The sequence below is a fragment of the Populus alba genome, chromosome 3 (genome assembly GCF_005239225.2).
Source record: "Populus alba chromosome 3, ASM523922v2, whole genome shotgun sequence".
Classification (NCBI taxonomy): domain Eukaryota; kingdom Viridiplantae; phylum Streptophyta; class Magnoliopsida; order Malpighiales; family Salicaceae; genus Populus; species Populus alba.
The window spans coordinates 1,793,894-1,865,982 of record NC_133286.1 but is presented as its reverse complement, the minus strand read 5'-3'; the positions used below and the strand labels follow the sequence as shown (position 1 = coordinate 1,865,982).

General features: G+C 33.2%; 2 protein-coding genes and 1 pseudogene across 2 annotated transcripts; 2 read left to right on the top strand and 1 right to left on the bottom strand.

Moving 5' to 3' along the window:
* Nucleotides 1-44,758: 44,758 nt before the first annotated feature.
* On the bottom strand, nt 44,759-50,268 carry LOC118027980 (ubiquitin-like domain-containing CTD phosphatase). Its single transcript, XM_035031494.2, has 7 exons — nt 49,974-50,268; nt 48,765-48,909; nt 47,242-47,356; nt 47,114-47,177; nt 46,529-46,694; nt 46,046-46,336; nt 44,759-45,242 (listed from the first exon to the last, which is right to left on the bottom strand). Exons 1-6 carry the CDS (start codon nt 50,246-50,248, stop codon nt 46,097-46,099), a joined length of 1,005 nt encoding a protein of 334 aa, XP_034887385.1. The 5' UTR covers nt 50,249-50,268; the 3' UTR covers nt 44,759-45,242; nt 46,046-46,096.
* A 2,583-nt stretch (nt 50,269-52,851) lies between these two features.
* LOC118027982 (B3 domain-containing protein Os02g0764100-like) lies at nt 52,852-53,211 on the top strand. Its single transcript, XM_035031496.1, has one exon. The coding sequence runs from the start codon at nt 52,852-52,854 to the stop codon at nt 53,209-53,211; it is 360 nt and encodes a 119-aa protein (XP_034887387.1).
* Nucleotides 53,212-58,287: 5,076 nt separating this feature from the next.
* LOC140955402 (uncharacterized) lies at nt 58,288-71,621 on the top strand (annotated as a pseudogene).
* Nucleotides 71,622-72,089: the final 468 nt, after the last annotated feature.

Below are 72,089 nucleotides of genomic sequence, written 5' to 3'. Positions count from 1 at the left end.
AAATCTTATTTTGGAGGGAATTCATCTATTATTCACCGCTAATGTTTGGATAAAGAAATCCTTAAAGGACGAATATCCAAAATATTATTGGGAGTAATAAATCCGCACACATCCTTGAAAGAAGCCTTGATTATTGTCATAACTCAATTTTTGACCATTTTATTTTTTATTATTTTATTTATTGAAAAGGATAAAAAAATTGATGAAAAAATAATAATGATGATGAGAAAACAAGTAAAATGAAATAAATGAAGAATGAATTAATATTTGGGTTAATGGCAAAATGATTGAAAGTTTTGGGGTTTAATTAAACTTTGAAATTAATTTAATTAATCTTGGAGTTAATTTATTTAATCCAATTAAGGGTTTAATTGGAGAATTGATAAGTTTTGAGATTTAATTAAGCTTGAAATTAACTTAATTCATCCAATCAAGGATTTAATTGGAGAATTGATAAGTTTTGAGACTTAATTAAGCTTGAAATTAATTTAATTCATCCAATCAAGGATTTAATTGGAGAATTGATAAGTTTTGGACTTAATTGAGCTTGGAATTAAATTATTCAGGGACTTAATTAAGAAAATATCAAAGTTTGGGGTTTGATTGGGGTTCAAATTGCAAACATCAAAATCCAAGGACCAGCTTGAAAATGGCGTCGAAATGCAGGGGTCCAGTTTCAATTTAAACAGGGACTTAATTACAAAATTGTCAAAAATGCAAGGTCGAAATTGCAAATAGCAATTAAACACCAAAAACGGCGCCGTTTTCCCTTTGCTGTTCATCTTCTTCCCGACTGAAACGGACGCACACCGCCGCACAGCCATTACTCCTGCAATTATCACACTTAATGGTTGGAAGAAAACGCATTGTTTTCTCTGGCTATAAAAGCCATGGAACGACCGAGAGCCAGAGGGGGTTTTTTTTACTGAAAAAAAAGAAAAGGAGCAGAACCGAGGAGGGAGAAAGAAAGAAAGCCATGCACGGCAGGGGGAGAGGGGAAGACACAGAATCAGTTTCAACCATCTCTTCACCATCTTCAGCAACTCTTCAGCCTCCAGCAACCCAGACAGGAGAAGAACCCTCATCGACTTGACTAAGGGAGAACACTGGAAACAAAGAACGGGGCAGAACGAGACAGACAGGGGAGACCGAGAGAAGACCAGGAACCGAAACAAAGAAACACAGAGGACAACGCAGAAAAAAAAGGGACGACTGGAGAAGCAAACGCAAACAAAACTAGAGGAAGAAGCTTGAAAAACGAAGAGAGGACCAGCGTCACCACCGACTGCCTCTTCCCTTTTACGTAACCAATCCCGAGCCATAAAATCTCTGTTGACCAGTTAGGGTTCCTAGTGACCATAATACTAGGTGGCGACTCCTCAAACGAGACATTTTCCCTTAAAAGAACTGGATGCCAGAAACCTGTTCTTTTTCCATAATCGAGAGAATTAATTTTGTGGGCCGCCGCGATGTCGGGTGCGACAGAATGGCGACTCCACTGGGGACTTAGGATTAAGCTTTGTCTTTTGTCTTATTATTGCTATTTTTTATTATTATTTTTTGTTGTTGTTATGTTTATTTGTTTATTTTTTCCTGCATTTATTGCTTTAGCATGCATCCTTGTTTATGTTGTCATGCATCACTTTGGGAGCACACACTTTACAACCTAGGATAAGTGGGGAAGTAACGGTACCCCAATGGCTTTAGCCTGGGTAAGACTCGTGAAACCATCCAACTCTCGCTTGATTGTTTACTTGGAAGTGGTTGATATGCCAAACTGATATTACTCAGGGCCTCTATCTTCACACTACTTGTAAGCCTCATATCGACCTTCCATGGACGATCACTGAGCATGCGAGAGACCCTTTGAGACTAGATAATGACCAACCCCTTTGATGCACTAAATAAATAGGATCTTTCTATTAGGTTGTCACCCCGTGAAAGGCAAGTCCACATTTCATACGCATTTTTTAATTGCTTCAGCATTTTTGCATAATTGCATGATTTACATTTAGCAGGTTGAAATATAGGTTCCCTATTGAAACCCATCTATAATACTCGTTCGAGAAAAAGACAAATGGAAAACGAAGAAAGAGCCCAGTTGGAAGCCCAACATCAAAAAGAGGTGGACAATCTTAAGGAAGAAGTCGCAAGGCTTACTACTCTACTCGAGCAGGCCTTGAGAGATAAATCCAGAAAAGCAACACTTATAGCTCAGCCTGAAGATATGCATGTAACTCATTTCGATCCACAGAATCTGGGGGCAAATAGGGTGTCATCTGAATTTCAACAAGCTATGCATTTCCAACCAGCATACCCCTCAAGAATTTCGTCTACCATTGATTCTATCGAGAAAGAATCTCAAAAGGGCAAGATGGTGAGAGAAGAGGGTTTGGAAAAATGGACTACCCTAGAAAATAGGATAAGGGCAGTTGAGGGAAACCATTTATGTGACCTGGTGAAAGCTGTCAATATGTGTTTGGTGCCCAACGTTATCATTCCCAAAAAGTTTAGAGTGCCAGAATTTGTCAAATATACGGGAACTCAATGCCCTATAACTCATCTCAAAGCATACTGCAACAAAATGGCTGAGGTGGTTGATGATGAGAAACTGCTGATTCATTTCTTCCAAGACAGCTTGAGTGACACTGCCCTCACTTGGATTATGCGGTTGGACAATACCAAGGTTAAAAAATGGAAGGATTTAGTTGATGCCTTCATGAGGCAATATAAGTTCAATATAGACGTGGCCCCTGACTGGTTAAGCTTGCAAGCTATGGAGAAGAACAACAAGGAGTCCATAAGAGAATATGCCCGGAGATGGAGTGAGGTAGCTGCACAAGTTAACCCTCCTATGTTGGAAAAAGAGATGATCAATTTATTTTCCAACACCTTTAAAGCTCCGTACTTTGAATACTTGGTTAGAAGCTTTGCACAACATTTCACTGACCTGGTTGTTATAGCTAAGAGGATTGAACAAGCCATTGGGTTAGGTAGGATTGCTAACCCGATTGAGAAGAGCGGTTTCACTAAAGGTGGTTGCCAAGGCACTTATCAATTCTACAGCTAATTGCTTCACATCGACTCCTAGAAATCAACTATCTTGAAGATAAAGCTATGGTGATATTAGGTTGAGAATGATCTACATTTGATTTCAATTGACTTTTGAAAAGATGCCCTTGTCGAGGAGAATGAATGATTGAAATATTCCAGAAATTCCAATCAATGATCGCTAAATGTTTAGCCCCTTTATATGTTATCATGCCAGTATTCATAGCCCAAGATGTTGTCATAAGTTCTTTCTTGTTGAACTTATTTTCTAAAGTTTCAATGAAAATAATGAGTTTGTCATTCAATCGTGTTTACGATTATCATTATTCATTTTTTTTTTTAGAGAGTTTTCTTATAAAGATTCACAAACACATCTTTGAAGCCTTGTGTGATCTCATAGATGCAATTCATCTCTTTTAACAAAAATCAGTTTCCCTATTGGAGTTTTGAAAAAAATTGATATGGCATTTTGATTTCAAAAAATAATTTGATGTTTATTCAAAAACGATATTTTTGACATTCTACTTGTAGAATGACAATTGAATCAAGCAACTCCTTCATAAAGGTGACCAAACTCTAAAAAGAAGAAAGAAAAAAGAAATGAATAAATACCCTTACCCCATGACTCTTGAAACATGTGTTTTTTAAATGTATGAATAATGGTATGTAGTGAACTCATTGCTCATGACTTATGAAATACATCTTTGCAAAGACTAAACCATCACACTAGATGAGGTCAAAGTTTATTGATCATAGCTGCTTGCACTTGAAATGAGGAGAGGCCATCTTTGTTATTCCTTTCACGTTCTAAAATAAGTACATCCCTTGCGATCCCTTTTTGAGCCTGAATAATTTTTCTTTCAAAAAAAAAAATCCCGACTAGGATCACACCCCACACTGAGGGCAAGTGAAATTTCAATGGTCAAGAAAGATGATAAAGCCGTGAGAAAATCAAAGGGCAAAAGAGCCCAAGGAACTCAAATGCTAGGGGGCATGCCCAAATCACTACAAAAAAAGTGATAACCAAGATAAAGTGAGTATGCTCTAGCAAAACAATGAAAAAGGAAAAAGAAAAAAAGGCAAATAAAAGAAGAGCGGCAAAAGAAAGTATGAATGACATCAAGAGTCAAACTATTGATAGTGATCTTCAGTCTTTGAAACCCTGAAACACTCTTTGAGCCTTATGAATCCTTTTCTTTCACAACCAAGAACCACAGCCTACGTTACATCCCTGTAAAAGTCCTTTCTAATCAAGCAAGCAAGTAACCTAAAACAATAAACAATGCTCTCAAAATGCAAAGAATATTTTTTCATAAGATTCATGACATCAAGAACAAGTTATTCATTATTATTCATGCTGATAAAAATGAGTGTTCAAAAAGAGACAAATTTTTCTCAAACAAAACCTCGAGCTTTTTCTCGAGCCCTTCACTTTGAAAAAAGGTCATCTCATGATGTATTTTCACCGAAGATATCATTGCCAAACACAAGAGAAAATAATCTCTTTTCCAAGAAAGAAAAAAACCAAGGAGTTGCAAGATTTCAAAAGCAAATTGTTTTAGACTCACATCAAAATAATTTTTGTTTTCAAAATGCAAGATCAAGATTTCAAGATTCATTCTAGACCCATATTCCTTCACCAAACTGAAAAGGAGAGAAATGAAAGAATGGCCTCTTAAAACCATAATTTGTCTAAGTCGCTGACAGAGCACACTTAAGGGCAATGACCAATACAAGGGGGCAACATTGTGCTTAGAAGGAAAAATTCTAGAAAAAGGAGATGGAACATTTCCTACAACAAGACGAGGGGGCATTTTGGTTTATGAAATACAGTTTGATCCTTTCAGCAAGTGACACCGAATGTTTCTAGTAGTGAAACGAGGAGTAATGATTGGTCCTCTCAGATTATTTGATGAGATAGAAAATCTCAAGCAAGCAAGTGGGTCATGATGAGCACCACAAAGGCTGAGTTGTGCAAACAAATCTGGAAATAGATTTACATGGGCTAACTCGAGTGAGCTAGAAGCAAGCGACAAAGATGACCTGAATCAGAGGTAGCAAGTCCTCATCAGTCAAGCAACAAGAAGACTAAGAAGAAATGGGGGCCTATATTTCAAAACAGGTAAAGATGCATGCATATCATCTAAACTTTGAGACATTGGATAATGAGTTTTGCAAATTTCATATGAGAAAATTCCAACGAAATCTATCAAGTGGAAGGCCAACTTGAAATGGCCAAAGATCGAAATTGTTGTTGAAATTTTTTTTTAAGAATTTTCAACCTAAGCAGCCTACCAATGAGAATTAGGTCACCAGAAAAATCTCTGTATTTTTCAACCACATTTCATTTTTCATTCCTGAGGTAGTGCATTTCCTATCCTACCTCCTTTCGAGTGCGCCTTCGAGCCCTAACCTCAATTCTTTTCGAGCACGCTTTCGAGCCCTCGACCATCAAAGGTAGTGCATTTCCTATCCTACCTCCTTTTGAGTGCGTTTTCGAGCCCTCATTCCCTTTCGAGCGCACCTCTGAGCCCTCATTTCCTTCGAGCTTCCATCTTTTGGAATAGTGCGCCTTCGAGCCCTATCATGTCATTTTTTCCACCTCCAAATCTATGTGAATGAGACCATTTTTGAAAAATCCTCGTATTTTTTCTCATTGGGCCGGTAACCCATTACAATGTGACCACTTTTGAAAAAAAAAAAAAAAAAAAAAACCCTCGTATTTTTCTACTGAGCAGGTAACCCATTACAATGTGACCAACTGGGCAGGTAACCCATTACAATATACCACCTGGGCAGGTAACCCATTACAATATACCAACTGGGCAGGTAACCCATTACAATGTGACCATCTAGGTTGGTAACCCATTACAATATACCATCTGGGCAGGTAACCCATTACAATGTGACCATCTGGGTTGGTAACCCATTACAATATACCAACTGGGCAGGTAACCCATTATAATGTGACCAACTGGGTTGGTAACCCATTACAATATACCAACAATATACCAACTAGGCAGGTAACCCATTACAATGTGACCATCTAGGTTGGTAACCCATTACAATGTGACCAACTGGGCAAGTAACCCATTACAATATACCAACTAGGCAGGTAACTCATTACAATGTGACCATCTAGGCTGGTAACCCATTACAATGTGACCATCCTAAAAAATAAAAAAATAAAAAAAATCATCCTCGTATTCTTTTTTTCAATCATCGGGCAGGTTGCCTGGAACAATTAGACCATTCGCGAAATTCTTCGCGTTTCTTTTATCATCGGGCAGGTTGCCCAAAATAATTTGATCCATTTTTTAAAAAAACAAAAAAAAGGGTGGGTCGTCTTCCAAATGACTTGTTTCTTAATTTCGACATCTCTCTGTATCTACTTTTCTTTATAAATTTACTACACAAAGCTAAAAGAAAAATAAAATTTTCTAAATATCTTTGTACAGTAAATATTATAAAGAGGGGGCAACTGTCATAACCCAATTTTTTACCATTTTATTTTTTTATTATTTTATTTATTGAAAAGGATAAAAAAAAATTGATGAAAAAATAATAATGATGATGAGAAAACAAGTAAAATGAAATAAATGAAGAATGAATTAATATTTGGGTTAATGGCAAAATGATTGAAAGTTTTGGGGTTTAATTAAACTTTGAAATTAATTTAATTAATCTTGGAGTTAATTTATTTAATCCAATTAAGGGTTTAATTGGAGAATTGATAAGTTTTGAGACTTAATTAAGCTTGAAATTAATTTAATTCATCCAATCAAGGATTTAATTGGAGAATTGATAAGTTTTGGACTTAATTGAGCTTGGAATTAAATTATTCAGGGACTTAATTAAGAAAATATCAAAGTTTGGGGTTTGATTGGGGTTCAAATTGCAAACATCAAAATCCAAGGACCAGCTTGAAAATGGCGCCGAAATGCAGGGGTCCAGTTACAATTTAAACAGGGACTTAATTACAAAATTGTCAAAAATGCAAGGTCGAAATTGCAAATAGCAATTAAACACCAAAAACGGCGCCGTTTTCCCTTTGCTGTTCATCTTCTTCCCGACTGAAACGGACTCACACCGCCGCACAGCCATTACTCCTGCAATTATCACACTTAATGGTTGGAAGAAAACGCATTGTTTTCTCTGGCTATAAAAGCCATGGAACGACCGAGCGCCAGAGGGGGGGTTTTTTACTGAAAAAAAAAAAAAGAAAAGGAGCAGAACCGAGGAGGGAGAAAGAAAGAAAGCCATGCACGGCAGGGGGAGAGGGGAAGACACAGAATCAGTTTCAACCATCTCTTCACCATCTTCAGCAACTCTTCAGCCTCCAGCAACCCAGACAGGAGAAGAACCCCCATCGACTTGACAAAGGGAGAACACTGGAAACAAAGAACGGAGCAGAACGAGACAGACAGGGGAGACCGAGAGAAGACCAGGAACCGAAACAAAGAAACACAGAGGACAACGCAGAAAAAAAAAAAGGACGACTGGAGAAGCAAACGCAAACAAAACTAGAGGAAGAAGCTTGAAAAACGAAGAGAGGACCAGCGTCACCACCGACTGCCTCTTCTCCAGCATCAGCTTCCAAAACTAGAGGAGGAAGCTAAAAAGGAGAGAGGAACGAGCAGCTGGTAGAAGGAACACACCGACAGAAGGGAAACGAACGAACACAGGGATCTTGAGGACCAAGAAATTAAGAGTGAAAAAATCCGGACTGCCATTTCCAGCACCAGGTAAGTTACGTTTTCCCTTCTTGCATTTTAATTACCAGCTCCTATAGCAGGCGTGCGTGAGCTGCTGGTAAAAAATAATGGCCAGCCGGGTCAAGCTTGTGACTCGGCTGGGTTGGCTGGGTCCAGCCCAGCCCATGTGGGCTGAGTTGGGCCCAACCCCAAAAAAATAAAAAAATAAAAAAAACAGAAAAATAAAAAAAGGTAGAAAAATAAAATAAAAAATGTGTATCATGAATAAAAATAATGTAAATTTATTGGTTTATTCACTGACGCCAGAGTCAGGAATAAAAATACCAGTTTAAATTTATATTATTTTTATTCGTTGTATTTTATTTTATTTAGCTAGAAAAATAAAAAAAATATGCATGCATAAAAATAAATTTATTTTTATTTGTTCACTAATGCTAGAGTAGGAAATAAAGAATATTGATCTAATTGTTTTTTAGCTACAAATTTTTATCAACGCTAGAGTTGGAATTATTCGAGCTCGAATATTCACTGACGCCAGAGTCAGGAATATTATAAACAAATCATCATAGCATAAATTAATAAATATTTAGCAATTTAAGACAAAACCAACAATGCAGTTTGCCTTAGGCAGAACGTTTAAGGGGTGATAATATCTTCCCTTTTACGTAACCAATCCCGAGCCATAAAATCTCTGTTGACCAGTTAGGGTTCCTAGTGATCATAATACTAGGTGGCGACTCCTCAAACGAGACATTTTCCCTTAAAAGAACCGGATGCCAGAAACCTGTTCTTTTTCCATAATCGAGAGAATTAATTTTGTGGGCCGCCGCGATGTCGGGTGCGACAATTATAATCGAGGACATTTCAAAATTTTAAATTTTGACTTCACGGTTTATGAGTCGTGAAAGTATGAAATACTAAGGCAAAAGGAGGCTTTTAAAGCGCTCTGAATATCCTTAGATTTCTAAATGTTTGTCCTTCTTTCTTGCGATTTACGAGTCGCAAACTCTTGAAATACTAAGGGAAAAATGAGCTTTCAAAGCACATGGAATCTCCTTGGATTTCTATCCAAATAAAATTTTATTTTAATCAAAACCTAGGAAAACTGATAGGATTAGAAAACACCAACAACATAGCAATTATAGAGCAAACCAAACACCAAGCAGCTTACCTTAGGTAGGACGTACTAGGGGTGCTAATACCTTCCCTTTACGCAACCAGTCCCTTGCCTTAGAATCTCTGAAAGACCAGTTAGGGTTCCTAGTGACCAAAATACTAGGTGGCGACTCCCTTTACACAAAAATAAAACAACCTAAAATTCAAATGAAAAATCGTCATCGGACGCCGCGCGGATTTTCAGACGTGCGACATCTTGCATAATATTTTTTTCTTCCTTTTATTTTATTCAATCAATTTAATGTATGTGTCTATTTTTATTATTATCTGATTAAATAAAAAACTAATTTTAATAATAATAATAAAATGAACAAACACTACTGAATAAATATTAGGTTTTGCGAAATTAAATATCTTAATCTATGAATGTCTCTTGATTTTTTTTAGTTTTATTTTTAATTATTGTTAATGATTTTTTTTCTATTTATTAACAAATATAGTTTTTAATTTATTTGATTACATGTATGCATGATCTTTTTCAATTTGATCTTAGAATTTTTTTTTATGTACAAAAACACGTCAAATATACAATATTTTTTGCAGGAGAAAGCAATATTTGGCCCACAGTAGAGCCCATTTCAAATAGCTAGTAGTAACTATTGCTTGAGATAGTGATATCTAGATACTTTATTAGAAGGATTAAAAGAATGAAAATCTAGAGGACTCATAATTGTATTGTTTGGTTTTGGAAGTTTTTTATGGTTATTTTTGTTTGTTATCGTTTTTTTTCTTAAAAAAAATAATATTGGTAAAATAACATACTATGAAAATGAATTGATGAAATAACATAGTTTATATATATCATGATTTAAAATGCGATGTGTATAACTTGTCACTATCTTGAAATATCAACATCCCAAAAAAAAAATGAACTACATATTAGGAGAGAGAAGAGGAGAGAGAAAAAACATTAAAAACATAACAAAACTCTGATTATAATATTATTAGTATTACACCAAAAACATAACAAAACTCTGATTACAACTTTACTATAAAAAAAAAAAAAAAAACAAAAATTGATGAAGGCTTAGTTTGTCCAATAAAATTATCCAGGTTACTTGTCTCTTAAGACAAAGCAGGACATATATGCTAACACAAGATCATAAATGGCTAAAATACAACATGACATGCTCTTCTTTCTCTATTTATTTAATTACTTCGGATTGGGACTTGTTGGATCTCTATGTCTTGTTCTCATTACACGATACAAACAATTTTGAAGCTTCGAATAGTAAAGGTCACTCAGAGACACGTGTCAACATGCCAACTTGCACTCTCAGCCGGTTATGTACAGTTAAATGTCCAACGAAGTTTCCATTAATTAATAATAACTGACCAAGAGTGTGTTTGGCATTGCGGTAGCTGTTGTGGTTGTGGTTTAAAAAAAATTGTTTTATAAAAAATACTTTTAGTTGAGTTTGGTTTGAAAAAATAAGTGTTTGGTTAAAACTGTGGTTGAAATTGAAGTTGAAGAAAAAGTAGTTTAATGTGTTTGGTTAAAAATGATTTTAAAATTGAGGTTATAAAATAATTTTTAAAATATATATTAGTACTTATGATTTTTAATTTAAATATTGTAGATTTAACTATTGCTATTTTATCATGAAATAAATCATACTTTATATAAAATATTTTTATTATTCCATAAAACAATTTATAATTTCATTACATACGAAATACATCAAACAAAAACTATATTTTTTATAATATTTTTAGCATGTAATAAAATTAGATAAAATATTATCAGGTATAAATTTCACTCTAAACTAATTTATTTTTTTTAAATGTTAAAAAAATAACACACCAAAAAAATAAAATAAAATAAAATAAAATAAAAGACGCAGGCAAGTGAACAGTGCAAGAGAATTGCACTGTTCACATGAACAGTATATACTATATATTGTTCATGTTAATTGCACTGTTCATTGAACAATGCAATTAACATGAACAGTAAAAAAAAGCATGAAATTGCTGCTTTCCGTTTCTTGCGTTAAAAACGCAAAATTTAAGTGGGGTCCAGTGAACAGTAAAGTGCCTTTTTCTTTAATCAAACGGCTGCGCGCTGCGTTTTCCATGAAACGCATCCGCAGCCGCAGAGCCAAACGGGCTCCAAGTCGGGTCGGTTGAAATTTGGATTTTAAACTAAACTAGATAAAATATTAATTTAGCGAAATCTATTTTATCAAATTAGATTTTTAATCATTTAACCTGATTAAATTGTGTTCATTAAAAATTAAAATATTATCAATTTAATAAAAATTGTTAATCCAAATTTATTTAGCAACTCATAAATCACTTTATAAATAAATTAATTCTCTCAAATATAAATAATAATTTTATGATATATATAGAGTCCAAAACACCAAATCCTTCACTATCTTTATAGACTCCTACCTACCCCTACCTTTTTGAATTCTTATTTAAAATTTTAATTAAGATTATAATAATAATTATTTTTTAAAATATTTATTTTATAAATATATTAAAATAATATTTTTCATTTTAAAAAAATTAGTTTAAACACCAATCCATCAAAACAATCTGAAAACATCATAAAAAATAATTTAAAATAAAATAAAATTTAAAATATTTTTAAAATACAAAATCATGACATCAAAAGTAAACTTTTTTGAACTTATATGGTAGATTGACGGCAACCAAAATTTATCTATCCAAGAACACACTCTGATACAGCTCAGCTAGGAATTGTTTACTGAGGTGATGTGTTGCAGGCCACTGAAAATTTGACCACCACAATCGTTGAATTGGCCGGCGATTAAAATAATTGTAAATTAAGTCTTTCATAACTCAGTTGGTTTCCCTTCAGAAGATCTTTTTTGAATTCAAGCTTCTATTTTATATTGTCAGGTTTTGTGCTTACATTAAATTAGGGTTAAATTACAATTTTTTCAGCTATGTTCCTAAATTTTCATCTTTTTGTTTAACCTTTTAACCATAATAATTGCATGCCATATATTTATTATTAATGACTGAGGTAAAGATAATAGAAAAAAATGATTTAAATCCCAAATTTATTAGGAATAATTACACTATAGTAAAGTTTTAATTCAAATACACTATTCAAAATATTAAAAAATAAATTTGAAAGTACATAAAATTAAAGTAAAAGTAAAAATAAACTCACTATTAAAATTACATCCTTTGATGTTTTGTGGAATATAATTCATCTATAATTGAATTTGAATCAATATTATAAAAACCCCTCAATCGGGATAAATTAACAATCTCATGTCAACTGGAAAATAAAGTAATTAAATTTTTTTCCCTCTTTTAATTTCTTCTTCCTTCACTTGATTCTTTCCTAGATTAATGTTTTATAAGTTGGACTTTGTTAATTTATAAGGTTATTCTCTCACTTCTTTTTTTTTTCCTTGAAATTTTTTTATGTTTTTTCCTTATTTTTTTTCTATTTATCTCTCCCCTTTTCTTTTCTTTCTTCTTCTATTCTGCTTCTTCTCAGTCAGCAACATATAAAAAAAAGGGGGAGCTTATTTATTTTATTTTTTAATGGCAAATAATCATTTTACTCTTAATAAATCATTTTGCTTTTATTTGACGGTCCTTTTTTTTGTTAGCACTACTAAGCTCCGTTCATCCTAAACTCTTAACTAGATTTTCTTCAATATATTTTAAGATCCCTCATAAAATTTCAACTCGATCTGATGATCGGATTGAAAATTACGTCCAATAACGTAAAACTGATCAAATTATGATTTTTCATTAAATTTCTAAATTTTTTCAAAACTTCTGAAATTTTAACTCAAGTTAAAGCATAATATTAGAAGGCTCCACGCAAATTTTCAGAATTTTTTGATAACTTGATTGAGAATTATAATTTTGTTTTACATAAAACTAGTTAAAAATTATTGATAAAATCTTGACCTAGGCTAAAGCTCACCTTAGCTTTTGCCATGCCTCCGCCTATGACTCTAATGATTGGTTAAACTCTCTTTTTTTCCCTCAAATATTCTTTATAAGTTTGTTCATTCTTAGTTATTAAATGGATATATTTTTATTAATTTTAATAGTTCATAAATATCCTTCATCTTCTTTCTTTCTTTCTTTCTTTCTTTATATATGTGTGTGTGTGTGTGTGTGTGAGAATTGTAAATATTGATGCACAAAGACTCAAATATATACTAAGGAATTAAATTAATTTCTGATATGGCGGGTCAATTGGTTTCTAGGATTTTTGATGAATATATTAAGCCACACAACGGCAACAGAGACCTCACCTTTAGAAATGCTTATTATTAGAACGTTCCAGACTCGGGGGGTTTGAATGATTGCTGCGATGGCGGCGGCGGCGGCGATTTGTTGACAGTGATGGGGCAGTACTGAAATACATTGTTAGGAGGAATCGCAAGTTAATTTGTCCTGGTGAGGTTGAAGAGGATGTGGTGACAGCAGCAGTTGACCACTTGTCCGTCATCATGGTGGTCCTAATGTCACAGGAGATGTCGTCACAACCTGACATTTCGGTAGTTTTTTTTGTAGCGGCGTGTATAATGGGACCGTTTGTTTCCGAGCCGTGTTTTTTTTTTTTTTTTTTTTTTTTTTTATTATTTTGAATTGCTTTTCTATATAAAATTAAAATTTTTAATATTTTTAGATTCTAAAAATATTTTTTAAAAAATTAAAAAAATATATAATTTTATTATATTTCTAAATAAAAAATACTAGAAAAAAATATTATCATAATAATAAATGCTGCATTGATAGAAGTAATAATTTAAAGTGATGTATCGTGATTTTACATATATAAGTATACAACGTGCTTTATATTTATTTTTTTAAATTTTAAAATGATTAAAATAAATATTGTTAAGAAATTAAACAATTAAATTATAGAGGATAAAATATATTTTCTTATCCATATATTTCATTTATGTTTTATGAAAACCTAACACAATTAAAATAAATATTTTCAAGAATTGAAATTATTTAAATTAATAAGGAAAAATTTTCTTTAACCAAATGTGTCCTTTTTATTGATGTTTTTTCCTAGAAAAAAATACATATTTTTTTTTTATGAAAACAAAATAATTTTTTAAAATAAAAGCTTAGCTCACTTGAGAATAATATTTCAATAAAAAAATACTATCATGAATTTTTTTTTATCATAAAGTATAAATGAATAAAAAATTAATTAGTTTCATAAAAATATATGAAAACTAACATAGTTTGTATTTTAGTTATTGTTATAAAACTGGAACCAAATTATTGTTCGACTCAAAACTAGCTAAGGTTAATTTGAAATCTAGACCAATGAATAAAAAAAAAAAAATGGATCTAGTTAAAAACTAGAGTTGATTAACCACATGTACTTGGGTAAGATCCAGTAAATAATTTATTGACTTTTTTTTTAATTTTTTTAAATCTAAACAACATCTCTTAATAGAAAATTTATCTCATTTAACTTGGATGAACCTGCCTTGTCCCGAATGTAAAAAACTGTGAATGTGACATTTCTAGTAGGATATAAAGTTGAAATTTGATTCATTGAACTGATATTGAACGTAATTATTTAATTTTGTTCTTAAAATGTCAACCAAACCTAAAATGTCAATGTATGGACTAATTTCATGTAACTATATGCTTCATTAATTTATTTTAAGGCAGTGTATAGCAAAAATGGAAAAGAAAATCATGGCTACACAAACTTTTAAAATGAACAACATTATCTATTGATCTGATAAATCGAATTACCGAGTCTGATTTCATGTTTCTGAATTGTTAATAATTTTTTGTCAATAAATAAGTTGAATATGAAATAGATTTTTAAATAGATAAGTTCAGCTAACTAATAAAACCTGAATTAAATAGATTTTTAAAAACTAATAAAAAAATTCCGGAAATGACAAGAAAAAAATAAGAATGATGAAACAACAACTTCCCTATCTAATTTGAATATGAAAAAAAAACCATAAACTCCTTATATACGGTGAGCTGACTTTTTATTAAATTAGATTTGTAGAACGTCGTCATGCTCGTGCACTCTTATCTCGATTCATAATTGAATTAAAAAGTTATGCTAATTTCAACTAGCAAATTTGTTTTACTACTCATCCAAGCATCTTATATATAAAATAATTTAGACACGTCGATGTGCTCAAAGAACATATATGCTAGACTTTTTACATTTCTAATTTACTAACTATATATACAGCTGACAACATTATCTGTCGATCTGATAAACTAAAACCGAGTCTTTGCACAGAGAAATTAAGTTTAGTTTCCTCGGTGGTCCATATATGTTCTTGATGCTTGTTTGATATTTTAATTGTTATTGTTTTTTAAATAATTTTTATATTAAAATGAATGTTAATAAATTTTTTTTAAAAAAAATTATTTTTAACATCAACACATCAAAATGATTTGAAAACACTAAAAACATATTAATTTAAGTTAATAAAAAAATAAAAAAAATTTAATTTTTTTTTAAAACTTTTAAAATATATAAAAAAAAACTTAATTAAAAACATCAATATTATGGCCACAAATTTCTTCTATGGGTTCCTCGTATAGGCATAGTCATGGAAATGAATAAGGGGAAGAACCGAGGAAACTTCCTAGTCGGAAGGTTCCTTGGAATTGCCTGAATTAAAAAACAAACCACCAAAGTTTTTCCACAGCTACTACGTATATTGATAATTTTCATACATGTGCTAAAAAACAAAATATAAAAAAAATTTAATATAATTAAAATAAACTAATAAAATATATCTAATTAATTATAAAAATTTTAAAAATAATTGATAGAACCAGCAACTCTAAGAAAAAAAACAAAAATGATAAAATTATAAAAGAATCTCATCGAATTATTAACCAGTATCTCAAAACAAAACAAAAATATATTTTGAATTTAAATTATTTTATTTTTTTGATGAAAAATAAATTAATTGGTAACTCTGTTTTAATTTTTTATAGAAAAATTTTGCTCATAATTTGAATTTTTTTTTTGTTTGATTGGCTATAGGTTGCAGAATTTATATTAGGGTAAATTGATAGGTCTTTTTTTATTTTACAAAATAATGCTTTTATATTTTTTTTTCTTTCCATGTAGGTTTAGGTTAAGAGTAAATTAGGAAATCAAAGTAAAACTAAAGCCATAATTAATTACTCTAATAAAACCCATCTCTTTAAAATAAAAAATATGACATCTCCATTTATAAAAATTAAAATGTCTTGGAGGGGGGCCGGCCCCTGCTTCCCTCCCTGTTGACGTGGATAGCTTTTCACTAGTCTTCGTTTTCTACCACTCAACAAAGTTAATTATTAAAGAAGTAATGGTATCTTAAAACTTAGTTTCTTTTTTTCTTTCTTTTTTTAAGCAATGAGGGCATGATTGTGCCGGCTTTAATTTCTAGAGTTATTTTACGATGCAAAACAGTGAAATACTATTAGTTATTTGAAGAAAATTCTCTAAAAATAATTATAGGAAGTAATTAATATTTTTATCATTTTTTTAGGGTAATAAATTTTAAATTCTCTCTTGTCTTCGTGTTTATCTTTTTCTTTCCTAAAGAATAACAAAAAAATAACTAATACAGTGTCCATAGTTATTCTCACAACATCATATTTTACACGAAGAATAAGTTTTTTTTTTTAATCATATTTTAAAGATGTCATTTAGATTCAAAATAAATAAATTAATAATCTATATAGCAAATAAAAAAATATTAAGGGATAGAAGAGAAACTAAAATAAGGAAAATGATGTTTTGTTTGTTTAGTAGATATATGATGGAAAAGAAATAAAAACAATTTATTATAGGATTTTACGAGTGAAATTCTGTCCATTTTTTGTTTTACTTCAATTTTCTCTGAATCTGGGCGGAGAAATTTTAGGTATATAAAAAAAGAAAGTTAAAGATTTATGTCCGTTTCTTTATTTTCTATTTCTAATTTTAGCTTTCAAACAAAGAAAAGAGGCTTATTATTTTATTTTATTTTTACATACTATAAATCTTTGAGATCACATTTATATAACTTAAATGATTTAAGATTGAAACTTTGAACAATAAAAATAAAATAAATCCACTTATCAATAACTTATATCTCTAGAGAGGATAGCTATTTTATATTATTTTAATATTAATGTGAATCTAATTAAATTAATAACAATGACTTATATTCATAATTATATTGTTTGGTTCTTGAAATTATTATGAAACGGTTATAAGTATGAATTTTTTTTTATTTTAATTAATAAACTCAAACATAAGATATAATTCTTACATGATAGTTTAAATATTTAGATTAAAATGGTTTTTTGATACTAAAATATATATATTAATTTTTTTTAGAATTAAAAAAGAAACATTTCATTACTATGTTATCATCAAAATCAATAAACATACTTTTTTTGTCGATCCCACGTCAATTTATAGCATTACGCATCTCTCTCTCTCTCTCATTCTCTGAGTTTGTTTCTTAGTGTATATTAGCTAATCTCTGCTCTCACCCTAGCCTTCTCTCTTCACAGAAACTCTTCATCTCCTTAAAAAGAATGGAACAAGTACATCTCTTCACGAAGAAACTAAAACCATCCCACATAAGCCATGCTCTTTCATTTCCAACCCGTGTCCTTGAGGCTTTTCCAATTCCTGAAGGAGCCCATATGATGAATTTTGAAGCAGTCGATGCTACTGATAATGCATGGAGGTTTTTCCTGTCAACCCGTCTGACTGGAGCATACCCAAAACCCGTTCTTCTACGCTCTTCTTGGGGTCGTTTTGTAGAGCAGAAAGGCCTTGCTCCCGAAGACAGGGTTGTCTTCTTCATGGAGAGAGATGACATGGTCAGGAGGTACACGGTGAGAGCTCAACGGAAAGTGATGATCTTGATGGGGCAAGATATTTGGGTTGACGTCGAGGATCTTCCCCTGTATGGTCTTTGAAGAGTTTGACCTATAAGCTGTACGTAGCTACGAAAATAGTGTCTTTCCCCCTCCACCGGTAGTTATTCTAGCCTTGTAGCCTAGCTAGAGCCGTTTGGAAAGGTGATTTAGTATTGCTCTCTCGGATATGGTAATGTTAATATAATAGAATTCTGTTTAATTAGTTAAATAATTTGTTTAGCTGTAATTAATGTCATGCATGAGAAGTATTTATTGTATAGTTTGGCTTTCAAGTTTCTTCCCTCTTCTTCTTCTTGATGCAGTATGCATGCTCAACGGTGTCCTATGAGCTTAATTTGAATAAAAAGGATATGATGAAGCTAATAAAAATAACTCAAAAGTTGGCATAAGTCAACTCCCTTCTATACCCATAATTGTCTCTACCAAAGTATATATTGACATGAGGCTGTTCCCATTGGAGACATGAAGTGCGACCATCTCTACCTCAGTACTTGACCAATCTCATGTTTAGTAATACGATTGTACATGTTTTTGTAGGAATTTAAAACATCACAGTTTTAAAATCTAAAACAAAGATTGACACGAGGTAAAGCTTTATTCATGAATTCAAAGTATTGAATTTAAATATTTTTTAAAAAATAAAATCTTATCAAGTTAATAATTAGGTTTGGTTTTGACTAGGTTGATGAGGTTATCGAGTCAATCTCATATTTAGTAATAATGGTACATGTTTTTGTAAGAATCTAAAACATCATAGCTTTAAAATCTAAAACAAAGATTGACATGAGGCAAAGCTTTATTCATTGAATTAAAAGGATTGACTTTATTTTTTTTTAAATAAAATCTCATCATTCTTGTAAAAAGTTAACAAGTTAATAGTTAGGTTTTCACTAAGTTAATCAAGTTATTGAGTCAATCAGGTTTTGTCTTTATTTTTTCTTCAATACAGACCAATTCAAGCATTGAGATGGCCAAATGTCAAATTGATCTGTCGAACCAGTCCGAGTTTTAAAATAATAATAAATATTTTAAATTTATGATTTTGACATTAATATTTTAAAATCATTTCAAAATATAACACTAATTAGCATTGATTCAATATTTGCTTGTCCCAAGTACATTTTCAAAACATTTTATTTATTTATTTATTTATTTTTTATCTTGGTAAGGTTAAAGATGATGAGAATTATAATTGTTATTCAATTTCACTTGAAAATTTAAAAATCAAGACTTAATTTGAATTAAATCAGACTAGATATTAAATTGATAAAATTTGACAATAATTTTATTGGCCCAATTCAATCTCAACCCAGTTAACACCAAAGAAATTCTTTTAAAAACTAAAACAATATTGTTTTACTAAGAACAATTATAAACTTAATAATTCAAAAGTTGACTTTTCGAGGCCCGTGTTTTTAGTCAATTCATAAATTGAGCTTGGTGTAGATGTGAACATATTCTGACAATTGACCTTTGTTTTTGCATTTTAAAAAAAATTAAAATATTATTTTAATATATTAAAAAAAAATACTTTAAAATAAAATACTTTTACACCACTTAAACACCCCAAAAACAAACTAGTGGTAATGTCAGCGGCACATGTATGTATATACACGGCCAATGGTTGGAAGAGGCAGTAATTTGATGCTTAGTGTTTTATACATACAGTATACAACATGCTTCGAATCTGGTAAAATCAAAGCATCTCCAACTATACAGTATTTATTGTATAGTTTGGCTTTCAAGTGTCCTATGAGCTTAATTTGAATAGAAAGGATATGATGAAGCTAATAAAAAAAACTCAAATATTGTTGGCATAAGTCAACTTCCTTCTATACCTATAATTGTCTGAACCAAAATATATATTGATGCGAGGTTGTTCCCATTGGAGACATGAAGTGTGACCATCTCTACCTCACTTGACCAATCTTATATTTAGTAGTACTATGGTACATGTTTTCGCAAGAATCTAAAAAAATCATAATTTTAAAATATAAAGTAAGATTGACTCGAGCTAAAGCTCTAGTCACAAATCAAGAAAACTAACTCTTTAACTTTTTTAATAAATCAAAATAATATTTTTATATAAAAATAAAGCTAACTGATTAATTATTTGGTTTTAACCAGTTAATCAGGTTATCAAGTCAAGCAAGTGTTTTCTCTAATTTGTTTTTAACACAAACCGGTTCAAGCTTTGGGCTGGCCAGATACCAAGTTAATCTGTCAAACTAATCCCAAGTTTTAAAATAATATTTGCTTAATTTATGATTTTGATATTAATGTATGAAAATCTTTTCAAAATTAACATTAATTAGCATTAATTCAATATTTGCTTGTCCCAATTACATTTTCAAAACATTTTATTTTTTTTTTTAATTTTGTCTTGGTAAGGTTAAAGATAGATGATGAGGATACAACAATTATTATTAAACCCTACTAAATTTAACTTGAAAAAATTTACAACTCAAAGACTTTATTTGAATTAAATCAGATCAAATATTGAAGTTATTATTAATAAAATTTCCTTGACAATAATTTGATTGACCCAATTCAATCTCAACCCAATTAACACCAAAAGAAATCTTTTTCAAAAATAAAACAATATTATTTTACTAAACACAATTATTTCATATAAACTCAATAATTCAAAAGTTGGCTCGATTGATATCTTAACTCTTAAGGAGTCGAGCCCTAGAGCTTGATAGCTATACTTTCATGTCATGGTGGAGATTTGAACATATTCTGACAGTTAAATATATTTCTTTTTGCATTTTAAAAACATTATTAAAAAAAATTAAATTAATATCAATTTTTTTTTTAAATTATTTTAATATATTTTCCTACCACACCACTAAACACCCGAAAACAAACTAGTTATAATATCAGAGGCATCCGTATATACACGGCGGCCAATGGTTGGAAGAAGCAGTGATTTGATGCTTCGTGTTTTATACATACAGTATACAACATGCTTCGAATTTTGTTGAGATACAAATTAAATTTAACAAAAAAATAGTTTTATGATATAAGTAAATGGTGGCACATTAAATTAATGAATTATAAATTACTAAATCTTTTTTTTTTCCGTTATCCATATCTCTTTTTTGAAATATGTAAAAGATTTTACTAAAAATTCAATTCATAAAAAAGATTAATTATTTTGCATAAACCCAAAATTTGAATCATAAGTTATATATTGACTAGCTAGGTTGACCAGATTTACCCAAGTCATGGTTACATAAAACCTGACCCAGACTGAGACTAGATCCCAAGTCAACAGTGTTACCTGAGCAGGCCGGTTTTATAACAATGACTTCAAGCATTCTTATGAAGACGACTAACCTTCCAGCTCATCCAAAATGGACAACCATCTGGTCGACAGGGACGGTGAAGTTCCATTTCAATGCTGCCATTGATGTTCAAAATAAGGTGGCCAAATGGGTTTCTTCCATTCAAGTCTACTGAATCATGCTCGTCGAGCTAACAATAGAGCTGCTCATGCGATGGCCTTCTAGGCTACGTTTGAGGGTGATAACTGTATTACACAGGGGAAGATCCTAGTGATTGCAAACTCTGATGCATCTTAGCTGTTTTTTTTTTTTTTTTTTAAATGAAAGGAAACAAGCTATCAAGGAAGATGAAAAAAAATGAAATACATAATTAAAAAACCTAGAAAACACTGTAGGCCATTCAACTCTGTAAATCTGGCAACTCTTTTGCGCTAACCCACCAGACACAAACACTTGCACAATTATCTCGACTAACGTTTCCATCCCACAAGAACTACTCAATTACTAACCACCATACAAGTTTCACAGGGTCTGAGAACTAGAAATTTAGAGCTAACCCAGGCAAATAGCATACAAGTTGAGAGCTTAGATCAAATTGTCGTTTATATGTGTTTTGCAGCACTACACTTGACTGATGTACCAATCTAATAGAAAGGAAGTTATAGAGCTACCTTGAGAGTTGGGATAGAACAAGGCATGGAATTCTAAAATTTCATCTGAAACCATTCCCCTGCATCCTCCAAGAATGTTCAATTCTTGTGATTTATAGAACAAAGCAACGAACACAAACAGGCTGGCCTTTTGCTCTATATCCGAATCCAACCTTGGCATCCCTGAAATGGAAGTTCTCATTAGAAATTACTAGGGTATACAAGAGTAGTTTATAATTTTAAATTCCAGTAAACACTTTTTCGGTTTTTTATGTTTATAATGTTTCCAAATGACCCATAACACTCTTAATCTTTATAAAACAGAGACTACAAGAATCAAATAGAGGAGCACTCAACCCCTTGGTAAGAATATCAGCAAACTATTCTTGAGACGACACAAACTGCATTGAGAGTTGGTTGTGTGAAACTCTTTCATGAACAAAATTTGGTCCTTTGATGCTGAACAGGATTGAAAGACAAGGCAATGGCTGACAGATTGTCACAAAAAAGAACGGGCACACACCAGGTAGTGAAATGTGTAGAAATGCTAATAACTGTTTTATCCAATCCAATTCAGCGAAGGTCAATGATAAAGCACGATATCCAACTTTAGTCAAGGATCGAGAAACAGTTTGTTGCTTCTTAGAGGACCGCGAAATCAGATTGTTGCCCAAGAAGACCACCAAACCAATGGTAGACCACTTGTCATTAAGGTCCCCTACCCAATCAGCATCATTAAAGGCTTTTAAATGCAAATCACCTCTAGTATAGGATAGACCAAGTTGCATAGCGCCCTTAATGTATCATAGTATACGTTTGACAACAGTAAAATGAGACACCATAAGATTCTGCATAAACTGACATACTTGATGCAAATAAAAAGCAATGTTAGGCCTTGTGAAAGTTAAGTACTGCAGAGCCCCAACAATGCTTCTAAACAGCGTAGGATTTTAGTAAGGTTCCCCATCCTCTTTGAGTAGTTGATGGTAAGGGAGACATGGAGTATCACAAGGTTTAGCTGTAACCATTTCAGATTTAGTCAACAGATCCTCAACATATTTGGTTTGTGACAGAAACAAATCGGTGACAGTTCGAGTGATCTGGATCCCTAAGAAATAGTGGAGGAATCTTAAATCTTTGATATCAAATTCAGTAGTAAGAGCACTAATAGCTTGCTGAATTTCACCAAACGCACTTTCAGTGATAATAATATCATCCATATAAAGAAGCAGGACCACAATCGCAGGACCAACATGTTTGACAAACAAAGATTAATCGGAGTAGGTGGTTTCAAACCCCACAAAAGAAAGAAATGGAGTAAATTGATCATTTCAAGCCCTAGGAGTTTGTTTAAGTCCATAGAGAGATTCATGCAACTTACACACAAGATAAAGATGATTGGAATCTTCAAAACCAGGAAGTTGAGACATATAAACCTCCTTTTGGAGAATGCCATGCAAAAAAGCATTTTTAACATCTAATTGTCGCAGAGACCAATTGAAATGTGCAGCAAGAGCAAGAACTAACCTGACGGTTGTTGGTTTCAGAACAAGACTAAACGTCTCCCCATAGTCCAATCTAGGTTCTTGACTGAAACCTTTAGTAACCAACCTTGCTTTATGTCTAGCAATAGAGTCATCGGAGTGTGTCTTAACCTTAAAAATCCATTTACAACCCACCAGATTCATGTTTGCTGGCAATGAAACTAGACTCCAAGTGCTTTGATCAGGTAGAGCATTCACTTCTTCTTTCATGGCTTGTAACCACATGGGAATTTTAACAACAAACTTGTAACTAGCTGGTTCAACCAAGGACATATCAACACCTCCCAAGTTCTAAATACTAACTGAGAAGGCCTTTTTTCTAATAATCACACTCTTGCTTTTAGTTTGCATTGGATGTAAATTGAGGGGAGGAATAGACAAGACTACTTTAAAATTATCAGGAATAAAATCATGAGATTCTGAACTAGAAGTAACGTTGATATCAGGTACCACAGGAAACAAAGAAGAGGCTTGGAGTGGAGCAGCAATGGACTGGGAATGAGCAAAGACAACACAAGGGACAAGTGTATGGGTACGAGAAGGAAGAAATGGAGAAGCTGGATGGTTGGGACAATTACATTTTTTGGAGTTAATAGAGGCACATGACAAGTGGAAGGCTGACAAGGTGATGGTGAAGTTAGTGTGTTTGAATCTGTTGACAATAAATCTGGATATAGAAACTATTGTTCATCAAATATATCATGCCTAGAGATAAACAATCTCATTGGATGTATATGATAACACAAATAACCTTTATATTTTGTGGCATATCCAAGAAGCACACATTTCATAGTTTTAGCCTGCAATTTGGTGCTACTATAAGGTTTGAGGAGAGGAAAACAAGCATGTCCAAAAATTTGTAAATGAGTAAGACTTGGAGATTAGGTGAATAACATCTCAAAAGGGGAGCTATGATGAAGAACAGCAGTAGGAATACAATTGATTAAATATGTGGGTGTTTGACAAGTAGAGGACCAAAACTGAGATGGCATTTGGCTGTTTGTAATAAGGTGATAGTGGTTTGAATAATATGCCTATGTTTCCTCTCAGCTAACCCATTTTGTTCAGAAGTATATGGACATGAGAGGTGATAAGAAATGCCCTAGTAAAGGAGAAAATTATTCAATCTAATGCTGGTATATTCCCCCCCATCAGTTTGAAGAGTTTTAATGGTGGATGTAAATTGATTAACAACAAAAGAATAAAAAAGAACTAAGGTAAAGAACAAATCAGACTTGTTTACTAAAGGAAAAATCCAGCAATATTTGGTACACTCATCAACAAAGATGGTGTAGTATTGATAACCATCGACCGATATACAAGGTGCAGGACCCCACAAATCAATATGTATAGTTTCGAAAGGAATTACAGACTTACTGACATGCTGTGGAAAAGGTAGTTTGCTAAATTTCCTTTCAAGACATGGATGCCACATTAAAGGTGAGGTAGTTTTAGGAATATGCATATTTGCTTTATGTAACATCAGAGAGACAATGGTATTTGTAGGATGTCCTAACCTATGATGTCATAGATTGGACTAAACAAGTTGACAAAGAAAAACTCGAGATGGATATGGTTGCTGGGAATTTGAAGGTGAGAAGCAGTGGATAAGATACAATCCATTACTACACAACCCCCAGTAAATGATCTTCCATGTGGCTTGTCTTATATCCAAAAATACAAGGCATTAAACATAAGCCAACAATTATTGTCAAGGCAAAGTCGATGGACTAACAAGAGATTCTGAGTGAGTTGAGGAACACAAAGCACATAATTCAATTTAATTGGAGAAAATAATGAAGTAATGGTAGAATGACCAATATGAAACACTGTCAAACCTTCACCTTCCTCTTTAAAATGCTCTTTTGCCAGATTCATTAACATTCTTCACAGTTAAGTTTGTCTGCAATGCTTGTTCAAGAGATCTCCTTCTCCTCTTTTATCAATTTTCTGCTCATGGGCTTGCAGAGATCCCATTAATTCTTCTATTGTCAGATTTTTCAAATTCTTTGATTCTTCAATTGCTACAACCACATGAAAAATTTGAATCCAGAGACCTCAAAATTTTCTTCATCACACAAACATTATCAATATTTTCACCATTCCCTCTCATCTGGTGAACCACAAAGATTACTTTTGTGAAGTAATCTGAAACTGTCTCATTACTTTCTTTACTCAACTTCTCAAAGTCTCCTCTCAATGCTTGCAACCGTACCCTTTTTGTCTTTTCAACTCCACTATAAGTTTTGTTAAGCATTTCCCATGCCTCCTTTGACGTCTTTGCTGGTGCCACCATATCAAGAGTTGTTTCATCAAGTCCTTGATAAATGGTGAATAATGCCTTATTATCCTTCTTCCTTAATTCTCTCAATGTTTGTCTTTCTGCATTACTCATTGCTACCTCTTCTCTTGTTGATTCTGGTTCAGTGTAACCATCTTCAACTAGCTCCCATAACTCTTGTGATCTTAGGAGTGCCTTGTATTGAATACACCACATACCATAGTTTTGTTTGGTAAGATGGGGAATATGAAATTGAGAGTTGTTGTTGTTGGAAGCCATATCTACTCTCAAGCTCTAATGCCACTTTGTTGGAAAAAAACAATGACATAATAGAGAAGGGATCACTACTCACACAATTTTGGTGGAATACAATATACTAAATAATGGTATTCTTACACCTTTCATTATCAAATACATACAATATATATAGACATTATAAAATGTCTTTTACAATCTTCAAAATTAGACTCTTACTTACTCTAGATTCATAGTACTACTAGATTCATAGTATTTCTAATGTGGATGATTATTCATTGAACTAACTTCAATACACATAATCTTGCTAAACAAGTTTACTAACTAACAAGAACTCCCACATTTTATAATCCAGGACACATAAGTAATCGAGATCTGCAATGGCGAGCAAGTAATGTGTGAGCTTCACTGGCTCCTGATCATTATCTCGGTTTGCATGAGCCTTTCGGAATGGCTTGCTTACCAAACCATTTTGCTGGTTCATCATGAAATTTCTTCGCAGATCGCCAAACATTATAGTGTTTTTTGAACTGTAAAACTGAAACAGAAAGAAAACAGTATGTCAACTTGTGGTGCTTGACAATTGGACTTCATGCAAGAAACAAAATGGTTCCATTTTCTCCACAGTATTTGAAAAATATTAAAACATGGAGCAATTAAGTATGTCACTGTTATTTGTGTAACACATATAAACGATGGAAAATTATACACACGTGTCTTAAAATTGCACCTCTGGGAATTTAGCCCAAATCGACCCAAGTGGCTTGCATTCAAAGATTCCACAAGAGTCTGACTGAACTGTAATCATTACCGAGTGGTTTAAAAGAGCTGTGATTTTGTAGTTCGGATTGTCGACGACCCCCAACTGTCCCATCTTCAATTCAACCCACTTCATGCTGTAGAAAAGAGGTGTGTTTAGTATTTGACTCTTTTAGAATTTTATATTGTGTTAGTCATTTTAATTTTTAGTATTATTTAGGAATATTAATATTTACAATTTAGTAGTAAAGTAGGAATGTTGAGTTCTTATTTAGTAGGTTTTCCTATTTTTATAGGGAAGTTTTAATTTATAAAGCAGTTTTTTCCCTGGACGACATGGATTTTTAAGTTCAATCTACAGATCCAAACACGACAAACATGGACATTACTCACAAGCTCTGTGCAGAAAAAATAAGTATCAAATCGTGCATGCAAATTAATGTCAGTTTAGAAGTGTCATGCCATACACGTAAGGGACCAGGACTAGAACCGAGACCAGAGGGCTCGGTTTGCCCTAATCCTTAATATTTTGAATTGTTTTTCTATATAAGATTATTTTTTTAAAATATTTTTAAATTACTTTAATATTAAAAATAATTTTTAAAAAATAAAAAAAATATACTTTTATTGTATTTTTAAATAAAAAATACTAAAAACACAATTATTGTTGTTGTACCCTCTCGAGAGCGCGCGACCCTTCCCGGAGCGGGAAATTGATTTCAAGGTCTTTGTTTTGTGAAAAAGGAGTCATCATCTAGTATTATTGTTATTAGAAAACCTAACTGGTCTTTTAGAGATTCTAAGGCAACAGACTAGTTGCGTAAATGGAAGGTTTTAGCACCCTTAGTACGCCCTACCTAAGGTAAGCTGCTTGGTATTTGTTTTGCCTTATAATTGCTATGGTGTTGATGTTCTCTAATCCCATCAGTTTTTCTAGGATAAGTTTGCTATGATGAATGATTTTGGGTTCAAAGTCTAAAAGAAAGAACCCTTTGCCACCATCGATCATACCTTTAGATATATCTATAAAGTACCAAAGCGAACTGGTACAGATCTCTTGAAATATGTGTTTGATTTTAAATAAATTTACAACCTATGAATTAAGAAACCACTAAAATAGAAATCTAAGGAGATTCAATGGGCTTAAAAGCTCATTTTTTTCTTTAGTATTTTGATCGTTAAAATCGCAAGGAAAAGAAACAAAAAAAAAAAAACTAAGTTAGAAATCTAAGGAAATTCAAGATGCTTTAAAAGCCCATTTTTGCCTTAGCATTTCATACTTTCACGACTCATAAACCATTGAATCAAAATTTGAAATGTCCCCAATTATAATCGAGGCTTCTTTTAAGAATGTGCAAGTAAATTGTTCTAAATAACATTTTGGGCATAAACCTACCATTATGTTAAAAATGAACAAGTTAGATTACTCTTAACAATATTTCAGACATCTACCTTTCATAGGTTTCTTTGCCCTTATATTATTAAGGGATAATGACTTATTATTTCTAGAAAAGTATTTTGGATATTAACCACTTAGGGTTTATTTATCCAAATATTAACAGTAAATTTTCCCAATAACATTTTGGATATAACCCTTTTGGGATTTCTTTATTCAAACATTAATGGTGAATAAAATAATTATTCCCAGTAATATTTTGGATATTAACCGATTTGGGATTTCTTTATCCAAGTATTAATGATGAATAAAGATGAATTTCCCAAAAATAAGATTTTTATATTTTTGGAATATTAGCCAATACCCTTTAGAATTAATTTACAAACATGTTGTAAAATTCAAAGTGCAAGAAAATAATTTTTGTGTTTAAGAAATCCATGCTAAAACATATTTTTTTAACTTTGAATATTTGTTTTTTTTTTAAAGAAATATTCAAAATATGTTAGGGTATTGACCGTATGCAACACACAAGAAAACATTTTTATTATATCAAAACAAAAACATCACAGTAAACATAATTAAAATGACAAGCCATCACATATATTTCTAACATTGCAAGACAGGTGCATGTAGAACAAAGCAGGAGGAACCCGGCAGGGGAAAAATACTTTATCTCATCCAACAGACTTTGGTCCATCCTCTCAAACTTAGAAACTAAACATAGCATGACCCATTATTTTCAATAGAAAAGAGTAAGTCCGTATACACATGAAAATCAAAGCTTTGAAACCCAATCCTATAGTAGAAACCGTGACCCACGCCTCTCCCCTTTTCTTAATCTAAGGCTTTGTGACGTTTGTTTCAGCTAAAGGAAACAACCTAAACATGCATTTGTATTACATATGTTAAATACCATAACTATAGACCAACGATCTGCTACCTCCCTTTTCACAGAAACAAGAATGAAAACGTGAACCAAACAACTGCCAAAAGAAAACCTCAAATGCAAAGGAACTTGAGCCAAACCGAGTGTGGCAGATTTTATTTTCTATCCAATCCCCGTTTCTTCAATTCCTTCAAATCTTGCAAAATTTCTTCCAATTTCATCTTCAATCAACTCCCTTATTTTAGCATCTTTTTAATTCAATCCTTGGTCCAAAAAAGTCCTTCACATTGGCCTATAATTGATCTTCAAACTTTAAATATCTTGCAATTAGGTCCCTCGAATGAAACCTGTAAACTCGAGCCAAACCTTCTCATGACAGAATTCTCTACTTTCATATTAGATATTCAAACAGGAACATCTTAAGCTTCTAATATCAAAATCAAGCGATTCAAAAATCCAAATTCATCTACACGTCCAGGACTACAACTTTGATGAAGGATTCGAAGTGAGATAAAATCTATTTAAAGAACAGAATCTGGCAGCAATCTGGTTGATAAAAAAAAGTGGTCTCCTGATCTGATTCAGAAACTGACAATGCCGAGCATCCCAATATGATTGAGAGTATGACCTAAGAATAACGACCAGCAAAATCATGATGGAAACATAGTCTTTAGTGCAAAACTCGAGTCAGAATCTTTCTCACGGCAAAATTCTCTACTTGCACATTTAGATATCAAACGGGAATATCTAGAACTTCTTATGTCGAAATCAAGTAATTCACAAACCCAAATTCATCTAAGCGTACAGGACTACAACTTTAATTCAAAATGAGATAAATTCATTTTGAAGTACAAAATATGGCTGCAATCTTGTTGGTCAAAAAGGGTCTCCTGATCTAATTCAGGAAACTGACAATGCCAAGCATCCCAATTTGACTGAGAGTCTGTCATAAGAACAGTGAGCCCTAGGACCCAATAAAGGTGTAGGTCAATTCTTCAACATGTCATGAGTGATAGAATATAGTTGGGATGGTCAGATATTGCACAAAACCAAGTCAGAATCAAGGTCAAAGTTGAAACAAAGTTGGTTTACAACATAATTGTGACAGCGGCAGAATCAGTTTCCAGTTCAAATTCTGAGAGATTTTTCTAGTCTTAATGACCAGATACAGGAGGAACGAATTTAGCATTAGAAAGACTTAGCCTAAGAATCCTGACAATTTCGGTAGTAAAAAAGGAAGGATAAAAAGAGCAAAAGACGACTGAAACAGGGTTCAAAAAACATTTATTCTTCTATGCTTTTGTCAATTTCCCAGCAACCCTAAACTAAACTCCTGCCTTCGATTCAAGAGGAATATAACTATCTCCATTAGCATGCCTAAAAATGAGTAACAACAATTATCATAATAATAAATACTAGATTGGTAGAAGTAATAATTTAAAGTGGTGTATCGTGGTTTTACATATACAAATATACAACCTGCTTTATATTTATTTTTAAAATGTTTAAAATGATTAAAATAAATATTGTGAAGAAATTAAACAATTAAATTATAAAGGAAAGAATTGACTAGGTCAAAAAACTTGAGTTGATTAACGACCGCATATACTTGAATAAAACCCAGTAAATAATTCATTACTTTTTTAAAAATTTTTTATCTAAACAACATCTCTTTATAAAAAAATTAATTTCATTTAACTTGGATGAACCTGCCTTGTCCCGAATGTAAAAAACTGTGATTGTGATTGTGACATTTCTAGTAGGATATAAAGTTGAAATTTGATTCATTGAATTGATATTGAACCTAATTAATTAATTTTGTTCTTCACTAAAAATAACAACCACAATATATTAAGCTTTAAAAGCACTCCTATTTTCTTTCACCGCCCTTTTTTCCTAAAATGTCAATGTATGGACCAATTTCATGTCACTATATGCTTCATTAATTTATTTTAAGGCAGTGTATAGCAAAAATGGAAAAGAAAATCATGGCTCCACAAACTTTTAAATTACAATTATATTATAGAGAGAATTCTGACTTCATGTTTCTGAATTGTTATATTTTTTTGTCAATAGATAAGTTAAATTAACCTAACTAATAAAACCTGAATTAAATAGATTTTTAAAAACTAATAAAAAAAAAATTTCCGAAAATTATGAAACAACAACTTCATCTAAAAAAAAAAAAAAAAAAAAAAAACCTTAACTGCTTACAGTGAGCTGACCTTTTAAAATTGAATTAAAAAGTTATGCTAATTTCAACTAGCAAATTTGTTATACTACTCATCCAAGCTTCTTGTAAAATAATTTAGACACGTCGATGTGCTCAATGAACATATCTGCTGACAACATTATCTGTCGATCTGATAAACCGAAACCGAGTCTTTGCTTGAGCAGCACGCACAGAGAAAATGAATTTTAGTTTCCTGGGTGTGATTCGACCCACCTTTACTGGTCCATGTTCTTACTTAATTGAAAACTTCAATATTATGGCCACAAATTTCTTCTATGGGTTCCACATATAGTCATGGAAATGAAAAGGGGGAAGCACCGAGGAAACTTCCTAGTCGGAAGGTTCGTGGAAATTGCCAGGAGCAAAAACCAAAGCATCCAAGTTTTTCCACAGCTATTACGTATATTGAGATGGATAGCTTTTCACTAGTCTTCGTTTTCTACCAGTCAACAACGTTAATTATTAAAGAAGTAATGGTATCTTCAAACTTATTTCTACCAATCAACAAACTTAGCTTTTAAATTAGTTTTTTTAAGCAATGAGGGCATGACTGTGCCAGCTTTTATATAGAGTTAATTTATGATGCAGAAAAAATAATAAAATCCTATTAGTTAGTTAAAGAGAAATCCTTTAAAAATAATTACTGGGAGTAACTTTGCTCAATACAAAATTTTGGCAAATTAACATTGGCATGTAACCATTTTATATGATTTCAGACTAAATTCAGAGAGTAACTCGTTAGTTATTCTCGGAATACTATAAATCCTTCTGTTTTTCTATATGAAGAATAAGTTTCTTTTTATCATATTTTAAAGAAATTATTTACATTCAAAATAAATGAATTAATAATCTATATAGCAAATAAAAAATGTTAAGGGATAAACCTTAATTTTATCAGACAATAAAATAATGCAGCTTATTTTTTGTAGGACGTAGTTGGGGTGTTATTACATTCTTTTTACGCAACTAGTTTTTGTACTCGATCTCTGAGACTAATTAGGATTTCTAGTAACTAAAATATTAGGTGGCGATTTTCATATAAATTTTTCACTGATAAAAGGTAAAAATTTATTGTTTCTCTATAACTATCAAATAAATCATTATATTTTTCTGAGCGATGGACGAACGTTGTGACACTGCAGACTTGGGACATATAATTTGGCTTTCAAGTTTCTTCCCTCTTCTTCGTCTTCGCGGAGTATGCATGCTCGTCGGTGTCCTATGAGCTTAATTTGAATGGAAAGGATATGATGAAGCTAATAAAAATAACTCAAAAGTTGGCATAAGTCAACTCCCTTCTGTACCCATAATTGTTTTTTTCGAAAGATGAGTATATTATATAAGCGTCAAAGTGTGACGGGAATAGAACAAAAGCTACGCAATATCTTAATATGGCATAAAGTCATATGAAGGATAAAGCGCAACTTAAGATAAACCAAAGCAAAGAAAACCATACAAAATCCATCCAAATGAGCTGAAACTAAACATTCCTCAACAAAACAAAACAGAAAATACTCAAAGACATAATGGGAGAAGAAACAATAGCAAGCCCATAGAAAAATGGTGGATTCAAAGCCAGGCAACAAATTCACTTGATCTCCGCACTCCTTGCTTAGCCAAACCATCTGCCATGCAATTACTTTCACAAAAGATATGAGAGAAGGTGATTGAAACAAAATATGCTTTCAGTCTATTAACATAGGAGAACAAATTATGATGCTTCCAGTGACGACTGAGAGGATTATTCATCCAGCGAATAGCATTGACATAGTCAGATTCGATGATGAGGTGTTGATGGTGTAAATGACAATTAGATGCTGATAGATCAATGGCTTTCACAATAGCCCTTAACTCAGCAATATTAGAGTCTAAAATACCAACTGGAACAGAGAACATACCGAGCACATGGCCATGATGATTTCGCAGCACACCACCTATTCCAGAGGGGCCTGGCTTACCAAGAGAAGAGCCGTCCACATTCCATTTGAGCCTATTAATCATAGGAGGAGACCATATATTTTTAATCCTGAAAGAGTGAGCATTGGACCACCGAAGCAAGCCATCTGCCGATCTGATCAGATCTGAAGGGGAGTATGGAAAATCTGAATGGATAGCTTTTTAGCCAAAGACATAGACGGGTGATAATAAGAAAAAAAATTGAGTCATAATCAGGTGTCTTCTGTTGGAAAATGAGATCATTTCGAAGGAGCCAAAGAGACCATGCCACTGAGAAGAACAACATCAACCATGCCTTCCTTTGAAAATTACCATGCACCATGGAAGACCATTGAGACCACATATCTGAGAAGCTCTTTGGGCAACACCAAACTAAACCCCACCATTTAATGATTGTGGACCAAATGAGCCAATGCTTATGGCAGTGAAGCAGAATATGGTCCACCGATTCTGCTTCAACAAGGCAAATAGGGCAATTTGATTCCGAGCTACTCAAGATACCTCTTCGAACCAACATACATCGGGTGTTGAGTCTGTTAATGATAGCCATCCAGCAAAAGATCTCTACCTTAGGAGGGACAATACCTTTCCAAAATCCAGCAAATGAGAAGGCATTGTTTGTGGAAGGCTTTGGACTCAACAATCCGCAGAGAGATTTCACTGAAAATCTTCCTGAATTATTGTCCTTCCAAATTAGTCTATCCTCTCCATCTTTGTCCATGAGTACTATTGATAGGATTGCATATAGTTGATCGAGCAAGCCAATGTTGCGCCCCCGTAGTGGACGTATCCATGAAAAAAACCAAATCCACTCATACCCTTCCCACATTCCCATCTTAGCAATGGTGGCATCTTTGTCATTGGATAATTGGAAAAGAGTAGGGAAGTGATCTGCTAAACAATGATTATTAAGCCAGCAATCAAGCCAAAACAAAGTTTTCTTGCCATTTCCGATAAGGACCAAAGATTGCTCATTCACAATATCCTGCAACTTATTATTTCTCACACAATGATTGACAATCCGAGACCATGTAGTTGCAGTTCCTGGAATAGGAGCTTGCAGCAGCAGATTAGAGCAATTGGTGTTGTAGATGCTTTTGATCACACCCTTCCACATACTTGATTCCTCCAACCTAAACCTCCATAACCATTTAAAGAGCAGAGCTGTATTTTTGTCCCTTAAAGAACCAATCCCAAGACCACCCGCATGTTTTGGAAGAGTAACAGTTGCCCAGCTAACATTGCATATTTTGTGCCTTTCCGCATTTCCAGACCAGAGGAAGGATCGAAGTTTCTGATCAATTTTGGAGGCTACCGTAGTAGGCATGGGGAACATAGATAGGTAGTAGATGGGGAGATTGTTGAGCACAGATTTAATCAAGCACAAACGACCCCCAATAGATAAGAATCTGCCTTTCCACGAAGCCAACCGATAACTGATATTGCGCAAAATAGGGTTCCACATTGTAGCTCTGCCCAAGTTTCCACCGATGGGGAGCCCAAGATACATGAGAGGCAACTGATCCTGCTTGCATCTGAGAAGCTGAGCTGTTAAGGTACATATATGAGCTGCTACACCCACACCCACAATACTGCTTTTATGAAAATTGACCTTCAGCCCTGAGACAAGTTCAAAGCATAATAGGATACGTTTAATGTTCTGCATGCTATGAAGAGAGTCTGAGCTGAACATAAGGGTGTCGTCCGCAAACTGTAGGTGAGATATGACAAGCCCTGAATTGTCAATGTTTATACCCGAAGTCAAACCCAAATCACAGCCACGCTGCAACATACAACTCAAACCCTGGACTGCAATGTTGAAGAGAAACGGAGAGAGAGGGTCTCCTTGGCGTAGGCCTTTAGCTAAGCAGAACTCCTCCGTGGGAGACCCATTAACAAGCACAAACATTTTTGCCATTGATATGCATTGCATTATCCACCCTCGCCATCTACTACCGAAGCCCATACTAGCCATGATGTCATTAATATATTCCCATAACACCGAATCAAAGGCTTTATGAAAATCTAGTTTGAAAAGATAAGCTTTACCCTTTTTTCTTCTTGATGAAAGAAAGGACCTCATTTGCAATCAAGACGCTGTCTAAAATTTGCCTCCCTTTGATGAAAGCATTTTGATGATGAGAGATGACCTCTGGCATAACATGTTTCAACCTAGTTGCAAGAATCTTTGAGAAAATCTTGTATAGGCTACCCACCAAACTAATAGGTCTGAAATCTGATAGCTTGATAGCACTTTTAATCTTTGGAATAAGAGTAACGAAGGTGCTATTGATACCTGCAGGGAGGAGATTAGTCTGATAGAATTCATCAACCATCTGGATAATGTCCTGACCTATAATGTTCCATGCTTTCTTGATGAAAAGAAAGTTAATACCATCAGGACCTGGGGCTTTATTTCCATCACAATCCCACACAGCTGCTTTAATCTCTTCTGCAGAAAATGGAAATTCAAGAGCAGCCGAGGAGGAAGACTTCAGCCTTGAGAATTCTAGTTTTGAACATGACGCTCTAGGTCTGTTCTGGTGGGAGTACAAGTTGCGGAAAAAGTGAAAGACAGCTAGCTTCACCTCATTTGGTTTAGATAGGATCTTTCCATCAACCTCCAAGCATGCAAGTTGATTCTTTTTCTGTCTTGTTGTAGCAGCTAAATGAAAGAATCGGGTATTTTTATCTCCAAGCTTACACCACTGAATTCTTGACTTCTGATGCCAGGCAGACTCTTGAGCTCTATACAGGATTTTGAGCTGGGAGGCAATGGATTTACTTCTAATCAGTTCATCAGTATTCAAGACCCTGCACTCATTTTGACGATCCATTAAGTCAGCTTCAAGTTCTAGTTCTTCAATTCTATCATTCATGTTTCCCACAGATGCTTTACTCCATTGTCGACATCTCTCTTTCAACATCTTTAGAGCTGGGACCATTTTCCTTATACCAGATTTGGAAACCGCGATTGAGCTCCAGAAGCTTTGAATCATAATCCTGAAATCAGACGCAAGCCACCAGTAATTCATGAATCGAAAAGGTTTCGGGCCCCAATTTGTATGATCTAGCAACAGATGCAAAGGCCTATGATCGGATGAATATTTTGAGAGACCAAATAAAGAGGAGGATGGGAAAGCCTGCAACCAATCCCCCGAGAGAAATATTCTATCAATCCGGCTTGCCGCATTACCTCGAGACCATGTAAATTTTCTTCCATTTAAGGGGAGCTCTATAAGATTACAATCATCAATGCAATTTTAAATCTTGACATGGAAGATGTGATTTGTGAGCCGCCTTTTCTATCTGATGGAAATAAGGTTTCATTAAAATCACCCGCAAGACACCACGGCTTGCTAACACTATCCCTGAATGTAACAAGATAAGTCCACAGCTCATTCTTCAGGATCCCAATATTCGGAGCATATACAAAAGAGACTAGACAATCTAGATTGGATCGAGTGAAGGTGCCTTCGATATGCAAAACACGGCCATTCATAGCAACAGAACATCCAGAGACACAAAATAGATTCGGATTCCAAATACATAAAATCCCCCCTGAAAGGCCCAATGAGGGAACTACATACCAAGCCTTAGGATGACGACCCCATATAGCAGTAATAGTGAAATCATTCAAAGTTTCCAATTTTGTTTCCAAAATACCCAGGATATGAAGATTAAATTTTCTACCGAGATTCCTCAAACATCTCTTTTTTTCTCTGCCCCCTAATCCACAAACATTCCATACAATTATACTACCCATATAAGTGATTTCAGAGACCATACCTTCAGACTATATACGGAAGCAAATCATGTCTTCTTCCTTAGGATCCACTCTTCCTGTTCTCGATCTAGGAATCCCTGCAGAGTCTGAGTCATGAGTGTGCTATCATCATGCCCTTGGAGAATAGCTTTTCCAACTTCCCAGCAAGCAGTGGCTTCGGCCCAGTTATCAGAATGTGTAGGCTCATATGCTTCATCACCAACATTGGTGTCGGGTCTGTATCTTGAACTACTTGCCTCATCCTCACCAATCAATTCCTTACCAGATTTGATAATAGCATTTCTATTCTTTATCCCATTATCAGAAACTGAATATTCAACAATTACGGTCTCTGATTGCATACCGTTGTGTTTTCCCATATGACTTGATTTCCTCCTCCTAAGAGATTTTGTTCTGCGTGTGAGCTTTTTTGCGTGTTTTCTGAGGGATTTCCTGTTTCCTACTTCCAGAGCCGTAAGCTCATATGGATCAGCAATAGGAGTGATGAAGGTTGTAAAAGATGGCCCAATGCTTGTTGAATCACGATTGGTTTCCGATCCTATGCTTGAAGATTTATGCTGTTTCTTACGGCCCATATTCTGTAGGAGTCCACTGTCATAAACGATATGTTGATCCAGCCCATCCTTAATAGGAAAGCAAGAAACATGTTGCACATCTACCTCTCCGCATGCAACTGAATCCACCTCGACACATACGAAAGGTACCAAGGCTAATCGATTATCAACTTCGGATGTACTCTCATTAGATAAACCTGCATGTCTACAAAATTCAGTAATTTCTGGGTAGAGGTACATCGGTGAAACTTCAGACCAGATGAGTGTGCTAGCAATCTGAGTTTGGGAGCCCAATAATCCGGTGAATTCATATTCAAATTCGGGTTTTTGTTTTGTCTCTATGTGAGTCGTTGCTGCTCTATTAGTTTCCTCACAAAAATCATCTTCGTCGTCATCGGATAGCACAGTAGTTGAACACAATGATACATCCATAGAGTGTTTGATTGTTGTGAGAGAGGGGATAAACTCACCTTTGATTTCTTTCAAACTGACCTCAACCTGCACTCCATCGAGCTGAAGCAATACTTGATCATGTAAAGGTTCCAGCGTTGTGGTTCGAATAAGAACCCTAATACCTGATATGGACCCCTGACTAACACAGGAAGTGTCGTATCCTACAATATTTCCCCAGCTCTGAAGCAAAATATTGATACAGTTTTTGTTCCACCCTTCCATTGGCAAACCAAATATGGAGATCCAAGCAAATCTGTCATATGCTCTAGTCCTTGTTTCCCACTGTCTGAGATTGCTGAATAGTGAATGCAGCACAGATACTTTATTCATTTGTTCTTGCATTGAGGCTAACTGATCCACATAGGTAATAATCACCTGACTAGCTCCCAAAAAACGAAAGCTCATAGCTTTGACACTTGATTTTAAAACTGTTGCCTCCAGTGTTGCTAAATCCACATTTGGCAAGATATTTCCAACTAAGCTCCTATGCAACCATTCCTGATCCTCAACCGTGGAGTTGTACTGTATCATTCTCCTCGTCATTGTGCCCATATATTGTGGTTTAGATGTGAGTACCTCAGCAAAGGATCTATTATCTCTGAGCATAAGTTGGGGTTTATGAGGTGATGCAGGTTTGGATAGGGGTTTAGTAGGTGATGTTGTCAGGGGAGGTTTAGAGGATTGAAGCTTAGCTGGGTTCACTCTCAATTTATAGGAATCGAACCATACTTTACTAGCTTGGTCACAAATATCAATCACAGGCAATGGAGATAGTATGTCTACAAAACCAAAGCGTCGGCCAAGAACTGTTTTTCGTTTGGACAGAAATAATTTGATAACCTGGCCAAACTTGCCGAAAGTCTTTTTCAGGTCTTGATATTCCACCCACGAGGGGAATCTCTCAAAAAACAATTTTAGATGGTCAGTACCAGTAGGGGTATTAACATGAGATGCCAGACTAAAAGTTTTTGTGGGGGGTTCAGATGGTAAGACAGGGGAGGCGACCTTGTTTGAAGGTAAAAAGACAGGATAATCTGATGGATTTAGGTGATGAGATGTTATTGTGGGTGGTTGAGGTAGGGTCTGAAGATGCGTGAGGACGGGCATAGGGGGGTGGTTTTTGATGGGGGGTGCAAAGGATTCAGACGGCATAATTTGAGATATTTCAATTGTATATCTGGTCTGGATGAGAACACAAGACAGTTGAATTTAGTATTTTAGAAAAGGGTAATCTGACTATTAGGCTGTTGAGTGGGGGAGATTAGGGAGGAAGAAATGAGGCTGTGTGATGATGATTGGGTTGTGGGAAAAAGGAGGAAAATGAGTGATGGTCTTAGGGGAGGGGGAAACGGTGAGTCATATTTGTGATGGGGAGGCTGGTCTGGTTTACTGATTTGTTGTTGTTCAGCGTTGACTCTGTTGTGATTTGAAGATCTAAAGCAAGTTGAGCAAAGGTAGAAAACGAATACAACCTCAGATCAGCAACTGTCATCACCAAAAACCTCCACCCAGAAGACCTTAATTCTTCTCACTGGTCTGATGGAGGGTGAAGCTCCTCTCTTGCTTTCGAGTTCCCCTGCTCTGGACGAAGGGTCCTGTGCTGCTGGTTGGTTGGATCCAAGCCTTCTCTGTTTTCACCCGTGTTTCCTTACTCCTCTGCTCTCTGACGCTCCTCTCCCTGTGATTTCGTTCTTCTCTCTGTCCCCCGTGCTGCCTTGCGACTCTACTCGTTTTCTCTTCTCTGTGAAAGAAATATGGTTCACCGACCTGGGCTAAGTGACAGATCTGGATTTTGTGGAGGGGGGGCTGGAGGTGCTGGTGGGGCTAAGTTACGGATCTGGATTTGCTGGATTTACGGATCTCCACTGCATCTTCTGTCTTCTGGTTTAACTGTTTTTCATCTCTGCCATGGAAGGAGCAGAATCTGGCCGATTGGGTGGCGATTTAGTATTTCAGTGTCTCTCTCTTCCTTGCATAACTGTTGACGAGGGTGGACCAGTTTTCTGTACCCATAATTGTCTCAACCAAAGTATATATTGACATGGGGCTGTTCCCATTGGAGACATGAAGTATGACCATCTCTACCTCACTTGACCAATGTCATATTTAGTAATACGATGGTACATGTTTTTGTAAGAATCTGAAAATGATGTTTTGTTTGTTTAGATATATGATGGAAAAGAAATAAATGCAATTTTTTATAGGATTTTACGAGTGAAATTCTATCAATTTTTTTTTTTTTCATTTCAATTTTCTCTGAATCTGGGCGGTTAAATTTTATGTATATAGAAAAAGGAAGTTAACGATTCATGTCCGTTTCTTTATTTTCTATTTCTAACTTTAGCTTTCAAACAAAGAAAAGAGGCTTATTATTTTATTTTATTTTTACACAACTCTTTCCTTCTATTTCATTTATCTCTAAACATACTATAAATCTTTGAGATCACATTTAACTTAAATGATTTAAGATTGAAACTTTGAACAATAAAAATAAAACAAATCCACTTATCAATAAGGTAAATCTCTATAGAGGATAGCTGTTTTCTTTTATTTTTAATATTAATGTGAATCTAATTAAATTAATACCAATGACTTTTATTCATAATTATACTGTTTGGTTCTTGAAACTATTATTAAATGGTCATAAGTATGAATTTTATTTTTTTTTCATTCTAATTAATAAACTCAAACACAAGATATAATTCTTACATGATAGTTTAAATTTTTAGATTAAAATGATTTTTTGATACTAAAATTCATATAAATTGTTCTTAGAATTAAAAAAAGAAACATTTGATGACTATGTTATCATCGAAATCAATAAACAAATAAAGCATTCAATACGTTAAGAAAATCAAGATATTATATAGTTGATGCGAAAGAATTAATCATACCCCACATGTTAATTTTCCATTCAAGTCAATAAGCTAAAACAACTTTTGCTTGATTTTCTATTAATATAAAATCAAGAAATTAATGGTAGTATTTTGTATTCTAATATTAATGTAGAGAATTGAGAATACATAAAGTAGTGAAGTCGCGAAAACTATAACCAGCTAGATTTAGAAATTAAATTGGCATCACTCTTACATGGTAGTCTATATATATATATATATATATTAACTCTGAAGGATGTACGTAGTTTAATTGGTTAAGTTTTGAATTTGCTTATTAGAAGTCATCAGTTTTGAGTGTCACAAACCTCAGGGTCAGTAAAAAATTTACCTAGTCATTAACTTCAGGGCCTTAGAGAATTAGTTGAGATGAGCATAGACTGGTTCGAATAACCACGATTACCAAAAATAAATTAAATATTTTTTTTTCAAATTTATTGAAATAGTATCAGCCTGATCTTTCATAACCAAAATAATGTCTTAATTATATCAGCTGTTTTTTATTTCACTCAATGTCTTTAATATTATATTCATTTACGAGTGGATAACCCAGAAATTACACTCTGGAATTCTTGCTTCAATTTCTAAAACAATTGCAATAAAGTTTAGAATCGATGAGGACATGTACTTGCTGCCTGTTATGTACATGCTAAAGGCCTAATGAAGCTTCCAACAATCAGTAAAAGTGTTCAAATTTGACCATAGTTTTTCATGATTTTTATAACATATGATAAAAGAAAGTTCCTTTAACAAGTTTGAGTTATGGTAATGAAATCATGAGCATTGTGATTGGGAACCCTTTCAATAGGATTATATGTAGTTGTTAAATTTGGTTTGAGTTCAGAAATTAATGATTTAAAATTTAATTTAAATTTAGTTTTTTAATTATATTGGACAAAACATTAATATAGTCAAACCCATTTAATCTAATAAGATTTTTAATGACTAGATTAACCTAATTAAATCATATCCAAACCCACCATGTTAATATTTAATTAAGAAAAAAATGCCTTGAAAAATCTAGAATTTAAAGTCTAATTTAAATCTGATTTATAACTAAACTTGATATGATAAATAATTCATTCGTTAAACTTGTGTGGTCTAATTGAATTTTTAATGGTTCTATTGATTTAATTAAACAAAATCCAAACACTAACATGTTAATTATTTTATTAAAAACAAGAATAAAATATTGTAGTAAAAATAATTAACGAGTCATTAATTAACTTGATAACTCTAGAAGCTATACCTTTATAAATAGTAATTTAGGAGATAGTGCAAAACACCAAATCCCATCTTCAGTGTCTCTATAGATCCCTAGCTATAGGCACCCTTTTTGACTTCCCAATCAAGTCAATCACATGGAAAGTAATCTATTTTGAACTTATATGGTAGATTGATCCATCCAAGAACACACTCTGACAAAGCTCAGCTTGGAATTGCTTGATATGATGATGTGTTGTGGGCCACTGGAATCATCCGTTGAATTTACCGGCCATTAAAATCATCGCAATCTTTTTCTAAAATCTCCCATGAATCTATAACTCAATTGGGTTTACCTTCAAGAGATTTTCTTGAATTCAAGCTTCTATTTTATTATGAAAAATTTTATGTTTAAATTAAATTAGGGTTGAATTATGGTTTTTGTAGCTATGTTTATAAACCAAAAAAAAAAAACTTTGTAAATATAATTTATTAGGAATAATTACACTAATGATTGTTTAAATATAAATTTTGCTCAAATCTTTGTAAGTGCTTACTATTTTTTTCGAGCCGACGTCTATATATAGCATTAGGCATCTCTCTTTCTCTCTCTCTAGCCTTCTCTCTCCATAGAAACTCTTGTATCTCCTGAAAAGGAATGGAACAAGTACATCTCTTCACGAAGAAACTAAAACCAACCCATATAAGCCATACTCTTTCATTTCCAACCCATGTCCTTGAGGCTTTTCCATTTCCTCAAGGAGCCCATATGATGAAGTTTGAAGCAGTCGATGCTACCGATAATGTATGGAGGTTTTGTCTATCAACCCGTCTGACTGGAGCATACCCAAAACCCGTTCTTCTACGCTCTTCTTGGCATCGTTTTGTAGAGCAGAAAGGCCTTGCTCCCGAAGATAGGGTTGTCTTCTTCATGGAGAGAGATGACATGGTCAGGAGGTACACGGTGAGAGCTCAACGGAAAGTGATGATCTTGATGGGGCAAGATGTTTGGGTCGACGTCGAGGATCTTCCCCTGTATGGTCTTTGAAGAGTTTGACCTATAAGCTATAGCTACGAAAGTAGTCTTTCCCCGTCCACCGGTAGTTATTCTAGCCTTGTAGCCTAGCGAGAGCCGTTTGGAAAGGTAATTTAGTAATGTTAATATAATAGAATTCTGTTTAATTAGTTAAATAATTTGTTTAGCAGTAATCAATGTCATGCCTGAGAAGTATTGTACAGTTTGGCTTTCAAGTTTCTTCCCTCTTCTTCTTCTTGATGCAGTATACATGCTCCTCGGTGTCCTATGAACTTAATTTGAATAGAAAGGATATGATGAAGCTAATAAAAAAAAACTCAAATATTGTTGGCATAAGTCAACTTCCTTCTATACCCATAAGTATATATTGACGCGAGGCTGTTCCCATTGGAGACATGAAGTGTGAACATCTCTGCCTCGCTTGACTAATCTCATATTTAGTAATACTATGGTACATGTTTTTGCAAGAATCTAAAAAAATCATAGTTTTAAAATATAAAGTAAGATTGACCGAGCTAAAGCTCTAGTTACAGATCAAGAAAACTAACTCTAATTTTTTAAAAAAATCAAAACAATATTTTTATATAAAAAAAAAGCCAACTAATTAATTATTTGATTTTGACCAGTTGATCGGGTTATCAAGTCAACTAAGTGTTTTCTCTAATTTTTCTCTAACATATACCAGTTCAAGCTTTAGGTTAGCCAGATACCAAGTTGACCTATCAAACCAATCCAAGTTTTAAAATAATATTTGGTTAATTTTTTATTTTAATATTAATGTATTAAAATCATTTCAAAATTAACATTAATTAGCATTAATTCAATATTTGCTTGTCCCAATTACATTTTCAAAACATTTTTATTTTATTATTATTATTTTTATCTTGTTAAGGTTAAAGATGATGATTGATGAGGATACAACAATTGTTATTAAACCCTACTAAATTTAACTTGAAAAATTTAAAACTCAAAGACTTTATTTGAATTAAATCAGATAAAAAATTGAAGTTATTATTAATAAAATTTCCTTGACAATAATTTGATTGACCCAATTCAATCTCAACCCAATTAACACCAAAGAAATCTTTTTTAAAAAATAAAACAATATTATTTTACTAAACACAATTAGTTCATATAAACTCAATAATTCAAAAGTTGACTCTATTGATATCTTAACTCTTAAGGAGTCGAGCCCTTGAGCTTGAAAGCTATACTTTCATGTCATGGTGGAGATTTGAACATATTCTGACAGTTAAATATATTTCTTTTTGCATTTTAAAAACATTATTTAAAAAATTTTAAATTAATATTAAAAATATTTTTAAAAAAATTTATTTTAATATATTTTCCGACAACACCACTAAACACCCGAAAACAAACTAGCTGTAATGTCAGCGGCACATGTATATACACGGCGGCCAATGGCTGGAAGAGGCAGTGATTTGATCCCAAGTCAACAGTTTTACCTGAGCAGGCCGGTTTTATAACAATTATTTAAAGTATTCTTCGGAAGACGACTAACCTTAATGTGAAGTTCAACTTTAATGCTGCCATTGATGTTCAAAATAAGGTGGCCAAATGGGTTTCTTCCATTCAAGTCTACTGAATCATGCTCGTCGAGCTAACAATAGAGCTGCACATGCGATGGCCTTCTAGGCTAGGTTTAAGGGTGATAACTGTATTACACAGGGGAAGATCCTAGTGATTGCAAACTCTAATGTATCTTAGATGAAAGGAAACAAGCTATCAAGGAAGATGAAAAAAAATGAAATGCATAATTAAAAAACCTAGAAAAAACTGTAGGCCCTCTAACTCTGTAAATCCGGCAACTCTTTGCACTAACCCACCAGACACAAACACATCCACTATTATCTCGACTAATGTTTCCATCCCACAAGAACTACTCAATTACTAACCACCATACAAGTTTCACAGGGTCTGAGCATTAAAAATTTAGAGCTAACCCAGGCAAATAGCATACAAGTTGAGAGCTTAGATCAAATTGTCGTTTATATGTGTTTTGCAGCACTACACTTGACTGATGTACCAATCTAATAGAAAGGAAGTTATAGAGCTACCTTGAGAGTTGGGATAGAACAAGGCATGGAATTCTAAAATTTCATCTGAAACCATTCCCCTGCATCCTCCAGGAATGTTCAATTCTTGTGATTTATAGAACCAAGAAAGGAATACAAACAGGCAGGCCTTTTGCTCTATATCCTAATCCAACCTTGGCATCCCTGAAATGGAAGATCTCATTAGAAATTACAAGGGTATACCAGAACAAATGTGTGTAATTGAGTAGTTTATAATTTTAAATTCCAGTAAGCGCTTTTTCGGTTCTTTATGCACAATAGTTTTTATAATGTTGCCAAATGACCCATAACACTCCCTTGATAAGGTTCCAAAAGGGCCAATGACTTCCCGCTGAACATAACATCAGCCATCTAGAACTACCACTTCCATGTGAGCTACCACCCATGAGGTATCCATATACCTGTTCCTTCATAACCCCCCCCCCCCACCCTCTCTCCCTCCTCCAGTCTCTGAAAACAACAAATCATGCAAATTGCGACACTTTAACGAATCAAACATTGTCCATCATCCCCATGGTTGGATGGTCAATGTTTGCATAACACGATCCACAATCATTGTTGCCATTATTAGTGTAATAATAACCTCAATATGCTCCACCATGATGACAACACAAAATTTCTTACACCATTGCTATAATAATTAAATCACTGATCACTTTTAAAAACTCCTTGTTCTCTTTCATATGATTTCCATAGATCTGCAATGAGAAGCTTAGGTAACAATTTATGTATGTATATCATTAATAGTTAGCCATAAATTTTCCATCATATTTGGAATTCCCCTAATGAGATAAGAAGCTATAGTAGATATGTACATTTTGGTTCGCTACAACACCCCCCCCCCCTTCCCCGATGAATTTCTGTCAATGTTAGAGATAATCTGTTGGCAGCAATAACAAGGTTTGACAGAGATGATAACTGAAAACAAAAGAACATAAACTACCTACCTCAAAAGGAAGACATAAGCAGCAAACTTTAAGGTTTCAAAATTCATTACATCACTCAGGTACATCACTTAGTTCGTCAGCAAAGAACTCCCACATTTTATGATCCAGGACACTTAAGTCATCGAGATCTGCAATGGCGAGCAAGTAATGTGTGAGCTTCACTAGCTCCTGATCATTATCTCGGTTTGCATGAGCTTTTCGGAATGGCTTGATTACCAAACCATTTTGCAGGTTCATCATGAAATTTCTTCGCAGATCGTCAAACATTATAGTGTTTTTTGAACTGTAAAACTGAACCAAAAAGAAAACAGTATGTCAACTTGTGGTGCTTGACAATTGGACTTCATGCAAGAAACAAAATGGTTCCATTTTCTTCATGGTATTTGAAAAATATTAAAACATGGTGCAATTCAGTATGTCACTGTTATTTGGGTAACACATATAAACGATGGAAAATTATACACACGTGTCTTAAAATTGCACCTCTGGGAATTTAGCCCAAATCAACCCAAGTGGCTTGCATTCAAAGATCCCACAAGAGTCTGACTGAACTGTAATCATTGCTGAGTGGTCTAAAAGAGCTGTGATTTTGTAGTTAGGATTGTCGAGGACCCCCAACTGTCCCATCTTCAATTCAACCCACTTCATGCTGTAGAAAAGAGGTACATTTAGTATTTGACTCTTTTGGAATTTTATATTGTGTTAGTTATTTTAATTTTTAGTATTATTTAGGAATATTAATATTTACAATTTAGTAGTAAAGTAGGAATGTTGAGTTCTTATTTAGTAGGTTTTCCTATTTTTATAGGGATGTTTTAATTTATAATGGTATTAGGATCTACTTTTCCTATTTCTATTTCGTTGGTGCCATTAAATATGCTAGTTGTGTTGTGAGCATTGATTGATCAAATAAATTGAGTTTTTCACTAAATTGGTTCTCTTGAGTGTTTTGTTCATGTGTTTACAACTGTTTCTACATCACTTCATTTATCGGGCTTGGGAAGTAGAGGAAAAGTAGAAAGACAGCACAAAGAAAGAGAAAAAATCAAAGTAAATTGAGGATCTGACCTGGTTGCGGACCATATCATTATGTCATATTCTGCATAAATGGCAGTGAGAAACTCATGAAGATCTGCACAAGATGACAACATTAGAAATTAACTGTTACAAAAAATTCCTACAACCTAGCTTCTTACATGGTCGCATGAGTTCAAGTGGAGTCTCTGCTGTGGATCGGTGATCAAACAGCGTATAGTCAATGTCCAGAACAAGCAGTTTCTTCCCTGGACGACATGGATTTTTAAGTTCAATCTACAGATCCAAACACGACAAACATGGACATTACTCCCAAGCTTTGTGCAGAAAAAAGAAGTATCAAATCATGCATTCAAATTAATGTCAGTTTAGAAGTGTCATGCCATGCTTGGTAGATAAAAACCATGCGTCCTTGTTTATGATTAGGTACATAATAGGCACTTTTTATAATCTTCTGTGCAGAGAAAGCAAATGGTGGAAAATATAGAGGAAACAACAGCTTGGCTACTAAATACACAAAGCACCAGGCACCACTTATGCACCTGCTAGATGAACATTTCACCTCAACATTAAATGCACATATACATATACATATACATATACATATACATATACCACTTTGTGACATTTTGACATTCCACTCCATTAAATTCCTTATTTTTTATCCTCTTTCAAAAACTGAAAGTTAAGAGAATAGTTTACAAAGCCAAAGATAATTTGACGACACTGTCTTGCGACCGAAACACATGCAATCAAGATATTGATTAAATCTCCAAATTTGCAGCCACAGACTAACAAGAAGGTGGTAGTACTATGGAATAGATTTCATAAAACTTCAACAGGCACTTAAAATCATCATTTTAAAGACAGGAAGTACAGTTTTAAAATTAATAACAAAGCTGAATTGGCTATTTAGCAGTGGTAGTGTAGGGCACATTGAAAAGCTAGTAGAAACTGCATAATAGATTCCATATGTAGTCCTGTGTTTTTACCATTTATTTCATATGAAGAATAGAATCACACATTTGGAGTTCATGCAAAGCTTTTTTCACCTTGTCTTTAACAAAAACAGATATTTTTCAGAACAAAAGTGATAAAAGGATGGGAGGATAACCACCACCCTTGACAGGAAAAACAGTTAATACAACATTCCAGTTGTGTTAAACATCCAGTAGAGAAGCTCCACTGCAAGACCCTGCAGCATTACTCCATGACAAGGTTCAGAAAAACAATATCTATCACACTACAGATGCTTCATAAGGAATAGTAATATTAGCCATGCATTCAGCATCACATGTCACTAAAACTAAACACTTTGGTGTCCTACTAGTTTGAAAAAGGTTGAGTGGCATCATTACTGCCAATCTATATATTGGCACGGGTTAGCTTGAGGATGATAGCCATGCTTTAGGAGAAAGTGAGCAGCAAACAAATCATTAAATGAAAACATACAGGAGATTCGTCAAGCTATAGAGTAAGGTGAATGACAAATGCAGTAATATTTTAACACCATGTTTCTTGGACGAATAGCATAGGAAGGTTTAAATCTCTTACAAAGCATACATGTACACAAGTGTTAAGTGTCCAGAATAAAAAGATAAATCCAAGCACATATTAGATTCCCGTAGAACTCACAATATACAATTCACTTAATTAATTAACTAGGAATTGTTTTAAAGCTGACCTCGTATTGATCAATACGCCTCCTTAGTTTCTGTTTATTGACTTCATCATCTTCAATGTCAACCGCTTCATCTTGCCCAAGTTCAAAATCATCAACAATCTCTGGAGAGTCCATTTGATTCACTATTATATCATCTTCAACAGTTCTGTAGTGGTATTTAGTATCCATTTCAAATGAGATTAAAATTAAAAGAGTAATAATCTTTTGTGATTGACATTGCAATATAATAAATTAAAGTTGATGTAGATGTAACAGACTGACTCCTTGTCATTACAAACTTAAACAAATGTGATGGTGACTTTATTTTTTAGCAATAGCAAATTCTTATATCAGACAAATTCAACCTATAGCACACTAGGAAGAATGAAATTTCATTTCAATGTAGTAATGTACAACTTGTATTATCATGCATTCTGCTTCCACCAATTTTTTAAAACAAGTTGCTAGGAATAAAATGCTGAAGCTATGAAAATGTACAAAATTTCACTTTAGAATGAATAATCTATACAACCCTACACTCTATTTGCTGAGATTTATAGTAGTTATCATAGTTACATTCTGCATAGTCTGTATCACAGAAGATAGGCACCCTTATTCCATCACTGCCTTTGTCAATAGTTTAATTTTGGGCCCATATGACTGCTGTGTGCTACGCAGGGAAAAAAAGGGTATCCTACAACAGCATTACATGTTGCCAATGAGATACTAATTCATTGAGGAAGACCTTAAATTGAAGAAGGCTTGACTACCGAGTAAGTATCCTAAAAGAAAAGGACAAAAGAAGGAGAATCCAGCAAAAGCTCTTTGTCGAAAGAACTTTCACCATTGCAAAAATAAGATCAACTTTTTACACGTAAGGGACCAAGACTGGAACCGAGACCAGAGGGGTCTGTTTGTCCTAATCCTTCATAATTGGTTCTTGAGCTGAGAAAAATAAGCCTCACCAAGACAAAGTAGCAAAACCACTTTCTCTTAGTTCTTTCTAAGTAGACAAACGAATGCAGACACAAAAATGGTGTCTTTTCCACAGGAAATTCTGAAAACTCACAGAAACCACTCCATTTTACAAAAAAAAAAAGAAAAAAAGCCCATTAATCAACACAAGAGCATCATCAACAAAAACCCATCAAGAAACAAGCACATAGATCACTAAAGAAACCAACTTTTGCTTAGTCTTTGGTATGCACTGATAGAGGGAGAGTTTGTTACCCGATCATGGTCATCTTGAGAGAGGGTTTGAGGGGTAATTGAGAGAGAAAAGCGGAGTCATCAGCGAGTTTGTTACCAATTTTGGGGTAAAGAAGCTTTTGCCTCTTGGGCAAAACGTTGGTGAGTTCGCAGAGACGGCGCTTCAACCCGGCTACTGAGTCGTCGCCGCAGACTTGGACAGTGTACTCCTTTCCGCTCCATTTAACTGTCAGCGTTATCTCTTCTTCTGTCGCCGACGAGGTTAGTGAAGCAGAAGCAGAGGCAGAGGCAGCCATTATTTTTTTGGGTCTCTTCTTCACCACGACTATTAGTCTCCCCTCTAATATAACTTACGCTTAATGGCAGTTTTTGTCACTTAATTATTGAGGCTGTGACAAATTGAGGCCTTTGCTATTAATTTGATCAATTATATCCTTTGATAGTACTTGCCAGATTGAATTCAATATGGCTTTCAACACCTCTAATATATATATATATATATATATATATATATTATTTAGCCGTACTACATTGCTTGCCGAATAAATTTAATTTTTTTTTTTTTGATATTGCTAATATATTTTAAAGAAATAAAAAAGTTTAAACCGTGTAGAGATTTATCAGATGTGACTCGGTTAACTTGTAAATATCCAAAGATAACATGGACAATCAGAGAAAAAAATATAATTTAACTAAAAAGTTTTCAAAATGATATATTTTTTAAAAAAATAATACTAAGGCGATAACATATTAAATCAATCTTGGTCAACCCATATTAATATGTAAAATTTATAACCTGGGTCATGAAACTGTGATAACCTCTTGGAACACAAATTAAAAACCATGTTGAAACTTAATTATCAATCAATCCAATATTGAAGAATAAAATTAAAAAAAAAAAAGATAAAAACACATGTTAACCTACCAAAATTGAACCATGATATCAAGATAACCTAAAATAAAACAAATTATAAACTTAATTTTCAATCAATCAAATATTAATTGAAAGATGAAATTAAAAAAAATCAATAAAAAAAAACCAAAAACCAAGTTAACTCATTTTAACTCGTCAATCCCTTAACTCGGTTCATCATACTAGGATAACCTCATAGAAATTAAACCGAAATAAATTATGAAGTATAATTCTTAATTAACTTAAATATTGAATGATGAAATTGAAAAAAATATCAATTACAAAAACAAAACAAAAAACACGAGTCAATCGAATTAACCTACAAAACTCGCGATTTGGATCATGAGAATGAGATAAACTCATAAAAAATAAATTGAAATAAATTAATATTAAATGTTGAAATTAAAAAAAAAAACAAAGTATTGTTAGTTTTTCCTTTTCAATTAGTTCTTTACTAGACTAGTGCCCACATTATGCTCACTATGCTGCAAGTTCACATTATTTTTTCAGTAAAATACCCAATAACTCGATTTATAGTCTCAACTAGCTAAATAAGTTGGTTTTATTTGAATTATATGAACAAAAATAAAAAGGCAACAATAGAAAACAAACAAAACAATTTGCTTCAGTTGATTTTGAATCAATGACAACAAATTCATTCATTACAAAAAAAAAAAAAAATCAAACTCAAAATCTTAGATTATCAACTCTCCTTGTTTTTTTTCTATGACATGGCTTTTCATCTAATTTAGTTGACTTTTAGATACCTTTAGAGATATTAAAATACACTATATATAGAATCACTTTTATCAATATCTAAATTCGATGCGAAATTCCAACTTTGGGAACTACAAAGAAATCTCTTGAATTCCAATTCTTGCAACTTCTTAAAAAAATTCTTGTATTAACACTTCGGCTGTCCTCAATTTTGCAGCCACCAGCTTAAAACTCTTATTTGTTTGTAGCCAAACTGGATTTTAATTGCATCGAGAATTGATTTATAAGATTATCAGGTTTGATTATATTAATTTTCATTCTAATCTAAATCAAGTTTTATGGTGGTTGGTCATTAAATTAATTTATCAGGTTAGGTGGAGTTTAATAATACTAATTAAATGTCAGGATTATTATATTTTATATTTAAATTAGATATAAAACATGATGTGCAAATCAGAAATTAATGAATCAAAATGCAGAAAATTTATAAATGGATCGACAAAGGTTTACTTCACTATCAAATATTAGTTACAATTGATATAACATCACTATTCAAAATCCAGCTATGCACAAGCCTTTCACTATAAAAACCACACAAAGTCTCTTTGACAGAGAATAAAATAAAATAAAATAAAATAAACTACGACTTCATAGGATTGCCACCACTAACAGAAGAAATCTACCATGTAGATGCAATAAACCTCGACAGACATCGAATATTGCGGGTTTTTTTTATATATATATATTTGTTTATATTGCTGTAATTAATAATCCACCAGAAAACTACTAAGATAATGTGTTTCCTTACACAGCACTGTCATGTATAAAATTTCTAGAAAGGTAATGTTATATGGTTTTTTATTTGATGGTAAAGCTACTCTCCAATCCGATTAATTAGTGTGTTAATCAAGATTTTCTTAAAAAAATATTAATTTTTCTCTTCTTCCAATGGCCACAATCAAACGTTTTATGCTTTTCTTATGCAATTTGCTTGGGTCACTCTCTCCACCGCCCTTCGATCTCCTAATCCTGTAGTGAAATAAGCAAACATTATCTATTCTATAGTGCGAAAAAAAGTCCAAACTGCGTGCTCAGCTCTGCATATATAAACCCTAGCTAAATTAGAAAGCCCTTCAGGCCTTGTGATTTCTTTGCTTTCTTTCTGCTAGATAACTTCTCTCGGAACAAAATTTCCCCGTTCTTTAAACACCTTACTCTCTCTGATTTAACAAGAAAAACTCTGTATTTATAAATCAACAATCATCTATAATGGCAAATTTCAGGAAAACTCTATCTGAAACTGACGTCGAGGTAAGATTTTCAGTACCAAGTAAATGGTTCGAGGAAAATTTGTTTTCTCGATTTGAAGGTAAAAATAAATTAGATTTACCAGTTAAGGATCTAAGTGGAGAAGTGCAGTCCTTTGGTTTCTCGGTTCGAACCAAAGGGAACCACTTCAAACCTGTCATCTCTAGGGGATGGCGTCAATTTGTTCGAGCCAAGGGCTTGAAGCCTGGCAATAAGATAATCTTTGTTATCGAGAATGACCCAGAAACTGGGACAGGGTATAAAGTAGAAGTGATCAAAGAGATCAGGCTATTTGGAACAGATATAGAAGGAAGGGTGTAAGGTATATGTTTACAATATATGTTTTTTTCTTTCTTTTTAAATTAATGTTCTATATCTAAACATTACTTATATTTTCAAAAGTCAATTGATCTAACACTTGAGAGTCTAGCCCATTGGTCAACTGCAAGGCTTGCCTTTGTGAACGTCCTGGGTTCGATCTTCAAGAGTACCGGCCTGTCACCCCCGCGGTGCTTTACCTATCTACTGGGCTTGCAGGAATGTCCTGTGCGCGTAAGCTGGCCGGGACACCCAGGGTTATCAAAAAACAAAAAAGTCAATTGATCTAGTACCATAGTAGTACAATTAGCTCAATCCTTTTGTTAAAAAATAAAAGTTATTAAACTCTTTTTTAGCTTTGGGTTGGTAGGTGAACTTGAATTAAATTTTAAGATTTATTTTTAAAAAACTAAAATTATATTTTTTTAATTTTTTTTAAATCAAATCAAATTTAAAGATTATGTTTTAAAAAAATCAAGTTATAAAACTCTTTCCTAGTCTTGGGTTGGTAGGATAGCTTGAATTTAATTGAAAATGATGTTATTTAAAGATTTTTTTCAAAATAAATTAAAATAATATTATTTTGAATTTTTTAAAATTCAAACTAGATTAATTTCTATTTAATTTAATTTAAAACTCATTTAGATCCAAGTTCGGATTTATGGGTTACTAGGTTGTTCTGCGCCAAGCTGGTTTAATAAAACTATATAAAATGAGATGAGCTGAAAAAATAAAATGGATAAAAAAGGCAAACTTGTGCTCAGCATCAAATAAAATATTGGGACCTTAATAACGTTAGATCAACAATTGAAAAAATTATTGCATTTTATTTATTTATTTCTTCTATACCAAATATTGGATATTTAGCTTTGTTTTATTAAAGCAATCAAATATATGATGGTTCGGTGACTCAAAAGATGGAATACTCTTTTTTTTAAAAAAATCTTTTTTCGCACTTCAATTTTCTTTCTAATGCCTTTTTAACCCTCTTGTTATTTCGACAGAATTGAGAAGACGACGTCTAGCTAGCTAGGGAAGTTATGCAATTTAATAGGCTTGCTGGGTTTTTTTTTTCCTTTTTTTTTGAGTGGAATATTATATATTTTATTTTATGTAATTTAGGATAGAGGAGAATGAAAATGTATCATGACCTAAGGTAGCAAAGAGAGAGAGAGAGAGAGAGAGGTGTGTTCATCCCTAGCTGGTGTTGTTTGTTTATGTCTTTTCTCTTGATGTACAAGAAAAAGAAAGTTGAACTTTTTTCATTATTTTCTGCCTTTACTGTATACTATAGTGGTGTGCGAGACATGACATCCGTGCTGCTAGCAAATAAATATAAAATTTAAGTATGTCTTTGACGTGGCACTTGAAGTCTTGGCTTAGCGATTGAAGAGACTTGTTCCCTTCCTTTGCATTCTGGGTTCAAACATCATCGTGCACGCCTGTCACCCCCACGGTGCCTTACATGCTTATTGGGTTTGCAGGATGTTCAGTGAGCTGTGAGATTAGTCGTGGTACGCGCAAGCTGACCCGGACACCCACGTAAATAATAAAAAAAAAAAGTATGTCTTTGATGTGAATGCCTAACTATTGTAATTAATAGCATACTAGATAAGAGCAATTTTTTTGCGGTTGGGGTGAAATTTTTTTTTTTTTATTGAAATTTAATTTTTATTATTTTTAAATTATTTTTTAAATATTTTTAGATTGTTTTAATATTACTAATATAAAAAATAAACTTTAAAAATAAAAAATATTAATGTTATATATTAAAAAAAACAATTTCTAATATAATCTAAAGTATCCTAGCTATTATATGATTCACATCCCATTGTGCTATGCGATGTCACGTGAAATTTGGGATTTCCAACAAAACTCCTTGAGGTGTATCTTCTCATGACTGTATAATTCTTTTCAGCTACGTGGCTAAATATAAAATGGATGATGAAAACATCTACACGCATATCCAGCATAATTACACATGTGGATATCTAGTGATAGTGATGATATTGTACTTTCACAATCTCAATCATAATTATAATTATTAAATTTAATCTATTTTGATGGATAAACTCAAAAACTCTTCTATTCAAAACATAATTAATATCACATGATTTCAGATTTAATTTATTTTAAATTATTTAAAGAGTTGATTTGATTAAAATTAAATGATACGATCAATAATTTTATTTTTAAATATTTAAAGTAATATTATTTTATTAAAAAATTACAATAAATTTAAGTTAATTTATCAATTTACATGTTGATATGTATTTCAAACCTCAAACCTCAAGCCAAGTCGATTCTTATCTCAAATATTAACTTCACAACAGGAGTAATCTGTCTCAAACATTTTATTTATGTTTTCTTTTCGATTACTTAGTTCAATAAACTACGTACAGGGAAGAAATTGGAGGACCATGAGCGCAAGAGGTTGGAAATTCTTTTTTTTTTAGTTTAACGTAGGTATCCGGGCCAGCTTGCGCGCACCTCGACTAATCCCATGGGCCCTGAAGTTAACGACCATGTAAGTCTCCAGTGGCCATCATATGAGTAACCTAAGGCTCGAACCTAAGACCATAGAGAGAACAAACCTCTTGGTCCTAAGCTTTTACCATTAGGTCACCATTTAGATGGTTAAGAGGTTGAAAATTCTTTATTAGTATGATGGTGGTTTTTTCTTTTTTTCTTGGAAAATTGATAGTGAAAGATTTTTTGTTTATAGAATTCGACCTTTGGTGCTAGAAATGGGACACTTTTGGAGCAATAAAATATAAGAAATATGACTTAGTTATATGCATCCATATGCCATAGAATGCACGCTTCGAACATACAATAAATAAATCATATATTAAGTAATATTTTAAAAAGTGTGGGAAAAGCACTGTAGCTTCCCCACACCTTTCATTTATTAATATATTATATTATTATAATTATTATATTATAATTATTATTATATTATATTATAGAACTGATTTTTTTAATGAATATTTTTTGTTTGATTTTGTTTGTTAATGTTAAATTTTTTTCATTTAGTTATCAGATTTTCATAATACGGATCCCGGGTTTGATGGGTTAACCTGGTTTGACGGGTTAACCCGGATTTTTTTTCTTTTTTAATTAATTTTATTTATTTAGTTTAGTTTGTTTATGTTAAATTTCTTTCTATTTAATTATCAGATTTTCATAACACGTATCCTGGGCTTGATGGGTTAACTTGGTTTGATGGGTTAACCCAGTTAATTATAGGTAAACCCATCAATTTTTTTTTTCTATTTAGTTATCAAACTTTCATGATATGAATCCCAGATTTTATGGGTTAACCTGGTTTGAAGGGTTAACACAATTAATTCAATTTTTTTTCTTTTTCTTGATTAGTTTTTTTTCTTTTTATTGATTTTTTTTTCTTTTTAATTAGGAAGCGTTTGGGAACGCGGTGGAAACCGCGTTCCCACCAAAATTTATTTTTTTTTTTTGCTAAAATTTAATGCGATTTGTACTTTTTAGATCGTTTTGATGTGTTTAATATCAAAAATAATTTTTAAAAAATGAAAAAAACATCAGTGACATGTATTTCGGCACGGAAAGTTATTTGAAAAGCAACCGTTACAACACTACCAAACATGCTTTTAATCTATTTAATTATCACGCTTTTATGACACGACCTTGTAGCCAGACCCACATTCAATATTCTTGGGGTCTGGTGTTGTAACCAGGCTCACTTAAACTTGGGTCATGCAAGTTTAATGTTATTATTAATATTATAAATATTATTCTTAGGTCAGGTATTACAGCAAAACCCAGAACTTTTGAATATAGTTTTATAGAAAAACCTAATATTTTTAAATTTTAGTTTTTTTATATATTTTTTATGTAAAAAAAATAATCCACGACATCACATCACGCTGATTTTATAACTAGAATATATACAGAAAGGGTGTGTTCCACGTATGGGGGAGCAAGACAACGTAACGTTCCCTAGTATTGCCTCCTCTTTTCAGGGATTTTTCTTGTATACGATCCAAAAATATTTATTAATTTCTTTATATCTTTCTGTCCTGAAAAAGGGAACAACTAGGTTTCCATAAAAATTGGATGCACAGAAGTGCGTGCTGCTTTGGTGAACAATATTCATACCACACAGAGACAAATTTCTCATCAAAGCCAGATGTACAATTTCTTGGTCATCTGATTAAAAGGTTTTAGGCTTAGATGATTAATACTTAAAAGTGCATGTTTATCAAGGTTTTATATCATCATTTTGCACTTGAAGTATCAATAACTCCTTAACTAAAGCATGTTTTATAATAACAAGTTTGATATTATAAGATACCTTAATTTATGGTAAATGCTCATTTTAAATGCAGGAGTATCACATAAATAAAAGGATTGATTGATGAGTTTAAGCATTGAAAGTTAAAGGACAAAGAGATGGCCAAACTTAGAAAAGAGATGTCGGTGCAGTCCAAACCGGAACATTGCTCGGTAATTGGATCATATCTGGTGCAGTCCAAAGGGACTTGATTTGTTGTTAACATAAGTTATAATCATGAATGCCTGCCAACATTTACAAGTATTAGCTTTATTCGAATAAGATAACTAATGTAATCATGTTAACAATTTATAATCCGATTGGAACCTCCTTTATGTGTGGTTTCCAATTGAGTAATAAGAGTTTATATTATACTTGTTTGAAGTACCATTAGTGGATCCTCTAACCTTGACATTTGTTTTTTATCATTGTTTAATCCTTACGTTAATCTTTCATCTCAAAGTTCTTATTAATTCCTTCATCTTCTGCTTTCATTATTATTATTATTATTATTATTATTATTATTTACATTCTGTTTATATTATATAATATATATATTTGATCTTTTCATAAACTCAGTATATAGGCTGGAAACCTGTGACCCGATCTTTAGATCATTCTCAGGTATAACAACACCAACGTACTGAGTATAATAATAATAATTATTGTTGTTATTGTTGTTGTTGTTGTTGTTGTCTTGTTATTTATAATTTATACAATTAACCTCTCTGTGGTTCGACCCCGGTCTTGCCGGGTTATTTATTACTTCGACACTCCTGCACTTGGGAAAAGACATCAAGCTTTTGGTCGTGTCAAGTTTTTGGCGCCGTTGCCGGGGAGGTAAATTCTTGTATAAATTATAATATTTATTTTATCTTCTCTTTTCATTTTTCATTTTATTTAACTTTTGTTTCTTTTTCTTCTCTTTTACTTTCTTCCTTTTATTCTCTTCTTACACGTGCATGAGAGTTTGGTCACGTACATTAAGTGGTCGACTTTGTAGGGTATCTTCATCATTTTCAGAAAATATGGCCGAAGAAGATAATCAATCGCTTCATAATGAGAATAATGAGAATAACCGTATGAGAACACTTAGAGACCACATGAATCCCACAAGAACAAGTGCACCCTCATGCATAGTTTTCCCTCCTGATGCATCTCATTTTAATTTTAAGCCAGGCATTATTCAACTTTTACCATCTTTTCATGGCTTAGACTTAGAAAATCCATACTTGCATTTAAGGGAATTTGAGGAGGTCTGTAATACCTATAATGACTCAAATTGTAGCATGAACACCATTCGATTAAAGCTTTTTCCTTTTTCATTAAAAGATAAAGCTAAAACATGGCTACAAAATTTGAGACCAGGATCCATTCGTGCTTGGGATGATATGCAACAACAATTTTTAAAGAAGTTTTTTCCATCTCACAGAACAAATTCTTTCAAAAGACAAATCATCACTTTCACTAAAAAACCAGGAGAAACATTTTACCAATGTTGGGATAGGTATCGAGATTTGCTTAATACTTGCCCACATCATGGTTTTGAAACATGGAGATTGGTTTCACATTTTTATGAAGGTTTAACACCTAGAGATAGGCAAATGGTTGAATTGATGTGCAATGGAACTTTTGAAGATAAAGACCCTAATGAAGCAATGGAGTACCTAGACTTGCTAGCTGAAAATGCTCAAAATTGGGACACCACAGGTACTTATGAGGCACCAGGTAAAACTCAACCTCATACATCTAGTGGGGGTATGCACAACCTTAGGGAAGATCATGACCTCCAAGCCAAGTTTGCATCTTTAGCTAGAAAAGTCGAGGCACTAGAATTAAAAAAGAGTGGTCAATTAAAATCTGTTCAAGACATTGTGTGTCAAATCTGTGAAACAAATGAGCATGCAACCAATGATTGTCCAACTTTGCCTTCTTTCAAGGAATGCCTCCATGAACAAGCCCATGCTTTAAACAGTTTCTAAAGACCCAACCATAACCCATACTCCCAAACGTATAACCCTGGTTGGAGAAATCACCCAAATTTTAGTTGGAAGAGTGATAGCAACAATGCACAAACTTCACATCCACCGTTTCAAGCACACCATAATTTCCAAAATTCTCATGGATATGCACCTCCTTATGCTCCACCTCCTAGAAGAAATTTTGAGGAAACATTGCATGCATTCATTGAAAAGCAGGAGACAATCAACACTCAACTTGCTCAAAGCATGACCGATTTTAAAGATGCTCTTGCAAAATTAACATCTGCTCTCAGTTTCCAAGAGAAAGGTAAGTTTCCTTCTCAACCACAGCAAAATCCAAAGGGGCAATACAATGCAAATGCAAGTGGTTCTGGAAGCCAACACATGGATCAAGTCAAATCAGTCATCACTCTTCGTAGTGGTAAGGTTATTGAAAAACCCATTCTTGAACCTTGTGAGAAAGATGATGAGTCTATCTCTGAGGGTAAGGAAGGGGTTGAACCTGAACATTGCAAAGAGAAGGTTGATTCCCCGCCAGCACTTCCATTTCCTCATGCCATGACCAAACAAAGGAAAGTCAATCACAACTCTGAAATCTTTGAAATTTTCAAACAGGTAAGGATCAATATACCTTTGTTGGATGCTATTAAACAGGTACCTTCCTATGCTAAATTTTTGAAAGATCTGTGCACTGTGAAGAGAAAACTGAATGTGAAAAAGAAAGCCTTTTTAGCTGAACAAGTAAGTGCCATTCTTCAAAACAATAATGCTTTGAAATATAAAGACCCTGGTTGTCCTATAATTTCTTGCTTTGTTGGAGAACATAAAATTGAAAGAGCCTTACTTGATCTTGGAGCTAGTGTGAATTTACTTCCATATTCAGTTTTTCAAAGTCTCAATCTAGGTGAGTTAAAACCAACTTCTGTAACTCTTTTACTCGCCGATAGATCTGTAAAAGTGCCTAGAGGAATAATTGAAGATGTGTTGGTACAAGTTGATAAATTCATTTATCCTGTGGATTTTGTTGTCTTGGACACGCAACCTGTTGAAGCATGTAATTCAATTCCTGTCATTTTAGGACGTCCATTTCTTGCCACTTCTAATGCATTGATTAATTGTAGGAATGGACTGATGAAGCTATCATTTGGAAACATGACATTGGAGATGAATATTTTCAACATTTACAAGCAACCTGAAGATGATAATGATTTACAGGAATCAAAGGCATGCAATTGGAAACCACAAATTGAAGAATTGCCACCACGATCAATTGAGCCCATACCTTCAAGTGTTCAACCACCAAAACCTGAATTGAAGCCGTTACCATTTAATCTCAAATACTCATTTTTGGGAGAAAATGAAACTTTTCCGGTAATAATCTCTTCCAAACTTAATGCACATCAAGAAGGTAAGTTATTACAGATTTTGAAAATGCACAAAAATGCATTAGGATGGACCATAGCTGACATAAAAGGAATTAGCCCTTTGATTTGCACACACAGGATTTATTTGGAGGAAAATGCTAAACCCTCTAGAGAAATGCAACGAAGGCTTAATCCTAATATGAAATAAGTAGTGAAAAATAAAGTCATTAAGCTTCTAGATAATGGAATCATTTATCCTATTTCTGACAGCAAATGGGTAAGTCCTACCCAAGTTGTACCCAAAAAGTCTGGAGTCACTGTGATAACGAATGAGAAAAATGAGTTAATTCCAACTAGGACTGTTACTGGTTGGCGCATGTGCATTGACTATAGGAAACTTAATTCAATGACTAGAAAAGATCATTTCCCTTTACCTTTTATGGATCAAATCCTAGAAAGAGTTGCAGGTCATGAATTTTATTGTTTCCTAGATGGCTATTCAGGTTACAATCAAATTGAAATTGCATTGGAAGATCAAGAGAAGACTACTTTCACATGTCCATTTGATACTTTTGCATATCGAAGGATGCCTTTTGGATTATGTAATGCACCAGCCACGTTTCAAAGATGCATGCTTAGCATATTCAGTGATATGGTTGAACGTTCTCTTGAAATTTTTATGGATGATTTTTCTGTTTTTGGTGATTCATTTGATGATTGTTTGACTAACTTAGAAAAGGTTTTGAGCAGGTGTGAAGAGAAGAATCTTGTATTGAATTGGGAAAAATGTCACTTTATGGTAACAAACGGCATTGTACTTGGTCACATTGTTTCATCGAAAGGAATTGAGGTTGACAAATCTAAAATCGAGTTAATTGCCAACTTACCAACACCAAAATCTGTTAAAGATGTTAGATCATTCTTAGGACATGCTGGTTTTTACAGAAGGTTTATCAAAGATTTTAGTGTAATATCTAAGCCCTTGAGTAACCTTCTAACAAAAGGATAATATTTTTGAATGGACTGAACATTGTGAAAAAGCCTTTGTTAAACTTAAAAACTTGCTTACTTCTGCTCCTGTCATTCAACCTCCTGATTGGTCATTACCTTTTTGAAATAATGTGTGACGCTAGTGATTATGCCGTGGGTGCTGTCTTGGGACAAAGAAAAGATAAGAAACCTTATGTGATTTACTATACAAGTAAAACTTTAAATAGTGCTCAAATGAATTACACCACCACTGAAAAAGAATTACTTGCAGTAGTATTTGCTTGTGATAAATTCAGATCTTATCTTGTTGGCTCACCTGTTGTTGTTTTTAGTGATCATGCAGCATTGAAATATCTTCTTTCTAAGAAAGATTCTAAGGCTAGATTGGTGCGGTGGATTTTGTTACTTCAAGAATTTGATATCACAATCAAAGACAAGAAAGGCACCGAAAATGTTGTTGCAGATCATTTGTCAAGATTGACAACAGATTCTAAATCTGACATCACACCAATCGATGACTACTTTCCCGATGAATCTTTATTTTCCGTTTCTACGATGCCTTGGTTTGCTAATATTGTTAATTTTCTTGTTTCAGGACAATTGCCAGCTCATTGGAGTACCCAAGACAAAATAAAGTTCTTGAACGAAGTGAAGAACTTTTATTGGGATGACTCTTATTTATTCAAATATTGTCCTGATCAAATATTTCAAAGATGCATTCCTGACAATGAGGTAAGTAGTGTCATTAAATTTTGTCATTCTGAGGCATGTGGGGGTCATTTCTCATCAAGAAAGACAACTGCAAAAATCTTACAAAGTGGATTTTATTGGCCCACCATGTTCAAAGACTCACATGCATTCTGTAAGATTTGTGAAAATTGTCAAAAGTTGGGATCTATTTCGAAACGTCACATGATGCCTTTAAATCCTATTCTTGTCATTGAGATCTTTGATTGTTGGGGTATAGATTTCATGGGTCCATTTCCTCCATCATTTGGTTTCTTGTACATATTGGTCGCAGTAGATTATGTTTCAAAATGGATAGAGGCAATTCCAAGTCGAAACCAATGATCACAAAATAGTGATAAAGTTTTTGAAAGAAAACATTTTAAGTCGATTTGGAATCCCTCGAGCCATGATAAGTGACGGTGGAACACACTTTTGCAACAAGCCATTTGAGTCTTTAATGAAGAAATATGGAATCACACATAAAGTTGCCACCCCCTTATCACCCTCAGACAAGTGGACAAGTAGAGCTTGCTAATAGGGAGATCAAACAGATCTTGGAGAAAAACAGTGACCCTAATAGGAAAGACTGGTCTTTAAGACTTAATGATGCACTTTGGGCTTATCGAACTGCTTATAAAACATCATTAGGTATGTCACCTTATAGACTAGTCTATGGAAAACCTTGTCACTTGCCTGTGGAAATTGAAAATAAAGCTTATTGGGCTATTAAAGCTTTCAATTCAAGCCTTGATGATGCTAGTCAGCTGCGAAAATTGCAAATAAATGAGCTTGAGGAAATAAGAAATGATGCATATGACAATTCAAAATTCATAAAGCAAGAATTAAAGAGTTTCATGACAAGAAAATACTGAGAAAAACATTCAATGTTGGTCAAAAAGTCTTGCTTTATAATTCTCGACTCCATTTATTTCCTGGAAAACTAAGAACAAGATGGAGCGGTCCTTTTTATTGTGAAACATGTGTATCCATATGGGGCCTGTGATATTGAGAATCCAAAGAATGACAATGTTTTCAAGGTAAATGGGCATCGTTTGAAAGTTTATTTTGACAATTTTTTTCGGTTGAAAATGACTCTATTGAATTGAGTGATCCTGTATATAAAGATTGATTCTTTTTCTCACATTGTTTTGTGTTTTGTTGTTTTGCTAGTCTCTCTTTCACCCCGGTCAAATGGCGGATAACGGTACTCCGTGACTTAAGTCGGTTCTTTCAGTTTCCCAAATAACTGATATCTGTATATGTTTGTATAATTCTTAGCTCTTTCTTCCTTCTTTGAATCGCTTCTCTAATTCTCTTTTGAAAATGGACACCACTCTTGAAAAGTTGAAAAGGTATTTTCCCGCTTTGCCTCCACATGCGATTAATAAAATTTACTGTGCTAGGTGTGCAAGATTGAGGTTGTTAATGAATCATGGAATTCCTGAAGATATCCGTTGGTTAATTGAAGCAAAGGTCCGATTATCAGGTGAGTCCTCCAATTCTTTCATTTCACACATGCCTGGAACAGGTAAAACCACTTTTGCAAAGAAACGTCGTGCAAAACGACTGAAAGTCTGTCACAGATGTGCCAGATGGACTTGTAATGCGACATGTCGTTCTTTAGGAATGGTATCTGTAAACCATGAAGATAAAATACAATTCATTAAGGATGGCCTGAGTAAGGGGTCTTTAGATAATCTTTTATTGACCCTTGAGACGCATCCTAGTGGAGATGTGCATCGTGTAATTCATGATTTATGGCCACAATTCCATAAAGAACATGATCGACTTAGTCTTGGGAATCTGACTAAAAAAGACCCTGTTTGCTAGTTTTTAAGAAAACTGGATGGGAAGCCTATCCCCGACCCATAGAGGGCGTTTAAGCCGTTCTTGGACGTAAAACCAAGGGAAGATGTGAGCCACAATCACAACTACCTGTACATACATGCTTTGTCAAAATAAATAAATAAAGAGAGAGAGTGTGAGACGACAGCTGGCCTACATATAGGTGGTATGATTGCATTTTCACTTTTTCATCTATAAATTCTTCTCTTCCTTCCCTTCATTTCTACTCATCCCATACATTCATCAAATATAGAAGTGTGTAGAAATGGCAGGTTCCTCAAGTCATCATATAAAAAATATTTGTGTTTTCGGTGGATCCAGTCCTGGGAAAGAAAAAGAGTTTTTAGAATCAGCAAATCATCTTGGTCAGGTACTAGCTGAGAGAAAGATTCATTTAGTGTATGGGGGAGGTAGCCTTGGGTTAATGGGAGGTGTGTCAATGGCTGCATTTTTAGGAGGCAGTCAAGTTTTGGGGGTTGTCCCCAAAGCTTTAGCAACTGGGGACATCATTGGAAAAACAATTGGAGAGGAACTACAGGTCCCAACAATGTCTGACCGACTGAATACCATGTTTAACCATGCTGATGCCTTCATTGCCTTACCAGGTGGTCTGGGCACATTGGAAGAGATCTTTCATATTTCATCTTTGGGCCCAACTGCACATTCACCATAAACCTATAGGTTTGTTAAATGTTAATGGTTTTTATGATAAGTTGCTGTCTTTCCTTGATCAAGCTGATGGAACAGGAATTTCTAACATCTTCGGCACGACGAATCATAATCTTCTGCTGCTACTGGCTGAACAATTGATTGACCAACTACAATCTTTCATCCCTGTCATTGATCCCTGCATAAGTCGTCTAGATTGGTTCAACTAAGGAAAGCCGTAAAAAGCTTAGATTAGATTTGAGCCTTCATCTGTGAAACCTTGTGTCTTTTGGTTTTATTATAGCATATTATTTTTTTGTTACTTCTTATGTTTGTTTAAGTGTGTTTCAGGTTTGTCATTGTTCGCTGTTTCAGGTGATGTCTTCTATACTCTATCTTTCTACCTTCGAACATTGAGGACAATGTCTTCGTTTTGGTTGGGGGGAGAGGGTAGTAGTTTAAAAACCAAAAAAAAAATATATATAATATAACTTGCTAAACTGTTTTTGCTATTATTAAAACCATTTGACAAAATTGTTATTAGGATGGCAGAGTATAATCAATTTTATTGACTCTAGAGACGCATCTTAGTAAGTTTCATTACCAAAGTCTATCATAATACTTCTTGAAATATTTCAGGTTTACAAACTCTCACATTGTTTATCACTTGATTCTGCTCCTATACTCATTTAACAAGTATTATTAAAACCTTCATTTTCACACACACACTTTAACATATGATTGTGGGGTTGCACATTGGATTATTACATTAATTATGTTTTGGCTTTTGTTGAAGGTAACAACTAAGGGAAAAGGATAGTAATATAATTTGCAAAGAAAAAAAAAAAGATTATGTATTGATGATAATAAAACGTGGATTAAGTTTTGGTTTCGTAGCCTCCCTAACCTAAGCAATTAAGCCCGAAGGGGTGTTCTTTAACACCTAATACCCTAAAGTCAACTGACTTGGGAGCTATTGGCCCAAAGCTTGTTACATGGGTTAAGGAGAAAAGCTTAAGAGAATCAAACATTGCACTATCTACGTATCAGTATCTGCAACCCGAGTTGTTAAGCTCGTAGGGGTGTCTCAACACCTAATGCCCTAAGACAACTGGTCTGGGAGTCATTAGCCTAAAACTCGTTACATGGGTTAAAGATACATTGTGTTTTAAGTTGTATATGTATATAAATAAAAAGAAAATAAAAAGAGAAAAAAAAAAAGAGAAAAAAAAAAGAAGAAAAAAATCCCAACCAAGGAAGTTCACCTTAAAACATTTGAACATGATATTGTTTTCTTCCAACAAAAGCCCCATCATCTATGTTTTTCATTGAGCACACAAAAAGAAGGTTTATTAATATCTTGTTTACGAAGTATGAAGCAGGAAATAAATTTAATGAGAGTTTGTTTATCTGGATAGATTAATGAAGTTGAATGATGAATGCCTTGCTTTGTGGAACTTGCAAATTGTTTCTCTATTTTAACGCTTTAGATTACTAGGGACTAGTAATAAGCTGGTTGGGGGGGGTGTGATTAGTACTTAAAAGTGCATGTTTATCAAGGTTTTATATCATCATTTTTTGCACTTGAAGTATCAATAACTCCTTAACTAAAGCATGTTTTATAATAACAAGTTTGGATATTATAAGATACCTTAATTTATGGTAAATGCTCATTTTTAAATGCAGGAGTATCACATAAATAAAAGGATTGATTGGATGAGTTTAAGCATTGAAAGTTAAAGGACAAAGAGATGGCCAAACTTAGAAAAGAGATGTCGGTGCAGTCCAAACCGGAACATTGCTCGGTAATTGGATCATATCTGGAGCTTTAGATTTCGAATTTAGGTCCACTTTATATGGATGGAAAGGTAAGACAAAAGCCTACAAACTTTCATGAGGAGCCCAAGAGATTTGAAAAGGTCGTTTTGAAGTCCAAAATTAAAGGAACAACGAAGAAGTCCGAAGCTGTCCTGCAGCCCAAACACTATTTAGTGTTCAGCCATATCTTGAGTTCTAGAAGTCCAAATGACCTCATCTTTTTTTTTTTTGTTGGAAAGCTGAGACAATTTCCTAGAACATTCTTGAGGATTCTGGGCAAATTATGATGTTAGCAATGACGTCTTGATCAGACAAGAAGATAAGGATTGTTATCTAGTCAAAGATGTGGCCACCCACTCAATCAATTAGTCAACAAATCAATAGTTCCAAATTTTGGCCTATAAAAGGAGGCACTTACCATGTATTGAGGCATCTTGGTTTCCAGATCAAGATCATGCTCTTGCTTTCTCTCTTTGTATTGCTTATGTCTTGCTTTCATTAATATCAAGTTTATGCACTTCATTTCCTTTTTTTTACTTAGTTAACTTCTTTCTCATTTATGTTCTTATCTTGTTTATTTATGTTTCTTTCTTTCATTATGTTTAGCTAAGTTAATTATGTCAAGGTGAAAAGGGCACACTAATGGTGTAAGAATAAGTATAATATAAACTTAACATGGACCTTAACGTTGGATACTAACATGTTTTATATTTGTTATCTTGTTCACTTTTAATACTTTGCTTGTTAAATGGTTAATCTAGATTTATGTTGTATAACACTTGGTACAACAAATACTTGGTACTTTCATAGCCCATACTGTATGGTATAACCGACACCTGAGCTATGAAAGGGACTTGATTTGTTGTTAACATAAGTTATAATCATGAATGCCTGCCAACATTTACAAGTATTAGCTTTATTCGAATAAGATAACTAATGTAATCATGTTAACAATTTATAATCCGATTGGAACCTCCTTTATGTGTGGTTTTCAATTGAGTAATAAGAGTTTATATTATACTTGTTTGAAGTACCATTAGTGGATCCTCTAACCTTGACATTTGTTTTTATCATTGTTTAATCCTTACGTTAATCTTTCATCTCAAAGTTCTCATTAATTCCTTCATCTTCTGCTTTCATTATTATTATTATTATTATTATTATTATTATTTACATTCTGTTTATATTATATAATATATATATTTGATCTTTTCATAAACTCAGTATATAGGCTGGAAACCTGTGACCCGATCTTTAGATCATTCTCAGGTATAACAACGCCACGTACTGAGTATAATAATAATAATTATTGTTGTTATTATTGTTGTTGTTGTTGTTGTTGTTGTCTTGTTATTTATAATTTATACAATTAACCTCTCTGTGGTTCGACCCCGGTCTTGCCGGGTTATTTATTACTTCGACACTCCTGCACTTGGGAAAAGACATCAAGCTTTTGGTCGTGTCATTAGACATCCACACACATGGATCAAATCCTTCTACTTAGGGACGGAAATCAAATCTGAATAAATAAGTTCTCTTTTTAATAGTTGCTGCTTAGGGCATCTCCAATGACTGAGAAAAAAAAAAGCAAAAAAAACAGAAGCTAAAAATAAAAATAATTTTTTAAATTTTTATAGCTTTTCTTTATTAATATTGCAGCTCTAATGGGAGAGTCAAATAAAGAGTCAAAAATAACTTTTTTTTTCGAAGAAAATCATTCTTATTATTTATATTTATTTAGTGAAAACATTAAAATAAATTATTTGAAAAGTTCATTCTTTTATTTATTCAACTTTTTTTTAACACTATCTCTCAAAATACCAAAAATATTAATATTAAATATATTAAAATATAAATAAGTTGTTAAAATAACTTATTTCATTAGAATGCACATAAAATACAATTATATCTATGCTATTCAAAAAACCATATCAATCATATTTATAGATAAACCAACTTTTTCCTTACAAGAAAGATAAGCACTTAAGGGGCCATAAAACCTAGGTGAAAAGATGACCACGTTAAGTTCAATTTATTCTCTCTACTTTAATAATGACAATTCTATTTAAAAAAAAAAAAACTTATTCAAGGGGATAATTGATTTTTCTCTGAATCAATTTTAATTTAATCATTAGAATATCTCTAAATAGATTTTAAAAAAAAAAAACCTTTTTACAAGTAACAACAATATTCTACCTTTGTTTTCTTCATGGAAGGATGATTTAGATTGTCAAAATTAAAAGATTAATGACTCTATTTTGAGCCCAAGCCTAATCTTCAAGTTCTCGTGTTAAAACTAGACCTCATCAAATACATTTATAAGAATATGTAAAAAAATTATAATTCTTTCTTTGAATATTTGTGTATTATTTTTATAGTTTAAGATAAATAATAAATAATATTCAAATAATAAATAGACAAGACCCAATTTATTATGTATGAAATTGGGAAATGAGTATCTATACTAAAAATCTAATTAATTCATGAATTCATCACGTTATCATCCTAACATCACTTAAATGATATCATTGCATTCAAAACAAATCATGATAATTGTGACGTATTAATAAACAATTGTTTTCTTTTATAACCTCAAATAAAAATGACTTTGGTCAAATTTATTTTTATTTTATTATAACTAAATCAATATAAATAAAAACATTGGACTTACTTTTCGCTAATAAAAAAAAGTGAAATAACTATGCCGGAAGTAGTCAAAAGGGATAAATAATTCCATGCCAACAACTTTATGAGCCATGCTCTTTTTTTTATAAGATTATCTTTTAGTTTTCACATTTTTAATGCTTGCCTCCACCGCCCACACACAGCAACTTAATACTAAACTAAAAAAATTCACGCTTCATTCAGAGTTTGAGTGCTAGTTATATCAATCTCCAATTCTATAAAACGATCAGCAAACTTATCATCTGAGTGAAAATGATGTTGAAGTTATATTGTCATCACGAGCTGATTAATGGTACAAGAAGTGTTTTCTTTTTTTCAAAAAAAAAAAATGTTCAAAGTAGATAATTGTTGGTTAAAAATGTATGTGTGATACATAATTATCAAATTCAATCCAGGCATGAAGCTTAACCTTAATTGATTTTCATTTCGAATTATTTTAATGGTTGACCTGTTCAAACATGTATTCCCTAACGAATTAATTTGTGATTTTACTAAACCTAACTGACTTGATCATCTCAATTCCTGACGGGTCATGATTTTTTAAAAACCTACATCATTTAAAAGTTATAATCCAAAATTGAGTTATGTCTTTTCCATTCCTAGTTTTAAGTTAAGCCATGGCGTGCTCGCGCTCAACTATAGATTGGATTATGATGCGTTTATGCCCAACTCTTTTTTAAATTCAGTCTACAGCTGAACCCAACAACATCTGGGTTCAACGAACAAGTGGAGCTGAACCCAACAACATCTGGGTTCAATGAACAAGTGGACCTAACACCCCTCTTAGGTTCAGCACACAAGCTGAACCTAGATACACTTGGGTTTAACGTACAGCTGAACCCAACTCCTCTTGGGTTCAACATGCAAGCTGAACCCACATGTACCTGGATTTAGCGTATAACAAAAAAATAACCCCACTATATGCCTCCCCCCTCTAGACTAATGATTATAATATCTATCATATCTCATTAATTACAAACAAGAAGTCCACACTTTTATTAATATATAAGATGTGATGAAACAAACAATAGAATAATATTTTTTTTACTATCAAGAGATTAAATCTCTACCCCTCACATGTCGTATGAAGCAAGTCAGGATATGTAATATAAAATGAAGCTTGAGTACATAGTAAAAAGGTTCAAAACCTTATACTTGAATACATAAACACATCCTTTCTTTTCTCCCCTTAGATCTACATCCTCTTCTACTTCTTCTTCTTCTTCTCTATCTTCATAAAAGCTCATTAATATTTTTTTTATCACACAAAATACCTCATACAGATTTAATCTTCGAACGATCCCCCAATAACACCCTCAAGTGTCTCTAAAAAACTTTATATGCATGTATTCATTCTAGAGAAGATTTATAACCCCCGAAGATAATCATTAAAGAGAAAGTCAATAAAGTCTGAAAGTGAAGGTCATAAATAATTTCATGAATGATCTATAAGGGTCGGAAGGAATTATTCCTTTTATAATATTTCATGTGAATTTGTACCCTTATCAATTCCAATATTTTTTTAAATTTATCTAAAAACAGTATCATTTTGATTAGCTAATTCATGACTTAATATAATAAACCCATAACATGAATCTTTAACTAGGTAAGATCTTCAACCGAGTTTGATTACTATTGTGTTGTCACAGGGACTTCTATCTAAAATCAAAGGCCAAAAATTTTATTTCTCCAAAATGAGTGGTTTGAATTTGTTGATCATAAGGCTATGACTTTGATGATAAGGTGGGCTTTGTTCCAGAAATAATTAGTAATATTTTGTTAGTTATTTTTTTTATTTAAAAAAAAATAAATACAAAAAAAAAAGAGAAATCTATAACCCATAAAAAATGATAAAATTATCTTTCTTATAATTTCACTCTTCTATTTATGTCTTTTTATTTCTTCTAAAGTGTCTTGTAAAACAACAAAAAAATATCATTAATTATTCTATAAACATCATAAAATTTATCGTTCCTCGATTAAGTAGCAGGATTATTCTTTGAAAAACATTTGTGAACAGGGAATGATAGAGAGCCGTAATGTTTGGAGTGCCCAAATGAATAATCTGTACTTTGGAGCACCATTTCATAAAAGTAAGCAAAGAAGTTCAAGGATCTGTAACAATCGAGAACTATTGGGGGCATGGCTACCCCGGCCGCAACTATGTTGGGACTTTGTGTTTGTATATGTCCTTACAACATGAAAAATAATACCATTTTTAAATTATAGAGTTACTTCAACAAAGAATATGTTTTATTTTATGTAAAAAGAAAATATAAAAGAAAAGCTGCTCACATATTTATTAGTTTTAGTTCAAAAAACATAAAGGATACAAGTACTCATGAACATATATAATATTCTAGTCCTTCACCGCTACAAGTACTCAAGTACTGATTTATTTTTGTAAAAATATAACCGTACCAGGTTAAAATATGAGTCGATCGCTCGATTGCTTATATGGAGGCAGTCATGTAGCCTCCTCAATTCTTCACGGTGGCCCAAATATCA

What these genes read in the sequence shown, in the direction of transcription:
- LOC118027980 (XM_035031494.2), bottom strand. Translation starts at nt 50,248, where the DNA reads ATGGCTGCCTCTGCCTCTGCTTCTGCTTCACTAACCTCGTCGGCGACA. An exon ending in CTCAAGATGACCATGATCGG is followed by an intron (nt 48,910 to 49,973) that starts GTAACAAACTCT and finishes ATACCACTACAG; the next exon opens with AACTGTTGAAGATGATATAA. An exon ending in ACTTGAACTCATGCGACCAT is followed by an intron (nt 47,178 to 47,241) that starts GTAAGAAGCTAG and finishes CATCTTGTGCAG; the next exon opens with ATCTTCATGAGTTTCTCACT.
- LOC118027982 (XM_035031496.1), top strand. Translation starts at nt 52,852, where the DNA reads ATGGCAAATTTCAGGAAAACTCTATCTGAAACTGACGTCGAGGTAAGA.